Source organism: Vicia villosa, linkage group LG6 (genome assembly GCF_029867415.1).
Source record: "Vicia villosa cultivar HV-30 ecotype Madison, WI linkage group LG6, Vvil1.0, whole genome shotgun sequence".
Taxonomy (NCBI): domain Eukaryota; kingdom Viridiplantae; phylum Streptophyta; class Magnoliopsida; order Fabales; family Fabaceae; genus Vicia; species Vicia villosa.
Window position 1 is genome coordinate 142,069,722 of NC_081185.1, and position 72,089 is coordinate 142,141,810.

At 33.5% G+C, this 72,089-nt stretch overlaps 6 protein-coding genes across 7 annotated transcripts; 4 read left to right on the forward strand and 2 right to left on the reverse strand.

Moving 5' to 3' along the window:
• Positions 1-12,621: 12,621 nt before the first annotated feature.
• Positions 12,622-15,453, reverse strand: LOC131612590 (ethylene-responsive transcription factor RAP2-7-like). 2 transcript variants are annotated; one of them, XM_058884354.1, is made up of 10 exons: positions 14,836-15,452; positions 14,682-14,707; positions 14,564-14,594; positions 14,388-14,475; positions 14,150-14,295; positions 13,985-14,029; positions 13,750-13,853; positions 13,520-13,644; positions 13,288-13,401; positions 12,622-13,177 (listed from the first exon to the last, which is right to left on the reverse strand). In XM_058884354.1, the coding sequence occupies exons 1-10, from the start codon at positions 15,312-15,314 to the stop codon at positions 12,911-12,913; spliced, it is 1,425 nt and encodes a 474-aa protein (XP_058740337.1). In that variant the 5' UTR covers positions 15,315-15,452; the 3' UTR covers positions 12,622-12,910. The 2 variants fall into 2 exon arrangements, with proteins under 2 accessions (XP_058740337.1, XP_058740338.1); XM_058884355.1 differs by lacking the exon at positions 13,985-14,029 and having other exon boundaries at positions 14,836-15,453.
• Positions 15,454-27,966: 12,513 nt separating this feature from the next.
• On the forward strand, positions 27,967-28,650 carry LOC131612591 (uncharacterized). Its single transcript, XM_058884356.1, has 2 exons — positions 27,967-28,220; positions 28,294-28,650. Exons 1-2 carry the CDS (start codon positions 28,103-28,105, stop codon positions 28,563-28,565), a joined length of 390 nt encoding a protein of 129 aa, XP_058740339.1. The 5' UTR covers positions 27,967-28,102; the 3' UTR covers positions 28,566-28,650.
• Positions 28,651-35,641: 6,991 nt separating this feature from the next.
• On the forward strand, positions 35,642-42,171 carry LOC131610280 (pentatricopeptide repeat-containing protein At5g02830, chloroplastic-like). The gene is made up of 12 exons (XM_058882183.1): positions 35,642-36,235; positions 36,479-36,566; positions 36,807-37,011; positions 37,887-37,994; positions 38,403-38,567; positions 38,720-39,295; positions 39,956-40,021; positions 40,148-40,228; positions 40,650-40,747; positions 41,017-41,227; positions 41,462-41,522; positions 41,623-42,171. The coding sequence occupies exons 1-12, from the start codon at positions 35,788-35,790 to the stop codon at positions 41,943-41,945; spliced, it is 2,430 nt and encodes an 809-aa protein (XP_058738166.1). The 5' UTR covers positions 35,642-35,787; the 3' UTR covers positions 41,946-42,171.
• Positions 42,172-42,340: 169 nt separating this feature from the next.
• On the reverse strand, positions 42,341-44,795 carry LOC131610281 (thioredoxin-like protein AAED1, chloroplastic). The gene is made up of 9 exons (XM_058882184.1): positions 44,564-44,795; positions 44,196-44,337; positions 44,026-44,071; positions 43,895-43,954; positions 43,764-43,800; positions 43,593-43,672; positions 43,350-43,441; positions 42,873-42,933; positions 42,341-42,764 (listed from the first exon to the last, which is right to left on the reverse strand). The coding sequence occupies exons 1-9, from the start codon at positions 44,736-44,738 to the stop codon at positions 42,705-42,707; spliced, it is 753 nt and encodes a 250-aa protein (XP_058738167.1). The 5' UTR covers positions 44,739-44,795; the 3' UTR covers positions 42,341-42,704.
• Positions 44,796-51,899: 7,104 nt separating this feature from the next.
• Positions 51,900-54,158, forward strand: LOC131610282 (adenylate kinase 1, chloroplastic-like). Its single transcript, XM_058882185.1, has 4 exons — positions 51,900-52,241; positions 52,872-53,012; positions 53,104-53,376; positions 53,629-54,158. Exons 1-4 carry the CDS (start codon positions 51,993-51,995, stop codon positions 53,770-53,772), a joined length of 807 nt encoding a protein of 268 aa, XP_058738168.1. The 5' UTR covers positions 51,900-51,992; the 3' UTR covers positions 53,773-54,158.
• Positions 54,159-56,426: 2,268 nt separating this feature from the next.
• Positions 56,427-59,624, forward strand: LOC131612592 (WRKY transcription factor 44-like). The gene is made up of 6 exons (XM_058884357.1): positions 56,427-56,780; positions 57,212-57,459; positions 57,613-57,744; positions 58,110-58,765; positions 58,862-59,020; positions 59,140-59,624. Exons 2-6 carry the CDS (start codon positions 57,250-57,252, stop codon positions 59,321-59,323), a joined length of 1,341 nt encoding a protein of 446 aa, XP_058740340.1. The 5' UTR covers positions 56,427-56,780; positions 57,212-57,249; the 3' UTR covers positions 59,324-59,624.
• Positions 59,625-72,089: the final 12,465 nt, after the last annotated feature.

Below are 72,089 nucleotides of genomic sequence, written 5' to 3' on the forward strand. Positions count from 1 at the left end.
AATATTAGTATTTTACTTTTTATTATTTAATTGTAAATTTAATAAAAAATAAAAGAAAAACGAATACACATTGACGCCAGACTTAATGGCGCATGCATATAGCCATTGCTCATAAGCGCCAATAACAATGGTGCAGTCATCAGTGTATGTGGTGCTTAGGCTCATTTTTTATTGCATTCACCAGTATGTGTAGCGCCTCCTCTTTAGTGCAAAATTATTTTGTTTGAAACATGGATAATTTGATATATTGTGGAGAGAAAAAAATAGGATTAAATATATTATTGGTCCTGGTAAATATTGCAGATTTTATTTTTAGTCCCTCTAAATATTTCTTCAAAGAATTGTCCCTCAAAAATTTTCCATCCACACTTTTGGTCCCTCCTGCTAACATCTGTTAATAGAGCTGATGTGGCACTACCAGTGTGACAAAGATGCTGACATGGATGTCGCGTGGCATTTTTTCCCCATTATATATTTTTTATATAAATTTTGTTTATAGCGACAAGTATTCCGTCGTAAAATTCGTTGCTAACATGAACATCATATAAAAACCCACAATCCATAGCTAATTTGTAGTTAATTTGCAGCTAATTTAAACACATCATTCTCATGACCTAGAATTCATTTTTTTTTTCATGATTTTTCGCAAGAAAGTTTATCACATTATAAGGATATCTCTCACAAAAATTTAAATTTTTTATTTGAGATGAATTAAATATGAATTATTTTACAAGTCAATTTTCTATAAAACGGAAACAAGGAAAACATTATCTTATGATTGAGTTTTAAGCTATTATTTTGCATGGAGTTATATCATAACATATATAAATCGAGACTTATGATTGTATTCTGAATAAGTCTCGATTTATTTTTATTTTTTTTATCAAAACACATATATGTGTTTCGATCGAAAAATAAAAATAAATCGAGACTTATTGTAAATGCCATGAATTTTTGCAAATAATTTTTATGTGTTATTATCTAATTCCTTGCAAAATATTAGCTCAAAACTCAATCATATTCCAATGTTGCATTGTTTCCGTTTCGTAAAAAATCGGCGCTTAAAAAATTCTTATTGAATTCACCTCTTGCAAAAAAATATCAATTTTTCTGGGAGGCATCCTTATAATTTGATACACTAATGTGTAAAAAAAAATAAAGCATGTCATCCGTTTTATAATCAATAGGGTTAAATTTTTCATTTCGTCACTTGAAAAAAATACATTTACATGTGTTTCGATCAAAAAATCAAAATAAATTGAGACTTATTCGAAATGCTATGAAAATTCGTAGATATTTTTTATATGTTATGATATAACTCCTTGAAAAATAATAACCTAAAAGCCAATCATATGCTAACGTTTTCCTTGTTTCCATTTTAAAGAAATTCGACTTGTAAAATAATTCATATTTAATTCATTTCAAGTAAAAAAAAAATAATTTTTGTGTGAGATATCATTATAATGTGATAAACTTTATTGAAAAAATCATAGAAAACACGAATTCTAGGTCATAAGAATAATGTGTTTGAATTAGCTACGGATTAGTTGTAGATTAGCTACGGATTCTGGGTTTTTATATGATGTTCATGTTAGCAATGAATTTTGCGACGAAATATTTGTCGCTATAAATCAAATTTATATAAATAATATAAAACATGGGACAAAAAACCACATGACATCCATTTCAGCATCTTTGCCACGTGGTAGTGCAACATCAGTTAACAGACGTTAGTAAGAAGGACCAAAAGTGTGGATGAAAAATTTTAGAGAAATCATTCTTTAAAAGAAATATTTAGAGGAACTAAAAACAAAATCTACAATATTTACGAGGACCAAAAATATGGTTATTATAAAAAAAATTCTCTTATTTTAGAAGTTCTATGCAATAAATCAAGTTATTAGGGATGTCAATGGGGCGGGGCGGGGACGGGGATACATTCCCATCACAATCCCCGCCATTGAATCTATTCCCCATCCCCACTTCGGATCCCCGCTTCGGGGAGATTTTGTCCCCCATCCCCGTCCCCGCGGATCCCCGCGGGTCCCCACGGATCCCCACGGTTCATGCGGAGATCTATAAACATGATTTTTTTATATATAATTTTAAACCAAATTAATAGTAAAAGCTTCAAAAACTAACCAATAAATATATTGTTTTTATAATATTTAATCTATAATATCGAACAAAATTTTCAAACTAAAAAAAATGAAAAAAATCATTTATATCACTCTTTTACTAACAATACATATATATTTTAAATTTGATTAATTATATAAAATGTCAAATAAACTTACATAATAATTTAAAATTATATATAAATTAAGGACATTATGCTATTTTATTCGGGGCGGGGACTCCACGGGGCGGGGGATATTTACGCCACCCCCATCCCCGAAGTGCCTTCGGGGAGACTTTGGTCCCCATCCCCATCGTGGGGGGGAAATTCCCCATCTTTGGGGCCCCAAACGGAGAATCCCCACAGAGATCCCCGCTAACGGAGGCAAGTTGACATCCCTACAAGTTATACATATCTAAAATGAATTTAAATCTGCTGCAGTCTCTATTTTCACGCAGTAATGCAGTTAAGATTTTACAAGCCGTTAGATTTTGATTTGATGAACAGAAAAAAAAAAGAATTTTATAACTCCAAAAATAATCAATTTAAATCAAGACTGTCAAATCCTAATCAAGCGGTTCCTGCGGCATGACAGGGTGATTGTGTGTTTTTTTTTATTGCAGGCAATCTTGATCCATCTAAAAATTTTCTGGACTTCTATCTATCAAATTATTATCATTTATTTAAATATTGTATGGTCAATATGGTAATGATGGAGGAGAGAAAAAAAAGACACATAATTTAATTCATATCATTTATTTTAAAATCTAATAATTCATATTTATTCTCATGTTCTCACATAAAAAATGGTATTTTCATGGAATACGTTATATATATATATATATATATATATATATATATATATATATATATATATATATATATATATATATATATATATATATATATATATATATATATATATATATATATATATATATATATATATATACTTTTTGTTTTATATATAAGCTTTAAGGTTTTTCTTGATTGTTTTCTTCTTAGAATATTAATTTTTTTTTGGCATAAGTGTGGCATGTGGGGACAAAATCCCACTTATTGTTTGTATAATGTTACTTTCCAGACAGGTCGTTTTGATGCTTTCAATGCTTCACACACCGTGAACGCCAGAGCAATAATATATGACATACCAGTTTAATGTTAATTTAGGGAAGAGTAGCAATAACAACAAAAATAGTTTATTGCTCTTTTTAGACAGTTTCCTATAGCTTGGTTAAACGTGAGATATGATCAGACATAAGCAGTGTGATATTAGCAAGGTGATGAGATCAGACACAACAAGTCTTTAAGGTAGGTAGTAATATAGGCTCCTGTGGAATCTATAAAATTCACACACATTATTTTGTTTTTCTTAATAGACCAGATATTAAAATTTTAAACTACATTGTATGGATAAAAAATGCATTAATATATGTGTGTTTATTGTTCTTTTAGAGTGGAGTTGTATAGGGACTAGAATGATTCGAGTTTATACTACTATACTATAGTAACTATTCTTTTAGAAAGTATTAAATCGTATGTTTGAGAAAAACTTACAAAATGGTGAGGATAGTAACCAATAATTTATTCAACAATTTGATTAAAAAAATTGTACATGAAAGTTGATGGAGGAATTAACAAAAGGGAGGGAATGCTTTTCAAAAAGAAAAAAAAAGTTGGTGTATATTTGGATAAATATTTCAAACTTCTAGTGTTAATGATTCTTTAAAATCATCGTCTTTCAACTATGTGTGATCTTTGATTCAAATGAAACATCAAGGCAATAAGAAGTTTATTATTCGTTTATTTGTGATTTGGGAGGTGACAATGTATTTTGGTATAAAATATTTAGGTGGCTAATGTGTTTATTAATATTATTAGAGAGTTAGGTTATTTATTTGATATCTTTAAATTTATTGGGTGAGTCAGCTTGACCTTAATTTGTCGCTATGTGATGTGAAATATTTGAGAAATTATAAAATAAACTCATTTTATAAGAAATGGTGGAAAGACGTTTGATTTCATATGTTTTTCTTATGTATGGATGATAAAACATATCGTATGCTTAATAACTAGAGTCTCAAGGGTTCTCTTTCTAGAATTAGAGAGCAACCTTTTGTTTTTGATAGTCGAAGATGTGATATAGTTTTCTTTTAGTGAGAACATTTTCGAGATAAAGGTGATTGTTGATCTCGTTCTTACTGTTTAACTTTTCTATGACGATTTTTTGAAACCGACTTTCCATTTGTTTGATTTAGTTTGTAGTGTTTATATAGTATTTTTAGTAGGTTAGGGCTGCAGATAGTCCTTCTTAAAGAACATCGTCTTGTTTTTCAAAGATTATTTTCTTTAGGACATATGGTTAAGTCTATGGGGGTTATCTATGACCTGGAATGCAGTTATTTGAATTATTTGGAGAGGTAAAAATGAGATTGTGTTTTTTGGATACTATGACAAACGTGAAAGAAGTGGAGGATATTTGTAATATAAGTTGTGTCGTGTATATTTGTAATCATTCTTTACTTTTTGTACACTTTAATATTTACTTTAATCTTCTTTTGTTTGAAAAAAAGCCAAATGCATTTATAATAATTGAGCACAAGAAGTGATATCAGTACAACGTTGTTCCTAAGACACTAAAGCTAACATAACACAACCTACAAATGAGCACAAAATAAACTAGTGTTTTCCCAGCAGTAAAATATATTACAAATTAAGCAAGCTAACAAGCTAATGGATATTAATCAATTTTTAAACAAATCCACTTCCATCTCCTGCTCCAAACATGATATAACCAAGTCAAAATTCATTGATCCAACACTCTCATCGACACAACAACTAACTACCGAGCACAATAACTATCGAACAGTCCAGGATTAGTGCCCCCAAAATTGACTACAACATAGTCCCCTCACATCCCCAATAACCATTAAAGCAGTCACAGATTTAGAGGAAGAGAAACCACATCAGTAACATTGTCGCAAACACAGACAAAGGGAAAACATAGTCAATGAAGTTTGAACCCCATAACAGATCTAACTCACAGAAAAATTCAAATTAAATCTACAACCTATACCTAAGATTGGGATTGGCTACTCAAAACTCCCTTCCAATCTGACCAATGTTGCAAGGACACAAATAGGATGATTCACCAATCCAAATAGCACACTTTAAAATAACCAAAATTAGTTTTTGCACAATTCAGATTCCACAACATGACTCTCCTTACTATAAGGGTACCATCCCCCCCCCCCAAAAAAAACCTGCCTCAGCCTCAAAGACACTCCATTGACTTGACTGTCCATTGATCAACAAAATAATTGAATTTGACTACCTTACTTTTGAGTCAATTCCAAGATGTTAGTTGGACATCATCAAGCCAAAAGTATCCACTAGTACTGCTTTGTTTTTGAAAATTTTCTTGTTACGCCTTTTCCATGTCGGCAAACCAAATGATGTTGGGCCTTTCCATCTTGCCTCTTCTGCTTCCAAATAGACATGTAAATTGATGAATATGTATTGATGCATATTATGGAATATAAAATGTACTTTCAACCATTTACATATTTTTCCAAAACTCTTATTTCAATTAACAGTCAAAGAATAAATGAGTTTCACTTTCTTCTATACCACACTCGAAAGGGAAATCATAATGGTTAATCTCCAAAAAAACATCTTTTGATCAAATTAACTCTAATTGGAAAACTGTTTTTGAGTAATTTCCAAACCAGCACTGCAACTTTAGAAGGAACATATCGTTTCAAATGATAGATAGATTTTTTCCACGTTACAACATGTTCTATTTATTATTAACCTATAAGCATCTTTAACCGAATATAAGTTTTTATATCATTTATAACTATTCTCCTAGTAGGGTGTCAGCTTCGCTTTCCTAATATACTCTTTGAGAATATCTGATTTTACCATATGAGAATATTGTTCTGGTCCATCTCGTCTTCAAGGACAGCCTCCTGGAATATTATAAATTTATTTTTGTGATATGTAAAAAAGCTCTGATAGGTTTTCTCTACATGCCAAGGGTCTAACTATAAAAAGGTGTTTTCTTTGTTATCAACCTTCCTAACTAATTTTTTTGAGAACCAATCCATCTTAAAACCCCTAATACCTTTCTCAACATTCTGAAGGTCTCTCCACCACTTAGACTTTTTACTCGCATTTGTATTTAACCTATCAATTGGATCGCCATACTTGCTTGTTAGCACCTTTGCCCAAAGACATTCCCTTTCATTTCTAATTCGCCAAAGTCATTTTCCTAGTAAAGCTATGTTAAAAGCTTTTCTTAATTCCTAGTCCACATTCCTCCTTTTCTCTACATATTTTATCTCATTGAACCTGATTAATTTTCCTAGTTTTCACTCCCCACCCCATAATAATTTTTTGAAAAAAGATTCAAGTTTTGAAATGATACTTAACGAAACTTTGAAAAAAAGATAAGAAATAAATAGACAATACATACAAGACTAACTTTTAGAGCACATTTCTGCCACATGTCAATAAGTGTCTATTATTTCATTTGAACAAATATCAGTTTTCACGAGACTTTTCTTCATCAATTTTCTCTTATTTAAGGACTTAAATCTAAACCCTAAATCCTAATTTGTTACTCCCTTCGTTTCAAAATGAATGCCGTTTAAAGTTTTTGTACATAGATTAAGAAATGTAATTATAGTATCATAAAACATTGACTTTTACTATATTAACTTTATAAATATGTTGGAAGTAGTGTACAGACTAATAATTAAAGGATAAAATTGTAAAAATTATAATCATTACTACATTGAAAAGTGAGAATAATATTTATTTTCAAATAAAATTAATTTGCTAAAACGACATTTATTTTAAAACAGAAACCACACGCACTAATCGTTGAGAACATCAATCTCACATGCGTACCAAAGAGCACGTGGTCAAACCCACTAGTGAGGAATTCAGACAGCTCGCTCCGAACCCTACGTTCCACCTGTCCAGAATATGAGTCAATTGCTCACTCTAACATATCTCTTATGTACTTGCTCTGTACCAAAGAGCACGTGGTCAAACCCACTAGCGAGGAATTCAGGCAGCTCGCTCCGAACCCTACGTTCCATCTGTCCAGAATATGAGTCAATTGCTCACTCTAACAATCTCTTATGTACTTGCTCTCTTTACTCTAGAACTTACTTTGGCATCGAAGTACCTTGCAGGTACATGATCTCATTGTTGGTTTTGACTTTCTGGAACATACACTTGTTTTTTTTATTAAGCAATTTATATCTAGCGGATTTCGAACCCGAGACCTTGAGAAAAGTACACTCTCAAAACTCAATCGTTTCACCACTAGACCATACACACGCACACATCATACATTTGTTATTGTAAGTTGATCATAATATATGTATATTATAAGTAGGACCATTTTTAAGGACGTTTAAAGCGTATTTCCGTACAATATTTTAAATTAATTAGAATTAATTTATTAATAAATAGTCTCATAAAATATATATGATATTAAATAATAATTAAATAGGATCTCTCTTTGTTTGTTATTTCAGAATTAAACTATAGCAAACCTACGTATAGACTCTACATATAAGTTGTATTATTTCAACACTGTTGTTTATATCTCTCACTTACTTTTTTTTATAAGCTAGCTTATTTTTTTATCTACAAGTAAATGAAATCTCAAATAATATTAAAAATAATAAGTTATTTTGAGTATGACATAATGCGATTAAGTATATATTTAAAATAAACAGAAAGAGTTAAATAATAGAGGAATTTTTGTATGGACACGACCCTAAATCCGCATTTTTAGAAACAACCAATAAGAAAGAGTATTTTTTAAATTTATTTTAATTTTAATTTTGTTTTTAATTGGATTCATATGGAGTGGTTGAGACTTGAGTGGTTGAGATTATAAATGAGAGATAAAAATCAATATTTATTTTTTAATTAATTAAAATTCTGTGATTAGTTGTGTGTAAAACAATTTCTTAAGTATGTGTCCACCTAAAAATTTTCCTAAACAATATTAATCTAAATATAAACACTAGAATTAACTTTGAGTTCCAAGTTCCAACACAAATACGGCAGTGAAGCACGAATCTTGCAAATTGTGTTGTTGTTTTGTTTCATGAGATGAAAGAATAAATAAGGAAACAAAAAACAAGTAAGGTATCATATGATAGTTCCGGATAGGATAGAATTAGGGGTGGACAACCGGTCGGGCCGGTTCGGTTTCGGGCCCAAAACCTCAAACCGGCCCAACCCTCGGTTTGAAAATAGAGACCCAATTCCGACCGGTTCAGTATTCGGTTTTTTCGGGTTCGGTTTTTTTCGGATTCGGTTTAATATGGTTTAATATTTCGGTTTTTCGGATTTAAAAAATACTGAATTAAAAATCATCCAATTTTTTTATTCATTTGATGGTTCACTTTTTTCCTCCGTTCCAAATATTAAAAATTGGTAATATTTATTTATTCATTTTAATTAATTTTGAATTTCAGAGTTTTATTCATCAAAACTCACAATGAGTCAAAATCAATATCAATAGTCTTGCTGTCTTATATGTCTTATATTTTCAAATAGGACCAGATTTACAAATTTCAATATTGAATAAAAATACTTAAAAACATACGAACAACAAATCAACCAGATCTACTTACACCAGGGCAAGATCTACAAATTATAATATTGCGTAAGATTACTTAAATACACCCAAACAACAAATCAATATTACACGGTCAAATCTACAAATTTTAATATTAACTTAAATTATTTAAATATATACAAACAATAAATCAAGTCCTGCATAAAATAAAACAACACCACCTTAAAAGTGAGCCTGTACATAAGTAATCCAGACAGTCTTCAAAAAAATATAATACAAAGTAAACCAAACAGAACAATGCATAAAATCAAACAAAATCTTACAAAATTCTAACCTCAAAGTCAGTCGTTCTTACAACAAAAATAAGGCCTAAACAACAATTAGACTCAACTCATATTTAAGGAAAAAAAGAAACCTAAAATGCAGAATATGAAAATAGAGAGAAATATGTGAATGATTGAGTTTGAATATCAAATGGTTGAGTTAGATCTTGGGCCACTACTTCAATATTGAGAGATAGCAGAGAAGAAGCAAAGAGGAAGAAGCAAAGAGGAATAAGATAGCAGCGGCTAGGGTTTTTCAAGTCTGTTCCCTTGGGTGTTAGATTTATATAGCATAATGGAATATCTTTTGGGCTTTCTAACAATCCAGTCCAGCCCAGTAAAATATCAACTAAAATAATACAGTATAACTAACACTACGGTCGGAATCGGTTTTCTTTGGATTCAATTTATTCAACCGAACCGAACCGTCACTATCCCCTCTAGACCGGATGTTTCACCCGTTTGACCCGAAAATCTGATTTTGAACCGACCGAAATGCTTAAAATTGAACGGGCCGGTCGGATACAAACGGTTGGTGGATTTTTGTCCACCCCTAGATAGAATGATGTTACTATATATAAATAGATAGACAGTTCAAAATCAAATCGTGATGTGAATGAACAAAATTGATAAGGTGGTTGAATAGTCATATTGCATTGCAGTGAGATGTAGCACACGAGATAGAGATAGAGATAGGAATAGGATAGAATAGATAGTAGATAGATAACAATAACACATAGAGCCCAACAATGAAGAAACCACCAAAGTTATAGTAGTAACAGTATTATTATGAGATTAGGCCATTCACAAACATTGAAGTTTGGAGTTTGGAAATGAAAGAGAAAGAGATAATACTACTAAGTACTAACAATAAAAGAGAGTTTGGCAGAGCAGCAGAGATAGGGTGAGACTGTGAAACAAAGTACGGATTTGATAGACCAGCTATTTTATAGAGAAAGAAAGTGAAAGGGTTAGTGTTGTGTGGTGGGTGTGGGGTGGGGCTAGTAGAGTAGAATAATCAACTTTTTACTATTCACTTATAGAAAGTAGAAATATGAGTAACAGTACAAGAGGTTCAGACTTTTGTTGCTGCTTATGATATTACAGAAGAGAGAGAGAGATGCATTGCATTGTATAGTGCATGATGATCTCTCTCTGTTTCTCTTTATGTTTTTACCTTTCCCTTTTGGCCCCATTGTGTTGCTATATTTATTAGGTTTGGCAATTGCAGATGTACGAAATCCTATGGCACTGAGAAAAGCCGAGGAATGCGGAATTGCTTTACTACAAGGAAAGGGACAGAATGTACACTACCAGGGCTTCTACACGTGGCCTATACTTACTATCTTATAAAACGACAAAAACTTCTTCAATTATGTACTTGTTCATATACATTTTTATATTTTTCTCTATCGACATGCATATACACTACACTCCATTTGGTTTATCTGAAGGTTCTCTTTACATACCTTTGATAAATTATGACACCATAATAAAATTAAATTATATAGATTTTCTTTTCTAGGTCAATAATGTAAGATACGGAGTACTTTTTATTCATTAGTATTTTTTTTTCAATTTTAATTTGTTTATTTTCTCTTTCCTTTTTTTTCTTTTTCAATTTGTTGGGTATTTCCCAATCACTCGTTAACTGTATAAGAAAATTTTAAATATGTTTTTGCCTAAAACCAAAGAATGATTTTTAAAATAACTAATTGATAATCAATAAATATAAATTTGTTAAGTATTTCCCATTCGCTCATGAAAATAAAATTACTGATAAAAATATTAAATAGTAAAATAAACATGAGTTTACTAATTAAAATATTAAATATTAACAAGAACCTAGTGTTATTATCAAACTATTGAATATTAGCGAGAACATGAAGTTATTGGTCAAAATATTGAATATTAAAGACAACATAAAGTTACTAATCAAAATATTTAATATTAATGAGAACATGAAGTTACTAATTAAACTATTGAATATTAACGGGAATACTAAATTACTGATCAAAATATTCAATATTAACGGAAACATAAAGTTACTAATCAAAATATTAAATAATAACGGAAACGTGAATTTACTAATTGAAATATTGAATATTAACGAAAACATAAAGCTACTAATCAAAATATTGAATGTTAACGGAAACATAAAGTTACTTATCAAAATATTGAATATTAACGAAAATATTAAGTTATTGATAAAAATATTAAACATTAACTAGAACATGAAGTTACTAATCAAATTATTGAATATTAACAGGAACTGATCAAAATATTGAATATTAACAAGAACATGAAGTTACTAATCAAATTATTGAATATTAACAGGAACATGAAGTTATTGATTAAAATATTAAATATTAACGAGTACATGAAGTTACTGATCAAAACATTGGATATTAACGAGAACATGAAATTACTGATTAAAATATTAAATATTAACGGGAGCATGAATTTACTGATCAAATTATTGAATATTAATAGAACAACTTATATATTAGAAGAATTATAGCCATCGACTTATTATCTTTTTTTTAATATTTCATTTTATTTTTATTATATATATTATTGATTTAAAATATTTTATATACCGAAAGAATTATAGACACCAATTTTATTTTTTATATAATTTTTTTTAACTATTATATTTAATTTTTTATACAAAATAAATCATTTAAATTAAATGAGCGTACCACACCGGTATCTATGCGAACACACGGGTCTCCCGCTAATTTACTTAAAAGATGAAAGAAAAGAAATGTAATGTGATAGAGGAAAGAAAAGATAAGAAAAGAATGATTGTTGAAAACTTAAGTATGCCCATCTAAAATTCAAATTTTTAAATATAATTAACCTAAAATATAATTAATTAAAAATGTATTAATTATTAGTGTATGAAATACAATTTATATACTTGATATAAAGAATTGAAAGGGATCATACGTTTATTAGTGTCATCATCTTAAATAGTTAGCTAAGAGATAACTTAGACTTCTTCTTAAATAATTAATAACAACACATTTAGTTCATGAACCTTGTTATTTTAAGTTTTCATACGTTTTTACATCTCACTAGATACCTCCTTCGTCAAGCACGGTATTACTAAGTTTTCATTATGTTCTAGGACAGAGTTTCCAAACTCTGACAATGATGCTTGTGCGCATTACTAAATACTGACCTTTAAAAGTGAAAGGTAAAATTAATTAAAACATGTGAAAGAAGTAAGGAATTATACTAGAAACTACGTAGGAATAAGACATAAAGTGATTTGGACATCCTACCATGCGCACATCACACAAATGTTATAAACTTTTGGCCTAGAGTATCATTACGAAAGAACTAAAGACAGCCTTTGGTGTTGCCTTAAATATAACAAAAACCATGTGCCGTGAGTGTCAAAGCCAAATATTGTGAGGTGATATGTCGGTAGCAGTAGATACTAACCAAACAGTAAACACCCACATAAGATGATAATAATAACCCACAAATATGGGAATTTGTGTACAAAATACACCGTTAACCATCATTATCTCAACAAATATTTTCAACATAGAAATAAATGCATGGAGAGTGAAAGATGATACCAAAGGAAATACTTTCCTCATTGGAATAGTCTAATAACAGGAAAAAGTAGGGTTTACCATGCCTTAACAGGGCATTTTTTTACACAGAAGAAAATAGGTGTATTTAAAGGACAAATGGTGATAGCTAGCTAGCTCATGAATCAAGCAAGCAATTAAATTCCAACTTTAAGGCCCTACAAGTTTGTAATCATATTCCTAACGTTCAATACAAAGACTAGACGTCTAGAAAATTAGGAATGTGGCTTTATATTGTAGGGGCTATGATTCAGCTCCTGCAATAGAAGGGGGGTATGGTGCTGGAGTTGGTCATTGGAGGAGGGAAATGAGGGTGAAGGTATGCCATGTTTGGAAAATGAAGTTGACTACTATCCGCAGCTGATGGTATTGTGGCTGATGAAGGGAATCCTGATGATGCTGCAGCAGAGAAATTAGGTGGAATCAAAGTTGACCCGTTATTATAAGGACTTTGGAGTTGCCATGCCCAATTTGGAACGGGACCACCAGCTTCCATCCTATTCTCTAGTGCTCTTTCCTGTAAATAGAAACCAAATTCAATAATCTTAATAATCATTGAATAAAATACTAATATAAGACACTTAAGCAAAATTAAATAGTACGGTAACAACTATATATGAAAATTACCTTACACATAGGAAAGTAATTGGTACCATTCCAAAATGAAGGTTGATGTTCAGATGCTATGGAAAAGCCATAAGGTGGCTGAGTATTGATTGATCTTGACCCAGAGTCCTCAAACTATTAAGCAAATTTAAAATATATGTAGCTTATTATGCATGCAAATTTTGAATTCAATTGAAATGCAAGAGAAGAGAAAAATGAACAATAAGGGATAGAAAACACTTTTAAACCTTACCATAGCACTCTTAATAACAGGCATATCATCCCAGCTACGCTGAACTTCTAAACCAGTCCCATTCTGAAAATCCGAGTTAGCAGGAGGGGCTATACCCAAGTTCAGATCAAGATTCTGCTTGCTATCTGAATAACAGCAAACTCTGAGTTTTTTAATACTTCATACATTTCAATTGATAGTTAAGTCACTAAGCAAATTATAAATACAAAAAAAAAAACAAGATGAAGCACCTTCGTTATCACACTGAGAAACTAACTCCCCTTCATAAGAGCTTGCCTCAAAATTTGTAACTGCTTCTCTTCCATTGCATTTTATAGCAGCCTTATCATAAGCTCTGAAATGAATAGAGCAACCCAATATAACAACATGCATAAAAGAAAATTCGTACTAAAGTGAAACAAATTCAAAAAGTTAAATTATGCATTTCATTTTAGGTATCGTGATATATGATTGGTAAATTAAAACCTTGCAGCGTCTAGCTCACTATCGAATAGACCAAGATATATATACCTACAAACCCAAACCAACGAAATTAAAAAACTGAATAATGATTTAAAGTTATATTAAATCACAAATCAAACATTTTAGACTCAGCTATTATTTCTCAAATTGAACTAAGAGTTTACTCACTTCTTCCCAAGAAACTGTCCCATGCGAGCTTCCCATCGTCCACATTTATGCAGAGTAACTCCCCTGTACTTGGAGCTTCCCCTCGAGAAACCAGTGCTCTGTCTACGCAGAATATGCACAAACTCTTCCTTGGTAAAGTTACTCATCTGCACAACAATAAAAATCAAAGTTCATGCTGCAATTATAACTCACATTCAAGTTCTAACTAAGATCAACACAACAACAAATGCTCACCAACCTGCTTTATATCTTCATCATAATCGCTAACATTGAAATTAATATCAGCATCAACACCACGGAACTTGATTGCAGCTCGATCATATGCTCTGAAATCAATCCATAAAAACCATTTCACATTTCAAGCAAACAATTCAAAATTAATAACTAAAAAAAATTCCTATATATGAAAATCACCTTGCTGCAGCATGCGCGGTGTCAAATCCACCTGAAACGAAAAAGAAGCAAGAAGGATCAAGAAAATAAAATAAAACGAAATCATCTCAATTTCAAATCGACGACGTTGCGTTCTCACCTAAGTAAACTTGTTTTCCACAATCCCTATAGAGAGAGAGAAAAAAAACAAAAACAAAGTGGATTCAAAAACAACACTATCATGTAAAAGTAAAAGCAAAAACTGAATGAATTAAACTTCAAAGAAAGAGAATAATCGATATCAAAATGCTAACCAAATATGCGATTCCCATCTTCCCGTTCTCCGGTAGAAAGTAACGCCACGATACTGCGAACTCCGCGACCTCGGTCCACGACGACTCTTCTTTACCTGCTGAGGCCGTGGAGCAACAACAATCTGCTCCGGCACGCCACCGTGATGATCGGACGAGAAACTCATCCAGTTTCTACCATCCGACGGCGAGATTCCCGATTCATTAGCAGGAAAAAGCTGAATTGTCCGTACACCAGCTTCTCCGGCACCAGAGCGTTGAAGCTCACCGGAGAAGTTAGCGTTGTTGTCGACAGAACAGTTGTTGCTGTTGAGTATAGCGAAGTTGTAAGCGTAGGCTTCGCCGTACGAGCATGAATCCTCAGTGTCGGCGGCGTTGACGACGGAGGAATCAAAGCTGCCGGAGCTTTCCATTTGCGCGGCGGAGAGTGGAAGAGTGTGGTTGTGGAAAACGGAATCAGCGTTGAGATTGAGATCCAACATTGTGAGATAAGAGTTTGTTACGATTCAGTTATTTAAGTTTGGAGGGAAAAAAGAATAAAGCGTGTTTTGAGTTAGTTAGAATGAAAGAGAGAATCCAAAGGAAAATTTCACTTCATTGTTCTTACTCTTAGTCTCTTAGCATGAATAATGCATCACCAATGTAAATATGAATGTAAACTGAACCTAATTCTTTTTCTTTTATTTATTTTAAATAGCTCACGTCTCCGCATCTGATGTATTTGCATGTATTTGTATATGATGTCTCTGCACAACTATCAATTAAACTGAGTTAAGATTTATTTTTACTTCATCTTATAAAAAGTAATATAATGTATTTATTTTATTTTTACTTCATCTTATAAAAAGTAATATAATGTATTTATTTTATTTTATTTTCACACTTTTGAGGTTCTATTTATGGGTAGCTGAAGAAGGGTCAGGGCCTACAAGGAACAAAAATACTTGGCTTAAACGGTTAATTAACTTGAATATATAAGATGTTAAGTGTACGGTGTACTATGTTTTTTTGGGTTACATAAAGGGGAATGTACAATGGTGGATACTAAGGTAGCAAAAGTAACAAAGTGTTAATTAATGTTAATGCAGTGGTGTTAGTTTAATTAATGAGGATTGTGAAGTGGAATGAGATGAGACGAAATTATGTTTTTCTTGAGTGACAGATTGGGCTATACATGTGATAGTTGTTTACACAATCTACTTTGTGGTGACAATGGCACTTTGTCAGTATGCTGGCCTCCTTTGTTCCTCGGCACACTCCTTTTGTCCATGGTTTTTTCTTGCTTGACCGTTCATGAGTGAGAAAAAGATAAATATAGTAATGTTATTAGATAGATATTTTGGTAAAGTGTTTCATGTATATCATTGCTTTATATATTGTGTGGATTTTTTTCATAAAAGAATGTTCAATTACTGTTATGAAAAGGTTATCACATTATTGATGTTGGTATTAAATAACATAAATAAATATAATGTTTTTACTTTCCCTTTTTTTTGTTAGTAGTTGTTTAAATAAATATTTATATTGCATTGATGCACCATGAAAATATTATATAAAGTGTTATATAAGTGTATAGACTATTTTTATAGTGATAGTTGGTCTATGTCACTTTTAACATATAATCATTATAGTTTCTATTTAAGGTTGATCATTTTAGTATCATCAAACATTGTCTGTAACAAGATATTATAAAGTCGGCTTACCGAGTCTTTTGGAGGGATATAGGTGATTTAGATGAGATTTTTTCCTCCTACATATGCAGGGTCAGCCCTGTGCATGTGTAGGGAGAGCCACAACATCGGACCTCAACTAATTTGGGGCCAATTTTATTTTGGGTTTTATAAAAATTTAATAAAACAAATAATATTTAATGTTGTTTATGAAAATAAGTAATATTTAGCATGTAGTTTAGTGGTTATTGTGAGTTTTAGTGCCTAAAATGTAGTCGGTTCGAGTCCATCTATAAAATATTTAAATTATTAAATTTTTTAAAGGACCACATTTAATTATTTTTGTCTTGGGCCTCCGTATGTGTTGGGCCGACTTTGTACATATGCATTGGTAATATTTATCAATCCCTTGATTGAGTATGAATGTAAAAATGCATGGCTAAGCTGAAATGAGTCAATATGGACTATTAAATTTATCTATTGTTTCTAAGTAATCTCGTGTATTAAAGAATATAATATTTGATTATTTAAGGGTGATACAAATTATGATGTGTTCAATATATATAAGGGACAAAGAATAATTATACATTTGATCACATAGAGGTTATGCCATATCACATGATATTCTCGTTACTTAATAATGATGTGTTACTAGACACTACTTTCTATTTATAATATTAAATAAATGAACAGGATTCATTTATGATTTGGTGGTGCATTCTTACAACTCACCAGCGCTAATTAGAGAAATATCGTGTATTGTAAGCTACATTATGTATAAATGGCTCTAAAATATAACCCTTACACCAAAGTGACAGACTTTTCAAGACTTCTGTCATTCACTACTAGCATTGTAGACGAGTGAATCACTCGTTGCATATTCTGTTTGTGTGGACTGAATAGAGGCGGATGTTGGAACAAAATTGATTTGTAACATATCCTTAATGTTTTGATGAGAACAAAAGTATTTAAAGAACAATTGGGTATAGTAACTTATGTTCAAGTGTGCAGGATCATAGACTAAAAATTTGTGATACAAGTTAAGTTTTAACACTAAAGTTTAACATTTGAAGAGAAGCTTGAAGATCTGAATCTGGAGGATCGGACCCTAAACATCAAAATCAGAAGACTCTGACTCTAAAGAAAGTCAACCTCTAATAATCTTGACTTTGAAGAGGGTGTTAACTTCTGAAGACTCAGACTATGAAGAAGGTCAACCTCTAAATATCTAGACTCTAAAGACTCGGACTCGAGAATCAGTCAAAGCGTTGTGATCAAGAAACTCGCATAGGTCACTATCAGACACAAATAGCAATTTGTTTTCTTCTAATGACGTGAAAATTCAAGATCAAAGACAACAAGTATGGCTACCATATACAAACTTATATCCAAGGTCATGGCTACAAAACTGGGCAGAGTAATTGGTAGTATAATAGATGACAGCCAAGCAGCTTTTATCCCAGGTAAACACATACAGGATCACATCATGCTGGCATATGAACTGATTAGAGGATATTCTGCCAAGAATGGTCCCCCTAGATGCATGATACAAATGGATATCAAAAAGGCTTATGATAGTGTGGATTGGATTGCAATGGAAGACATTATGGCTGAGCTAAGCTTTCCCAACAAATTCATTAAGTGGACTATGATTATGATTAAGACTGTGTCATACAGGTACAAGGTTAACAACTGTGTCACTGACAATTTGCAAGCAAGGAGAGGTCTGAGACAAGGTGACCCCTTGTCTCTTCTCTTATTTGTGTTAGTGATGGAGTACCTCCACAGAATCCTTATGAAGAGCAGTAAGCAAAAGGAGTTCAAACACCATGCGAAATGTGAGAAGCATGGGATAGTGAACCTGAGTTTTGATGACGATTTACTAGTTTTTACCAAAGGTGAGAGTGTCTCAGTGAATCTGATGATGGCAGGTCTGAAAACTTTTTCAATCTCAACAGGTTTGGAAGTACATCCTGCAAAATGTAAGGTCTTCTTTGGCAATGTGGAGGAAGGAGTGAAACAAGACATTCTTAGCGCCACCACCTTTGAAGAGGGGTCCTTACCTTTTAGATACTTAGGTATACCTCTAACTAGTAAAAAGATCACTGTGCAGCACTGTTTGGGCCTTATTGAGAAACTAGTTAGTCGAATCCGACACTGGAGCTCGAGGTTATTAAGCTTTGCAGGAAGAACACAGCTGATACAGAGTGTTCTTTTCTCTACTTGCAACTATTGGATTCAATGTCTGCCTATGCCAAAACAAGTTATAAGGAATATAGAAGCGATCTGTAGGTCTTTTCTCCGGGCTGGGACAGAAGTAATTACAAGAAAGTCCCCTGTAGCCTGGAAAAAAGTGTGTACCACAAAGAGGAAAGGAGGCCTGAACATAATTGACTTGCAAGACTGGAATCTAGTGTGCTTGGCTAAAAACCTGTGGAATTTGAGTGGAAAGGCTGATAGCCTTTGGATTCGGTGGATTAACACATACTATGTAAAAGGTGAGAATGTCATGGAGATTCCTATTAGGCAATCAGCATCATGGGTAGTTAAGAACATTCTGAAAACAAGGAGCAGGATGAATCAGTTACAAGCTTGGCAGCAGAACCAAAACCTTGAAAAGTTCAACACAAGATTGATGTATCTGAATCTGCAGGATAATGGCAATGATGTTGACTGGCGAAAAGTGCTATATAGCAACTATGCTAGACCAAAGGCTGCCCATACTCTTTGGAGAGCTTGTCACAACAGCTTACCTATGAAAGAAAGACTCAGAAGATTTGGCATGCTAAGCTCAGATGAGTGTGTGTTCTGCAGGGCAAGTGAGACTTTAGATCACTTATTCTTTGAATGCCATGGTGTGAGGCCTATCTGGGAAGAGATATTGAAGTGGCTGCAGCTGACACACATCCCTTGTAACTGGAAGGGAGAACTAGAATGGCTTGTGAACATATGTAAGAAGAAAGGTGGAAAACAAAGAATAACTCAATATGCCTTTACTGAGACGTTACATGAGTGTTGGCATTTTAGAAACAAAAAATGTTTTGGAGAAACTGTGAGTGTTCAGCAAAGTGTGGCCATGATCATTGATGCGGTAGTTTTTAGATGCTAGTCAAGAAAGAATTTGAGAATCCCACTAAGTAGACTGATGATGCCTTGAGGCAAAGGCATTTTTCTGTTTGTGTTATCATGTAACTTTGTGTATTAGACTGTGTTGGGTCTGCTAGATCACTTGGGCTGTATCTTGTTTTTGAATCTTAATAAAGTTATTCTTTTGATTCAAAAAAGACAACAAGTATGGAACAAATAATTCCTTTTGAAGCTAAGATTTTTCAAAATCATTTCTGTCAGACATTAACCATTTGAAGAAACATCTCAACGTCTATTATCAAAGCTTCTCCAAGACTCACTTGTGCAAGAAAACTTCTCCAACGTCTCTCTTATGTTTCTCTGTATAAGGAACTGAAGACTTGAAGAAAAGAAATTGAATGAACAATATAAAGAGTTATTAATCTTTCAAATCAAAAGCATAAGTTCAACTTAGAATTTTTTAACACTTGTACATTCTTAAAAATTCTTAAGTCTTGAGAGTTTTTTGTATTGTATCTTGTTTATATCTCTGATTATATATCAAGTGTAACTCTTAAACAGTCTTATATGTAAGTTAGATTGTAAGAATTCTATTGCTTGTGTGCTTGAGCATCCGAAGTCTTTTGTGTGTATGCTTGAGCATCCAGAAGTCTCTTACATGTGTGCTTGAGCATTTAAAGTCTCTTACTTGAGAGTTTGAGCATTAGAAGTCTTTTGTGTGTGTGTGCTTGAGCCTTGGAATTCTCTTGCTTGTATGCTTGAGCATTTGTAATCATATTTGGTTATAGTAAAATCCCTTAGAAGTGCAAGGGGACGGGACTACTCTTATTTGTGAGAGAAACCAGGATATATCATTACGTCTCTTTTTCCTGACTCTCTAACTCTGATATTATCTTACCCGCTACATAGTATCACTTATGTATCCTATTCTAGACCTTTGGTTTAGAATTTGATGAGAGTTTTAGAAAAGAAAGAAAACTAAAACACAATTTCACCCCGTTCTTGTGTTTTTCTCACCTTCAGTGATGTCGTTTGTGCGGTGATTGTGACTAAATTGTTTCAACTATAAGAAGTAATAAATTAATCTCTGACTCATGACCATTTGTAAGGATACATCGTAAGGAAATTTTTAGTGATTTATCTGAATCCCTTATCATATTTTCCCTTCAATGGTATCAAAGTAGCTTATGAAAATAAATTTGTGGAAGAATATGGAATTGAGTGGTCTTGAATGGATGGAATAGACCACTCCCTAAAAAGACCAATTTAAAAAAAATGCTTATTTTAAAAATTAGAGTTTTAAGAAATCATTCAGCATAGCAAAATTTTGTATAAAAGATGTGTTTCAAATGATTATTGCGTATACACTTATACTCAAAAATAAAATGAAAGCGAGATTAAGAAGCTAAAGCAATTAATGCCTTAATTAAACTAAATTTGTTTTACACGAGATGTGTAAATTGAAATTACTTAGTCGATAAAGAAAATCTATTAATACAATTTCCAGTTTTAATCTCAAGTAAGATCGTTTACGATAGATGGCCTTGGAAGCTCATCAGCAACTGTCATAGGAGGCTAGATAACTCATTAGGTGTGTTTGTGAGGTTCATCGTGAAATTTGGAACTTGGTTTGGCATCTCTTCCTGCTAAAAAACAAGAAAGAAATCATGTATCCATATCCAATCATAATATTTGAAGATTGTAATTAACACAGAGAGAAATAGTATAATTTATAACTAACCAGAAGGTTATGAGTTGGGGAGAAAAACAGTGTCCCAAATGAACAAGCTTGTGCTAGGAACATGCGCACGTATGATAAATAAACAAAGAAATATAGTTATAAAAATGGAGAGAAATGAAAAAAAGCCGCTAACTAGAGATGTAAATTGTATGAGAAAGTGATATATATATATATAACAAGGATGGTGTCACTAATGTTGCAGTAGACATAATAAAGGTTCTCAGAATAAGGGATGTGGTCTAAGGATAAAGAAGAGGAAGACATGATATGATATGTTATATATGGTTTTGATTATTAGTCTCTTGATTGGACAAGTTGATTGATAAATGGATGCACAAGATAACAAACACATTTAGGATATTCATCGTTTCAAATTAATGATGAATATAAATGTTATGTCAAATCACATGATATTCTCATCACTTAGTAATGATGTGTTGCTAGACAACGCTCTCTATTCATAATATTAAATAAATAAATAAATAAGTAAGATTAATTTACGATTCCATGGTGCATACTTATTATTCACTAGCGCTAATCAGAGATATACAATATATTGTAATCTACATTGTGTAAAAATGGCTCTAAAATATAACCCTTGTACCAAAGTGAAAATCTTTTAAGACTTTTGTCATTCACAACTAGCATTGTAGGCGGATAAACCACTCGTTGGAGATTCTGTTTATATGGATTGGATAGAGGTGGTGTTGTTTGTGTTGTACTCGTGATTAACCTGTTTCACCGATCAAAGATTGTGCCCTTGTAATCAATCGATCTCTGACTCATGACCATTTGTAAGGATCCATCGTAAAATAATTTTTTGTAATTTATTCTATGCGCTTATCACAGTTTCTCTTCAATGACATCGGAGCCGCTTATGAAAGAATTGTTAGGGAAGGATATGGATTTGTATGGTCTAGAAGGGGTGGAATAGATTGTTTCCTAAAAAGACCCATTTAAAAACGTTTATTTTTCAAAATCAGAGTTTTAAGAACCCGTTATGCATAGTAAAAAAAATATTATAGATGTGATTGGAATGATTATTGCGTATACACTTATACTCGAAAGTAGTTTCATAGTTACATGATGGGCAAGCAAGTCTTGTTTATGTGTTCCACCTAGAAAGTGAACTAAATCCTGGAAAGTCACCAATCATCCACATCAAATTTGCATGTAATGTGAACATCTTTTCCTTAAAAGAATCGTACGTATCCACACTAGTTGTCCATAACTCCTTCCGCTTTTTGACTAAAGGTTGTAAATAGACATCAATATCATTTATGTGTACTTCTTTATTGGAAATTATCATTGGCATTATAAAGAATGTCTGCTTCGTGAAAACCCATGAAGCGGTATTATTTAGAATGAGAAAAATTTGTCAAATACTATTATTTATACTCATTACACCAAGTGAATTAAAACCATCACTAGCCAATGCAATACGCGTATTTCAGGGATCTGATTCAAACCAAGTATGTATCAAGTTAAATTTCTTCCAAGCTTCTGAATATCTAGGATTCCTTAACATCTATCATTGCTAGTATTTGTTGCTTGTCATCTCATATCCTCGGTCTTCTTTGATGACAAAAATAATCTCTGTAATCGATGTTTTAATGGAAAATAGCGAAGAATCTTGGTAGGAATTTTCTTATGTTTCTTGTTATCACAAACCTCTTCATTTGATTTCCATTTTGAAGTGTTCCAAGTTTTTTGCAAGTTTCCCTCTCTTCAAATTCTCCTTGAGTAAACCATATAATTGTTTGGACATGCATGTATCTTTACATAATTCAAAGCAAATTTTGTGATTGATTTCTTGGCTTCATAGAACAAGCTTGGAATGTTTGCATCTTCAAATGCATATTTTAATAACTCTAAAATCATTGTCATTGCCGTATCACTCAATCCACATAAACACTTGATATGATACAACTTTACCAAAAAGGACAGTCTTGAATATTGTCTACACCATTCATATAAAGGTTATTCTCCTTTTCTAGCCAATTGATAGTACTCTTTGGCTTCATTTGTTTTCTAAGTTGCACTTGGCATAACATAATATTCTTGGTCAATCTCAAAATTTGATGCAGTTGGTATTTCATTTACATGATCCCTATCAACTCCAAATGCATTGTTGTTCATGTTCTAAATAGGATATTTGACAATGATAGTATCTTCAATAATATTTGGAATAGTATTAGGGGAGATAGTACTAGATAGTTCAAATGACTCTCCATGATGAATCCACATGGTGTATCTTTTCGAAAATGGTGTCCATAATAAGTGGTCAAACATGACATTCCTACTCTTTGATATTTGAAACCACAATATTTACAAGGGCATATTACTACGTTGTTTTCTAATGTATCTTTAAATGCAAAATTAATAAATTCTTTTATTTCTTGCTCATATGCAATCGATGATTGTGGCTTCTTAATCCACGACTTATGCATATATTATCAATAAAAGGCAACATAGCTATTATTGATATAGGCGGCTTTATCCGCAGATACCCAATTGTATCTACCATTGAAAGTGGTATAATATTGATACTTGCACCTAAATAAATAAGTGCATTGTCAATTTCATTATTACCTACAGAGACTTATAATACTGCTACCTATAGGCAACTTCTTTCCTGGTTAGGTCCTTCAACTCTTCTTGATAGGCTTCATCCTGCATTCTTTCTTCTTCTGATTCTTTTGCTCCTTCTTGCTTGGATATATATAGGCTGAGAGAGAGAGTGAGAGTGTGAGAGAGAGAGAGAGAGAGAGATGAAGCAAGGTGAGTGACCACTTCCAAATAAGTCAGAGTGAGAGAATTCCCCTCCTCGTTTCCCTCAAAGGGGCTAAGAGTGTCATCCCCACTCTCATTATAACCTCTTCCAAACTCAGAACTATCACTTAGTACAACTAGATTAGGGATAATACCATTGATTTATAAAGGTTCTTCATATAGAATGTCAGGATTTTCATACATGGCTGATATATGAGAGTCACCCAATCAGCTTCATTCATGTTATCAGGTGCACCCCTTAGATTTTCCATGGAAAAAGCAGAGGGAACAGTTCAAAATAATATTTGATAAACCAGGAAAACTAGTTGAGATAAAGAAAGATTGACGATGTAAGAGCCCTAACAAAGAGATAGGACAACTGAAAGCAAAGATCACCAACGTGGAGGAGGAAAAAGAGAAGAGATCACAAAATTAGCAAGATAAATACAAGAGGAAACAAAAATTTCTCAAAGTATCAAGGCGGCCCGTATATAATGGAAAAAGGTAATAAAATCAACTTTATAGAACAAAGGAAACTAGAAGATTAATAATCAAAGGACCAGATGATGCCTCGAAAATATAATTATACTCAAGTGCACTCAAACTCTCTAAGCCGAAGTGTCATGCCTTAACCTATGTACCTAGGACCACTCATGGAATAACTTGCTAAATGTTTCAATGATTGGATAGGCATTCAATTAAGTTGTCTCCAGACCTTTTCCACTCCCACACACGGAATCATAAACAAGGTGTGTTAGGCTTAGTTCTCATAAGACTTCTCATGCATCATAATATATCGAGTTTTGGAGGAAATTATTTTGGACCGACCTCAAGCCCAAGACTAGGGAGGCACGATTTCACCCATCATATAAATACTACCATTGGCACAGAAGTCGATATGATTTTTCAATCCACAATTTAGTTCATCTTCATTTTTCAAAGACTATCATAGGTTATGCGTGTTAATCTTACAGATCCACCCTACATAACTGAGCTAGATCGACTCGAGTTACCTCGTAACTGCACTAAAACAAAGTGTGTAATCGCTCTAAGAATCTACATATACGGACTTTAGTTTGACGACTCCTAGCGATGAAGAATGTGAAAGCTTTTGTGATGTTGCAAACAATCAAGTTTACAATTGATTATTCCTTTACTATGGTAGATTTTGAATATGATTGTTTGGAACTGATTAGAAATTTGATTTTTTTCCCTATATGCCACAGTTATGAAATAAATATCTCAAAGTGCCACACTTTAAAAATAATGTCCCAAATTTCCATACTTCTACTAACCGTTCGTCTAATGAATAGTCGAACTAATGAAATAAATTTTTGGACCCTATGGGTTCGTCCATGGAATAGCTGAACGGCTAAAGAAACTTTTTGGGCCTCGTGGGTTCGGCCATTCAAGGCCGAATGGCTTTTTTTAATTTTCTTTTTCTTTTTCAATTTATTAAGATTTTTTTACCCTATGCTACAATTTTTAAACATTAATACCAAAATACCACACTCTGAAAAAAAATTCAACCATTGGCTGAGCGTAAAAAGAGATGTTTTTGCGCTAATTTGAAACTCACATACGTTACCATCTATTCATTTCACTCTTAAAGACTGCTTCCAATTAAAAAAAATTTAGTTTTAAAATTTTTTTTTCTATTTTTAGTCTTGACAAATCATTTAAGCTTTATAACAAAATTAAAAATATTATAAGAGTGACAGAGTGAAGTTTCATTTTGATCCTTCACAAAAATTATACAACTCAAATTAGTCCTTCATAGAACTAGCCAATTATTGTACCTTCGTCCTTAGTAAGAGCTCGTTTACCACTCGAGCCCAAGTCCTTGGTTGCTTGTGCTAATTAATGTTATTTATTTATGCAATTTTGAATACTTATGCGACAAAAGAAACTTTATATTTATTACTAGTTTATTTCAAATTTATGTTTTTTTTTCATTTTTTAACTCATATTTTAAACTTAAATTTATTTCAAATTTTTTTGTAACTTTATCAAAATTCTATTTTTTTTTCTTTTTTTAGTCTTGACAAATAATTTAAGCTTTATAACAAAATTAAAAAATTATAATTGTGTTAATGATTTAAAAATTATTATCTATTTAAACACAACCAATTATATAATGAATGTAAGTAATTTATGCTAATTAATATTATTTATGTTTATTTAATAAGAATATAATATTTTACGGAAATGCTTAATATCACGAGAGAAAATTCGTGAAACAGTCGCGAATCACGTGGCATCCAATTTAAAAAGTTTTAAGTGTTCGGTCTTATCTTTCCTCTTCTTTCTTACACTATTCAGCTCTTAGTTTATATTGAACATGTTCATTTCAATTTTTATCATAACTTTCTCATCCAACTGCACGCACCTGCATCAATCTCTGTTAGTGCTATACACCACTGTCCATATCATTTAAAATAACATCAACGACTCAATCTCAACCGTGCTGATGGGGAATTAACCCACCAACCCACCATGCAATGGGATTGTAGTAGAAATTAAAAGTTTCTTACTATAGTTTAATCTAGTTTGATGTTAAAAGACAAATAAAATAGATAAGCCATTGAATTTTACTAGTGTATGATTTAAGGCAAGCATGCTACTATTTGTTTAGAGTGACACAACAACAGTACAAGAAGAAGTTTTTCTTTTTGGGTAGACATGCTGTGATAAACTAGGATTAATGGGGACAAAAGTTGTGGCGGTGGCAATCGTTTGTTTCTTATTATCCTATGCCTTTTTTATTTAAGTAAATAAATGCAATCAAAATTGTTTTAAAATTAAAAATAATATAAAATAAATAACATTCGTGATGTTCGTGAGTAATGTGGTTCGCGACATATAGCACTACTGAATATTTTATAATAACATTATTGTATTTAATATGTATACAAAAATCTTAACCGATTCATTTTGATTTTAATTTGGAAACATTAAAAACAGTCTTTTGATTTTAATTTTAAATTAGAAACGTTGGAAGCAGTCTTTAGTGAATGATATGAGTTTCAAATTAACACAACATAATTCTCTTCACACGCTCGGCCAATGGTTGGACGAGGGTGTAAAAAAATATTAATAAATCTAAAAACGAAAGAAAATTAAAAAAAAATTGTCCAACCATCCAAAGGCCGAATCCATGAGCCCTAAAAAATTTCTTTCAGCCGTTCGGCCATTCCATGGACGAATCCATTGGACTCGAAAATTTCTTTCATTCGTTCGGCCATTCATTGGACAGATTGGTTATTCATTGGACAGATTGTTAATAGAAATATGATACTTTGAGACATTATTTTTAGGGTTAAATATACATTATCCTTGTCATATAAGCGAGTTTCGAGTTACTCCTTAAATTTCTTTTTTTGGTTTATCCCATGTAAATTTTGAGTACCCTAAGCGTAAAAATCATGGGTAAATCAAAAAAGTATTTTACATGAGATAATTTGTGCCCATATAGAGTAAAAGACATAGAATTTTTAGATTTTAACGGAGTAATCCAAAACAAAAATTTTAAAAAGATAAACCGAATCTCGCCTATATAACAGACAGGAAGTAACGTATATTTAACTCTTAGTTTTAAAGTGCATTATTTTGGGATATTTTTTTCAATACTGTGACATAGGAAAATAAATCTAAAAATTTAAATAAAGAAGAGAGACACATAACATTATACAATAGAGAGATTTTCAATCCACCTCTTGACCATCCTTTTTCAAGAGTTGATTGAGAAACTCTCTTGTAATTGTGTTTGGTTAAAAAATGTAATGCTATTCAAGTTTTTTAAAAGTAAAACATAAATCCACGTAATCACAATGTTGAGTTTGCTTGAGGCATAGAACAAAGAAACACGTGTAATAATATGTGGTAAACAAAAATGTGAGATTCGGAGAGGATAAGGAAGAGTTGAAACCCTTTCCACCACGGTTTCAGTTCACCAAAGGAACAACCAAATTCCAATCTTCATCAACCATCACCATTTCAAATGAATATTCACACACACATTTCAATACCAAGTTTTACATCTCATCATTTCACTTCAAGAAATTACAAATTTGTCTGTTCCAAAAGAGACGAATCTCCAAGAAACGGTGATAACAAGGGTATGTTATTCTTCATTTTTGCATACTAAAACACTATATGATTGACTCTAACTTTTTGTGAAATGTGTTTTAGGTGATAAATCTTCAACGGATTGGGACAAGGCATGGTCAAAGTTCAAGAAGCAAGGGAAGAAAACTCTATTCTCAAATTTTTCTGCTGATAAGTATGTGAGTTGGAATCCTAGGCGTTCGGATTTTCCACTTTCTGAGGAGGTTGATCCTATAAAGAAAACTGAGAGATCAAACCTCAAGTTCTGGAATAGTCCTACTTTTTCTCTAGGTGGTGCACTTATTATTCTCATTTTTCTTTTGTTGTACACCCTTCAAGCACCAATCAACAAGTGATTCAAAGTATTTAACATGGTCTATAGTAACATTTTACCTTGAACATGGAAATCAATTATATTTAATAAATTCTTCACTTCTTCAACATTATCACAAAACTAAGTGGAATAGCCATGATAGTTACTGTTAACTTCCTTGTCAAAATATTGTGGGATCAACTACCAAGGTTGTTCACCCACCATAGCGAATCTCTAATTCCATGAAAACAACTATTATCATCTACCTTAACATAAAATATATCTTCGATGTAGTCATGAAAAACTTAAAAAATTAGGTCAAATATGTTCGATGTAGTCAAGAAAAATTTTAAAAATTAGGTCAAATATGTTTGATGTAGTCATGAAAAACTTAAAAAATTAGGTCAAATATGTTTGTTTTGTAGGTTGAAGGGTTTTTTTTGACATTGATGACATGTAAATTATTTGTTATCTAAGTTTATATTTTGAGACAGTTTTTTTTTTTTTTATCTAGTTTTAGAAGTTTTTACTACATTTTCTGCAAATGTTATTTTTCAAAGAAAAAATGGAAACATAAATATATCGAGAAGGGATGGTAACGAGTCGGGTCGGGTGCGGGTTTCGCACTATCTAAACCCGTATTTGAAATCGACACCCGAACCCAAACCCAATGGGCGTTCGGATGGAAAAATAACACTCATGCCCATATTCGTTGAGTTCGAGTTTTTTCATCCAAACCCGCAATAAAATACATTTTTCTACAACTTTCCACAAAAAATATATATATATATATATATATATATATATATATATATATATATATATATATATATATATATATATATATATATATATAAACGGGTGTGATTTTGAATTTCGAGTGCGCGTTTCACACTATCCAAACCCACACCCGAAATATTAGGTGACACTCGAACCCGAACCCAAATCCAGTCAACTCAGTTTTTACCCGTTGACTCGGGTTCGGGTGCGGGTGGGCCCTGCGAATTTGGGTCTTCTTGTCATCCCTAATATTGAGGCGAGAAGTCAAATAACAAGAAGTCTAAGGACAAAGAACTTGAAGTTCAAAGCGAAATGAAGTCCAAAAATCAATAAAATTGAGAAGGCCCAGTAAGAAATATGAATAACCCCAAAAACCGAAGCAAAAACAAACAGTCAACCTGTTTTAGGAAATACAATTGTGTTTCCCCTTCAACTTCCAAAACTTCCGCTTTAAAATGAAATTTTGTACTCGCCTCTGTTAGGGGAGTAAGAATGTCAACAAGACAAAGAATGTTCAGAGAAGGTTTTCCTGCTCTGCCCCCCCCCCCTCCAAAATTTTCTCCATCTCTACCACGAGGGTATCCTTATCCCCACAGAAATCGAATCATAAAAAAATTTCTTTACATTTCATTCAAAACTATGGCAGTGGTATTTTGATATTTTTTACAATAGTATTTCACTAAAAAAATTGTATGTATTGGGTGCACTTTTCTAGAATTTGATAATTTGGTAGTGAAACAATACATTATACAATAAAACAAAAAAAATAAAATGATCCACTAACGACTCTTCATTTCTAATATATTAATTTTTTTAAAATAAAAAACATAAAAAATTATATAATTATATATTATATAATATATATAATATAAAAGATAAATAATACGGTCGGGGTCGGGGAACATGCCCAAAAGTGTCATTGGGAGAACTTTTCTCTCCATCCCTGTCTCCCCGTGAGAAAAAATATCCAACTTCAAAACTCTGAATAGATAATCTTCACATGGATGCCCGTTAACATATGCATATTGGCATCTCTACATGGGAGAAATGAGTATCAAATAGTTTATAAGGGGGTTGAATAGACCATTCCCCTATTACCATTTTCATAAAACATTTTCTTCAAAAATTAGAGTTTTATAAACAGGCGCGCAAATAACATACAAAGTAAAATATATCAAAGGTTTTATAAAACATACGATTAAATGGATAGTATAGTTAGCTCGAATTATTATAAATCACAACCGAGAAAGATAGAGTTGCTTAAACAACTATATCAACAATCATCATAATTCAATTTTCACACAAAGCTTAAGTTGAATTTGATTAATCGAATGATCAATTTAACAACAAGAGATCATTCAGTCATAATTGCCAGAACGAATATCCAAATTACTAGATATATCGCAAACCTACACTTATATACCAAATCACTACATGTACATAAAATCTATTGACATGTGTTTCTAGAAAAGTAGTAAATGTTAAGTCATGCAAATTTATGTTGGGAGGGGGGAGAGAGAGAGAGAGAGAGAGAGAGAGAGAGAGAGAGAGAGAGAGAGAGAGAGAGAGAGAGAGAGATAGATAGATAGATAGATAAATAGATAGATAGATAGATAGATAGATAGATAGACAGATAGATAGATAGGGAGAGAGATTATACGCCAAATTTATATTGGTTCAACATGTTCGCCCCTACTTTGCGCTTAGTTTAAACTTCAATGGAAAACCATTAAAAATTCATAGGATCTTCCATTATTTTTCAAATAAATGTACAATTTTTTTGTTACAATGGATGATTGAGATGACAATGAACACTTCAAAGCCAATTAATTCTTAAGTCAACACAGGTCTAAATATGGATTTCCCTTCTATTGTGATAAAACACTCAAAACTATTGAATTTGTAAGATCTTACTTGATTTTGACCCAAATGTCTTGATAGACCTAAAGTTCCGCTTTAAGCTTCAAATTTTCATCAATCTTTACCCGACTCTATCGGGTCTTATATGAGCTCTTGTTCTTCTCAAGGATCTTGAGAACTCCCAACTTTGTTCTGCAGTTATTTTTACTTGGTATTATCAAAGTCTTCAATGGAGCACAAAATAATATTTTCTTTGCTTGAAGTCAGTTTCCAGGTACTATAATCACAACATCAAATCTTCAATCTGATACACTCAAAAAGCTTCACAATAAACATTAGATCCCCTAATGTACCTTGTATTTACCACTCACACTAAATCTTTAGAGTTGAGTACCACAACAATGAGAAAATGAACAATTGATTCAAGTAAAATCATACAACTTAATTCGAGTTAGAGGAAAGAATGACTTAAATCAAGGTAATACAATTTGGAAATTACTTGTTTGATTAAGATCATGATTTAATCCACATGATTCGAATCAAGCAATCACATGATTCAAATCCTAGTTGTTTTTTTAAAAAAATTCTAACAATAATTCTAGTCAAACACTTTTATGGTTCGCATCAAGGTGGTCTGTGATTTGAATGAGACATTTCCTTGGTTCAAATCATTAATATAGTACTAGAATCCATATTTCAATTTGAATTATTGATTCAATTTATCCATATGCTTGATTCAAATAAAGCTTGAAAAACTCATTGCTTTAAGTTTTCTGACTTGTGATTCAAGGTACACATATATTTGACTTTCACCAACTTGCTCACACTAAAAAAGTTACAATTCTACAATAAATAATCAAATTACAAATATATCAACAAAATCAAGAATAAAATTACAAAAATAAAAAAATTACATAACATCAAAATACAGATGAAATTTACTTTTACCAAGTGAGCTATTTTAGCCTAAACATTATGGATCAGTATATCTCCTCTATTATAAAAGGGACTCAAATTTTCCAATCTTATCATCAGATTTTCACCAAATTCTTGCAATCTTTCTTTCTTAGTTTAGTTCTTATCATAGTTTAAGTTATTTCATTTTTCATTGTTTTAAACTATGCTTCATGTTCAATAAAGTCAAGTTTATCCAATTCTCTATTTATTTGTTTTCTTTACTTGCTTTTTATTCTCTTTATTTGTATTGCCTCATTATGTCCAAATATTTCACATCTCGAGATGATGGGAACTCTGATGATGAGTCTTGTATGAACTATTAATATTTTTTGTTATTATTGGATAAAATAAGATCAATCTAGCTTTATTGTTATCCATTCTTATAATTAGGCATTTTAAATCACATTATATAATTGGATGAAGCAGAGAAATTGAAAGCCTAATATTTTAATCATAAAACATAATCGACTGAAGTGACAAAGTAGAAGTCTCAATATGTCTTATCGATTTTCGCTATTACCCACATGAAGTTAAAGTTTCAAGGAAATATGCAGTAACAATGATATTCAAAAAATTGAAAAGTGCGGCAAAAAAATCTTATAGGTTTTTTGTTTATCTTAAATGCGCAAAAAGTTTATTTCATTTCTTGTTGGTGCAAAAGAATTCTTAAAGGCCCAAAGAAGACAAGGGGAAAAAGTAGGGGTGGCAAAACGGGCCGGGGCTCGCCGGGCCGCCCGCGCACCCGCTAAAAATTGGTGGGTTGGGTTGGGATTTTAGGCTCGCCGCTTGCCAAAGCCCGCCCCGCCAAAATCCGCCGTCCTCCATACCCACCCCACCAAAGCCTGCCGCTCGCCAAAACCCGCTCCTCCTCCAAAACTCACTATTTTTTAGTTAATTCTAGTAATTGCAATTCTTGATGGTTTATTTTATATATTTATTTATAAATATATGTAATATTTTTTAGAGTAAATTTGTTAAAAAATTACTTTTATAAAAAATAGTTTTAAAAAATAATTGAAAAGTTTAATTAAAAGGTAAAAAAAGCATATTAATCTATTAAAAAAATATAAATAAAAATAGGCGGGTAAGCCCGCCGCCCGCCAACCCGCCATCTTGGCGGGGCGAGCATGATTTTGATGCCCATTTTACTTGGCGGGCATGCCCGCCCCGCTCGTTTTTAGGAGGGCATAAGGCGGGGCGGGCGGCGGGTCGGGCGGGCGGCCCGTTTTGCCACCCCTAGGAAAAAGGACTAAGGAGAAACTCTAACAAGTCTAAAGAACGAGGCCCCAAAGATATCATTAACTAACATATTATTTGATTCATTCGTCAAGAGATTTGGAAGAATGAAGAGCTCATTATTGTTAAAAGTAAGTCTATAAATGGCTAGCCAATCTACACACTGATTTCCTTCACGCCAAAAATGGATGAACTTGATTTGTAAATCCTTTTGTGCCATCTTTCTAATTCTACGGACTAATGTTTGAAAGTTGGGGTCCTCCCCCAACCTCTTAGCTGACCATATTTATTAGAGTTTTTTAGTCACTTTCAACCACCGGATTTGGAATTCTCTTTTTCCAAGGTAGCTTCATCCCATGCAACACAGTCCATATTTCTACTGTCAGAGCATCACAAAAATAAATTTTCCGTGCATAACCCATTGCCCATTTCCGGATGAATCTCTTAATAAGCCTTTACACCCTGTTGTGGATATAGATTTCTTGTAAGTATCATCATAATTAAGCTTAATCTAATTTCTATTTGGGTGATACCAACTAATATCTTTAATATCTAGGTTCATGGTCCCTACTTTGTTCTACACATAGTTTCCATTTTCGATCTCATTCACCATATGTATAATTGTATTTTTTGGGTTGTCTGGTCACTAAAACACCTATTCAAACATTGATTTGTTCCTTCACTTCCACAGGTACGAAGATAATATCATAAAAATTAAACTGAACGTCCTTTGTGTAAAACCATAGTATTTTCTCTAAGGTTATATGTGATCCACTCCCTGCAAGAAAAAGAATAAAACTGAGTCATTTTGTTAGAAGAAACAATTATAATCGATACTTGTGTTGCATAAGGGAAATCTTGAAGCACGTGAATCAAGGTATCTTTAGTGTCCATACTCCATTTCGTAATTAGTGGGAATTGTTGGGTTTCACTTGTGTCGTCTACAGTTTGTCAATAAGTCTCTCATGTAACATAAGTCATAAGTCAAGTGAATATTTGGATTCGATAGGGCCTTTACAGTTCCAGACGATTTTCCAATCTATATCCTCGTCAATAACAACCAAATATGATGCAAGATATTTATAAGCATTATCCATAAAAAAATCATGATCTCTATTATCACCCACTCTAACTTGTCAGCACTATCTTCAAGAAGAGGGGAAAGAATAGCCATAATGTGATTAATCAACTCATAAGTGCAAATTTGAGTCTTCTTAGAATTAATCTTTTAACTATAGGCTTGAAAATATTGATTAAGATGATATTTGATGCAATAATATTGTTCTATAGTGGCCAATGCAAAAAGGAACCTGCATATGCAAAAATGATATGTGAAATCAGATGTCCTCCCTACCCCGCACGCAAAGGCTTCCAATAACTTATATCAACATTATCAACAATGATTTATGACAACTGATTCAAACATGTGACAAAAAGATAAGGAGAAAATGGATCACCTGAACGAATGCCTCTGGATGGAACAAAGTTATCCAACTTGTCCTTATTCCACAAAATTTTGAAATATGAAAAACAAATACACTAATAAATTAAATTTATTAATTCTTCAGAAAAGTGAGAGTCCTAAAGACATTGTGTGATGAACTTCTAATTCGATATGTCGTAAGCATTTTCTAAATCAATCTCCTGAGCTATATTAATATTATGATGAATATTCCTACATGAGATAAAGATTGATTGATGCAGAGAAATAAAATTATTTAGCAGACACTTCACATGATTCACCACAATTTTAATAACAAGTGTGTATATATATATATATATATATATATATATATATATATATATATATATATATCACATTGTAGAGTGCAATATGATAGAACTATGTGAGTAATTTTGACTAGTCAATCTTAAGAATAAGCATAGAAAAAATATTATTTGCATGTCTTATTAATGAGAAGTTACTCTAAACTCTAGTAACAAAATGGTGTAAAGATAAAGCCACAGTCTCATGATAATGTTGATAAAACAACACTGAATAACCCAATAACACTTGAATGAGATGACAAGGGTCTATTCTAATTTAATCAGAGGTCTTGAGTTCGAACTCAATCCCAGGTACCCCATAATAATATTAATCACTTTTAAATTATTTCACATATTTAATTTCCATTCCACATTTTTTTTGTTAAAAGATTTAATTAGTAATTAGCAATAAAATAATTATAGGAGAGAGTTAAAAAACTGGAGGCATTTTTCTTATCCCCTCAAAAGTAAAATATTTTCAATTGTTTTCTTGACCAGAAAATATCTTTACAAACAATGCTACACTTTGTTGGCATACGATAATATTCTTGAGGACACCATCATTTCAAGCCATGCGAAATCAAAGAAAATCCAAAACCCATACAAACCCCATCATATCCTTCATTCATTCAACTCAACTCAACTAAACAAACGGTTGGTGAAGAATGAGAGATTTTGTAATCCTCGGTTCTTCCATCATCACTCCTCCTCCCAACTCCCACCTACCACCCTCCTCCTCTTCCTCTTCCTCCACTCCACAGCACCGCCACCCAATCCTCAAACCCCACAAACCTTCCTCTCTCCCAAAGCTCAAACCTTTATCTTCTAGTAACACTTCTTCCACCCCTCTTCAAACCCCTCTCAAACTCAAAGATTCTGATACCCTTGAAACTGATTCCGAGCTCAATCCTGAGACATTGGCCAATGCTGTTCTTGTAGGTATCAAAGACAATAATGTCCGGAGTGTGATTGAGAGATTGAACAGAGCGGAGGGTCTTGGAGGGGTTTCTTTATCTGCTCATCTTGATGCTTCTGTCATTGCAAATGAGTGTTGTCACTTGGTTACACGTGGCCACATTGAAGAAGCTGTTGAATTGATGGAGATTCTCCAACGTAATTTTCTTGTTTTGTTCTTTTTCTTGTTTAAGCTAGTAGATTGCATTTTAAGTGTTTGATAAAATTAGCGTTTCACCGAATTGATAAAGCCTCGTATTAGCTTATTTGCTTATGAAGCTACCTGTTATAAATAAGCTAGTGGTTTGGACTGAGGTGTAGTGTTTATGAATGGAGTAGTTTCTTTATGTCTGGCTTTTTTTTCGATGTGATAAATGAAAGTAAATGGGTTTCTTGCTTCAGGTTTCCAGTTATCAATTGCAGAACTTGTTGAGCCGTCTCACATTCTAAAAAGATGTGTTCTTAATCGGAAACCAGTTTTAGCTGTGAGGTATCTATGATTTTTATATTATTTCAAGTTTTCATGCACATTGATGCTACTGAAATGTGGGTTCTTGAATTTCTAATAAGTAGTTCTACTCTTCTGTTGTTTATGTTTTTCTTTCGAGTCATTAGTTAATTTATATTTTCTAAACTCCTGCTTTTTGTGGTATTCTACATGGTTAAAAGATGTTAGTATTCTTTATATGATCTGTTGTTTTGTTTTATATGATAGTGTCTTGTTTTTCAGGTATGCGTCCCTTCTTCCACAAGCACATATATTATTTAACCGCATCATATTAGAATTTGGCAAAAGTATGGATTTGGTTTCTGCTCTGAAAGCTTACGACGCAACGAGGAAGAACTTTCAAAAGCCCAATCTGTATATATGCCGCGCAATAATTGATGCATGTGGTCTCTGTGGGGATTTCATGAAATCTAGGTACTTATATGAGGTACTTTTCAATCAGTTTACATGGTCTTGCTTAAACTTGTATTCGGAGACTTGAAGTAAAGGGAATTTTGAATCAAATGACATGGAGTTATTTTACCGAAGAGAAACATTGATATGGATCAATTGACATTTTCTATTAAAAACTTTCTGTATGCAGCTAATTGATTGTCAACTTAAAATAGAGATTAAATAATTAAGTTTTAGCACCACGGCGTTGCAGTATAAATAATATTTTATTGCTGCTTACTCATAATAAATATGTAATCTCTTCAATCACCGTGGTTTAGTTGAATTTGAAGCAGTAAAAGGTAGCAATCAAGTAGTGGAGTTCTATTGTGTGGGAGGAAATGGGATGTGAAGAGAGTTGACATGATCGATCTAACAACTATGAATACAATTAGAGCTACAAAGAATGACCTAAGCTTATATCAAGAATAATGTGCGGAGGACTTATTCTTTCAGCAGACAGAAACCAAGTCAACTTATAGCCATTTGGATTCAGTGACTAAGTACAGCTTTACACCATCAGTGAATTAGACACACCATTTTTCACTACATTATAAGTATTTTATGTAGTGGATCTTAGCTTTAGCGTTACCTTAAACTTGCCTGTGATTGGTTCTTCAGTCACAGCCCTGGGATAAGTAAAAAAGATAAAAGAGGTAATAACTATGAGATAGAGATTATTCCTCAGGGTAGGGGGCATAGAAACAGTAATATAATTTTAATAACTTTTGAACTTATTATGTGATTTGGCTTTTAGATTTTCAAAGTATGAATTTTAAACTTGATTATTCTATTAAAGTCTTTTACTATTTAGTCACGCATGCCTCAGTTCTGTATTATAGAATTCATTTTGCATATTTTCTGGCGCAGGATTGGCTTAATCAGAAAATCACTCCAAATATATATGTCTTCAACAGTCTCATGAATGTGAATGCCCATGATTTCAGCTACTCGTTAGATCTATATCAGAATATGCAGGTGACTCCTGCTGTTCACAAATATTATTATGGCTTACATACGTACATATATACAAATGCGGAGCGTGAATCCCCTCCCCTGCAAAAATAGAAAGAAAATAAAACAGAATTCTTGAGCAGAGATGTGCATAGGTTACTTGAGGCACCACCCGCTCTTACTGCTCATGTCTTCTCATAAAATTTTGTTTTATGTACTAACTAAACAGCAAAATGCAAGTCATGTCTATAACACTGTCCATTCTGTTTCCCTTGCAAAATGAGAAAAGAAGGCTAATTAAATTATCTTCTCCATAACTTGGCATAGTAATTGATAGTACATGTTTCATTTTGATACTTATTGACAAGAACATTAAAGTTTTGTGCATCCGAGCAAATGCTGTATATTTGCTAATTCCTTCTACGAATCCAGAAGCTAGGCGTGAAACCCGATGTGACCTCATATAACATCCTACTAAAAGCATGCTGTGTTGCTGGAAGAGTTGACCTTGCCCAAGACATGTATAAAGAACTTAAGCATTTGGAATCTGTGGGACAACTGAAATTAGATGTTTTTACCTACAGCACAATTATAAAGGTATATTACTGTAGACCAACATAATTTCATTGATTTTGCATGGTATCTACAACCTTCTTCTTCAATCCTATGCACCAACATTGTAGGCATATGTAATACATTCTTGTACAAACTGTTTGGCATGTCCTGACTAGTACCACTGCCAATTTCAGGTCTTTGCAGATGCAAAGTTGTGGCAAATGGCTCTAAAAATTAAGCGTGACATGCTTTCTGCTGGTGTTTCTCTTAATGTTGTTGCGTGGTCATCATTAATCAATGCATGTGCACATGCAGGACTTGTGGAGCAGGCAATTCAGTTATTTGAAGAAATGATGTCGTCTGGCTGTGAACCCAATACACGGTGTTTCAACATCATTTTAAATGCATGTGTTGAAGATTGTCAGTATGACAGGGCTTTTCGCTTTTTCCATTCTTGGAAGGGAAATAAGATGTTAGTGCCCTTTGATGAAAGCAACAATAACAATTCAGAGCAGGGAGGCATGCATAATGTTACCAAAGTACCAATAGGCATTTCTAGTTCACATATCTTGAGTTGTACTGAGAGGTTCCCTTTCGCACCAACTACATCTACATACAATATTTTACTGAAGGCTTGTGGTACTAATTACTATCATGCGAAAGCACTGTTCAACGAGATGAGAACAGTAGGTCTTTCCCCTAATCAAATAAGCTGGTCAACTTTGATAGATATATGTGGAGCATCAGAAAACGTGGATGGTGTTGTTGAGGTAAATTTTGATTAATTAGAATATGATGGTTTCGCTTCGACTCTTTACAATGTTATGGAAACCTTTTCCGTAAAGTTGTGTTTGAATTGGTATTTTGGTAATATTGCCATTGGGAAATTATTGGTTTCTTATCATATTTGACATTTTTTATGTACCAGCTGAACTATTTAGTCGTACCAAGAAAAGTGAGAACAGTTGGGTATCAAATTTGTTACTCTCACAAATTGCTTAATATGTTCAAATTTTGGTTTTGTATCAATTGAATTTATAATTTGATGCCTCAATCAATAATTAGAAAAATGAAAATTGTTTTAGACCATGGAGGGAAATAATAGGTGAATAGGAAATCCTTCCCAAAAGTTCAAACACTAAAGACTTAGTATATGCAAAGCTGTAGCTGCAAGAAAAATAGTAAGAAACTATCATGCTAAATTGCATCTTTCAAAACTATTTATAGGCATCTTATGATTATTCAATTAGAAAACCTTACCATGTGGTCATGTTTGAGATAAAACCATACTCTCTAATAATCACTGAGAAATATTAGTCTCTGTGAATATTGATATGCGTAGAGTACAAACTATTCTACTTTGTTTAACAATTTCATGTAATGATAATATGATATCGGTTCTCTGATGAGACGACCATGTCCCCTTGCAGATTTTGAGGACCATGATTGATTCTGGAATTAAACCCGATGTTGTTGCATATACAACCGCCATTAAGGTCCAAGCTGCTGATGAATGAGTTGTTCCATTTTATAAAATCAATTGTACACTTGGAGAGTACATTCTTCACAATCTCTAAATTGCTAGCTTTTAACATATGGGAATTTTTCCTTTTGGTTTGCAGGTTTGTGTTGAAAGTAGGAATTTTACGAAAGCACTAACACTATATAAAGAAATGAAAAGCTACGGGACACTTCCAAATATGGTGAGTCAGTTGTTATTATGTTAGTTCATTTTTTTCATAAAATCACGAACTTAGATCTGTTGACTAACTCAATGCAATTTGGATGACACTGCTCTAAGATTCATCATCCCTTAAAACCATCTAAAATATGCATAGTATGGTTGATTTATTTACTCATTGTTTCCCCCTAGGATGTATGATTAGGACTATTAAGTTACCTGTTTTGTAAGTCAATTAGGTCATTAGCTAGGTCAGCCAGTTAGTTAGAAGGGATTGGAAAGGAATTGGTTAGATAAGCCCTAGGAGGATTCATTCAGAACATTCGATAGTTTTTTAAGTGATAAGAGAGATCCTTTGTGAAGTGGAAACCCTTGGGGAGAATTTTGTTCCCTGTTTTCCGTTCAAGTTTTCAATATTACATTTCTATTTTTTTCTTCTCTAGGTGACATATAATACACTTCTAAGGGCACGGAGCAAATATGGATCTTTGCGTGAAGTGCAACAGTGCCTGGCTATATATCAGGATATGCGGAAGGCGGGGTATGTTAGCTTTTTTGTTCTCTATAATTAACTTGGAGACTATTTATATTTTCGATGTATAGGTTACAAATGTCATGTGTACCGTGTTTGGTCCATGTTTAATGGTTTCATGAAAAGGTATAGGCTATAGCCGTTATTGATTTCAAGTTATATGCATACACAGAACAGCAGTCTACAATGATGCTACATATAAAAGAAATGGCCTGAATATTCTTTGACTCAGACATTGCTTCAGTTTTGAACTAAATAGTGTATGGGTTATATTATAGGTACAAACCCAATGACTACTATCTGAAGGAGCTGATTGGGGAGTGGTGTGAAGGAGTAATACAAGAAAGCGGAGAGTACGAATGTGAATTTTCTTACAGCAAGAAACCTGAAAAAGAGAGACCTCGGAGTTTACTTCTTGAAACCATTGCGACACATCTACTAAAGAGAGTAGCTGACATCTTAGCAATTGATGTTCAAGGGCTCACAAAGGTGCGAATAAATTCCTTTGCTATTATTTGGGATAAATCGGTCTCAAGCATGGCTCAAAGCTGCAACTTTTGTTGACAGCATTTCTTAAACATTACTTCATTTGTTTCCATATCTTCTCTTGGTTTCTGTCACAACTCTTAAATTTAGAAAATAAAACAATAGCTTGCAAGAAATATTTGATCTTTATGAAGTCTTAATTCTTACTTTTTGTCATCAAACCTCCCGTGTCAATAGGTTGAAGCTCGCCTGGTCATTCTCGCAGTTCTTAGAATGATCAAAGAGAACTATGCTTTTGGTATGTAATGCTACTCTACAATGCCTTTGTCAACCCTTCATTTTTGTACGGCCTTGGCCTTACGCGTAACTAAATATGTCGTTGGCTTTTATGGATACAGGGCATTCAGTGAATGATGACATCTTGATCATCATAGGTGCTATCAAAGCAGATGAGAGTCCATCCAAAGAGATATTAGAAGTGCAAGAGGCTATTATCAAACTTCTTTGGAATGAATTGGGGCTTGAGGCTCTTCCACCAAATTGCAGGACAGAGTTCCAGAACCCCAAACTTTCAAATCTCACCCTAAAAGCACTGCCAGCAGATGAATCATTACCCACAACAACGGGGCTTCACACAAGGAGACCAGCAGCTCTACAAAGACTGAAGGTCACCAAAAAATCATTACACCATTGGTTACAGAGGAAAGTAAGTGTAAAATAGTATTTGGCGACCTCTAAGTTCTTAACTACAAAATCAATCTCTTCATTGTTTATAATAAAAACTCATGGGAGTGATGTACACATGTTAGATATGTCAATTTTTCCCTCTCCCAGTAGCTGCTTTGACATGTATATATAAATATAATCATGGTATAGCTGCAAATGTATTTTGTATTCAAAGTATTAACTATCATGGAGTGAAATAAAATCACGTGATTTTTTTTTTCTGTATTTTCAATTTTATTTTCAGTTGTACTTCTGTTCCCAGTTCTCTGTTTACTGAAACAAGAATAACAATTTGAAGAAGAAAAGTATTATAAAAGGAGGCAGCTGAATAGATTGCACGCTTCACATAGTTTTTTAATGTTAAGTTATTGAACAAATTTATGTTTAGAAGTCCAGTAAATTATACTGCAAATTGAAAAATATTATTATAAACAAGAATGCTGTTGAAGGAGAGAAAATAAGATAAACATATGATAAATCTGTGCTTGAACTATACAGCAGAGTCAATTTTATAGACTCAAAGAAATAATTACAAACCCTCTGATAAATCCAGGACCAAAATATATTTCAACATATTCCACATTACGAGGTTGTCATTTGGCAAATGACAGGTTGTAACCTCTTAATAACTGAGCTTCAAGGCAAAGTTACTGTAAAGGTTAAGAAACAGCTAAATATGATGTACAATGGCTCTATGATGAGATGTTATCACACTTCATGAAGCACAAAAAGAGAGGCTCAATCTCTTCTTTCTTCAAGAGCAACATGATTTTAAGATATCTTCAATTTCTGGGTCATCCCCTGCTTCTTTGTCCTACTCACATCATATGAACACATTTCACATAATCATAAAAGTTTTAAGCATGTATGCCATGAATATTCCAAGGAAGATAAAATTGGAGTATAGGATTCAGATGCATACCTTGTGAATGTATGAGATGTTCCCTTTACCAGGACCTGCAACAATAATTCCTCCTTGTTGCCTGCCAATGTGCGAAGTTCATAATATTAAGGAAAAGCTACGAGAAGTTCAGCCACACACAGAATGAAGAGCATCACTCAATCAAGTGTCATTAACTAGGTTACCAGAGAAATGATTTAGAATCCCTTAGAATATCTATCATATTATAACTATTGTATATTTTAAATAATTTAGTTCCTTAGATGATTTATTGGGAGAAGTTTCCATATATTTTATCACAATTCACATGCATAACAAATTAAAAAAAAAAAAGTTTAAACAGAGTTTTGTTTTGTAGGTTCAATATTAACACACGTCTTTAAGATTTTTTGCAAAACAAAAAATGATAAAGAAGACACAACAGACAATCCTTTTAGAGTGACACAGATGATCAGATAATGTGACAGTGTAAGACTTCTTGCAAGATAATTCACATACCAGCCTCCTCTGCTAACAGTGTCCTTTTCAAATGAAAGCTTCCAATCTTGTCGATAACCTTCCATGTACAATTCTATTATCTTAAGACCTGCCTGTAGTTAACAACTAAAATTAACTCAGGTGTTCTTTGTATTGTTGACAAACAAACTTCAATTTATAAACGTATACGGTGTACATCACTCAGCCACAACTGTTTCATTTCATACATTACTTTCAAATGAAAGATTTGTTTGTTTCTCTTACTTTTGGGGTAAATGTAGTCAAAACTCCAGAAACAAATCTTAAGGCCTCATACGACGATTGAGCAGGGTCTGCATAGATTTCTGGAACAGGTAACAAGATTCTGTTAAAGCACTGATATAAGATGATTTTGTTACAGAAACTAGCACAAGTAATAGGTCAGATCTAAAGTACCTCCTTTAAATTTGGTTTGCTCGGCAAAGGATTTTGCCTGTATTAAATATAGGCATCAGCTGCAAAATTAGAGTTACCAATTCCAGCATTCTACGACGTCATGAGAATGCAGAAAACGCAGCATAGCATACCTGATCAATGTTGCCAGGTCCAATCAATACAAGTGCTACACCAGATGCATCCATTATATCCTGTTGATATAGCATAATCAAAAGTAGAGGGTAAAATACAGCTTACAACATGATTAGCCCAAAAAATTTACCTTCTTTGATGCAAGATAATCGGCCCTTTTGCGGCAAAGTACACACCTGCAAAATGTAGATGCATATTCAATAGTTAATTTGCAACACAACTCAATTACAAGAGATAATTGCATCTAAACTAAAGAATAGTTTGCTTGCTTGACTTATAAATCAAACAACAGAAAATCACCCGAAGTGACGAGCAAATGCGACAACAGCTTTCCTATCTTTCCACAAATCAGAAATTGGAATCCCATTTCCTTCCAAATCAAACACTTTCACCAAATCCAATGAACTTGAAGTGTCCTCACTTATCAAAGGAGACTCAACTCCTATTCATAATCCAATCATTGAAACAATTATCAGCAATCAAAAATGAAAATGTTCAATAGAAGTTTCATTTTCATTATTACAAACAGAATATATGCAAAGAAAGAGAAAATTATAATAGAATAATTTTTGTGTAACCATAGTTACATAATTGTTTTCAGCTTATTTCATTAGGTTCTAAGGAATAGCTTATGAAAACAGGTTAAAGGTTATATGAAAATAACTTGCCTGCAGAACCAGAGGCAAAGGGTATAGTGGTGGTGGAAAGTTTGAGTGGGTTTTTGGAATATATTGGAAGTTTCTGGGTTAGTGAAACTGCGGGAGATACATATAGCCTATTCTGGATTGTGATTTGGTTAATGTGAAGTGAATTTGATATAAGTGTTGAAGAAGAACACGCCATGGAAGTGAAAGTTTTGTTTTGTTTTCATCTTTCCGAGTGTCTCTCGGTTTAACTAGTTCAGAAAACAACAAATTAGAAGTGGGAGAGATTTTAACCATATACGTGGCATATTCTGTGGCATAATAATTCTGAAAAAATATAGAATTTTCTCTCACAATTCCTGGCTCCTAAACAATTATTTACTGACCCCAATTTATGGCCCCATTATTTGTTACGGAAATTTTTTTATTTTAAACAAATTAAAAAAATTGTGGGTTATGGTCAGATTTAGCTTTAGTTTTAGGCAGGGTGGCAAACAAGAATGTCTTTTCCGTTTAAATTTGTAGTTGTTGGTGCACAAAAAATAAAGATGATGACAAAGAGAATAATGGCGCAAAGATTAATGAGAGAGAATAATATTGTATATTCTACTTGCGTTGTTAATAAATGATAGCTACTATAAGGCTATTTATACAAAAGAAAAAATTGTCACCTAAAGCCCTAACAAACTAAACTTAGTGAACAAGTTTAAAGTACAAACAGTACAATACTACAAAGTACTAAAGTACCCTTTAACTAAATAGCTAAGCTAACAGGACCCAGAAGGGAGAACTTCTGGTCAACACTATCTTCTAAGTAACCATCAGAAGATTAACCCACATCAGAACTTCTGATGCTCATCTTCTGAATATTGAATTACTCTTCAATACCATCCCTTAATTCATATTCTTCAAAGCTGACAACGCCAATTTCATCCCTTAAGAGTAAAAATTGATCCGTCTTGATCGCCTTCGTCAGAACATCTGTCATCTGCTTCTGGGTGCTACAGTGCACAACTTCTAATGTTCCATTCTGTACTTGGCTTCTTAAGAAATGATACTTAGTCTCAATATGCTTGCTTCTCCCGTGTAACACAGGATTCTTGACAAGATTGATTGCAGACTTGTTATCAATCATCAGCTTCAGAGGCTTCTTCACTTTAATCTTCAGATCTTCTAATAAGTTCAGAAGCCACACAGCTTGACATGCAGCTACAGCGGCTGCAATGTACTCAGCTTCATAGGTTGATAGAGCAACAACAACTTGCTTCTTGGAACTCCAAGAAATAGGACCTCCCAGAAACATAAACAAATATCCAGAAGTACTCCTTCTATCAACTCTGTCTTCACACCAATCAGAGTCAGAGTAACTCAATAACTCTGATTCTTCCTTTCTCCCAGAAGGAAACAATATGCCATATTTAAGAGTTCTCTTGACATATCTCAAGATTCTGACAGCAGCTTGGTAATGGGACCACTTAGGTTTACTCATGAACCTACTAACCAATCCAACTGCATAGCATATATCAGGTCTAGTATTACACAAATACCTCAGAGAACCCACCAGCTGTTTGAAGATCATAGCATCAACATCTTCACCTTCAGAGTCAGAGTCCAACTTCTGATTCGTTTCTGACGGTGTAACAACAGCTTTGCAATTCTCCAACTTGAATTTCTTTAGAAGTTCTAACTCATACTTCAGCTGATGCAGAATGATACCATCTTCTGAGTACAGAATCTCCTTCCCTAGAAAATATGACATTTTCCAAGGTCTGTAATCTCAAACTCATTCATCAGCACCTTCTTGAACTTCATCAGATCTTCTGGACAACTCCTTGTAAGCAATATGTCATCAACATACAGACACAACAAAATCATATTGCTTCCAGAATGTTGCACATAAACTCCATATTTTATCTCACACTTCTGAAATCCTAGCTTCTTGAAGAATGAATCGATCTTCAAATTCCAAGCTCTAGGTGTTTGCTTTAATCCATACAGAGCTTTGTGTAATTTGTACACCATCCCTTCCTGATTCTTTTTCACAAAGCCAGGGGGTTGTGACACGTATACCTCCTCATGTAATGGACCGTTCAAAAATGCAGACTTTACATCCAAATGCATCAAGGACCAACCTCTGTTTGCAGCTAACGCAATCACCAGTTTGATTGTTTCATGTCTAGCTACAGGAGCAAAAACCTCAAAGTAATCTAGCCCAGGTTTCTGAAGAAAACCTCTTGCCACTAGCCTCGCTTTGTGTTTACCAACTGATCCATCTGGCTTCAGCTTTACCTTGAAAACCCATCTGACGCTGATGGCTTTCTTCTTCTTTAGAAGTTCTGTCAGCTTCCAAGTCTTGTTTCTTTCTATAACCTTAAGTTCTTTTTTCATGGCATTCAGTCAAAATTTCTTCTTGAGCGCTTCTTCAATACCCACTGGTTCAGAATCTACTAACATGGCACACTGAATGACATCTCCCTCTAAGTCAACTTCTGTGTCTTGCAACATGTCATAATCTGCAAACCTTCTAGGTATAGTTCTGACTCTTTGTGGCCTTTGAGCTACTTCAGAGTCACCTACTCCAGAGTCACCACCTCCATAGTCACCACCTTCATGATCGTTTCCAGAAGCTTGCCCACCAGACTCTTCATCTTTAGAGTTTTCCCTTCAAGAATCATGACTACCACCAGACTCTGGATCATCATCAGAATCTGGATCAGAATCAGATTCACCATCTGACTCATCTTCAGAAGATTCTTCATCTTCTGACTCTAACTCTTCTTCAAAAGTTATTTCTACATCAGAAGTTGGTTGAGACTCTCTCCAATCCCAAACTTCTGATTCTTTCACAATGACGTCTCTGCTGACTTCAACTTTGTTAGTCTCTGGGCAATAGAGCTTGTATGCACCTGTACTGTGGTACCCCACCAATAACATGACTTTACTCCTATCATCCAGCTTCTTCCTTCTAGCTTCTGGAACGTGTTTGTAACACACAGAACCAAAAACCTTCAGATGACTAACACTCTGCTTCTCTTTAGTCCACTTCTCTAAAGGAACAATTTCCTCCAGCCTCTTCGTTGGACACCTGTTGAGCACATATGCTGCAGTAGCAACAACTTCTCCCTAGAGATTGTGAGGAAGCTTCTTCTCTTTTAGCATACTTCTCGTCATATCAAGCAAAGTACGATTTCTACTTTCAGCAAGACCATTGTGTTAAGGAGTATAAGGAGCAGCAACCTCATGCTCAATTCCATTATCATCACAAAACTTCTGAAATTCTATAGAGTTATACTCACCTCCACCATCCGTTTTGAGAATCTTTATCTTCTGACCACTCTGCTTCTCAGCCTTCACCTTGAACTTCTGGAATTCTGTGAACACCTCAATCTTAAACTTGATAAGTGTTACCCACGTCATTCTTGTGAACTCATCCACAAAAGACACAAAATACCTATTTCCTCCAAGTGAAAGTTCTGGAAATGGTCCACACACATCAGAGTGCACTACTCCCAGAGCATGTTTTGCTCTTGGAGCAACTTTTGATACAAATGGCAATATGGGTTGTTTGCCTTTCATGCATACCTCACATGACTTCTCAGGCTTCACAGTCTTAGGAATGCCATGTACAAGATTCTTAGAACTTAGATGTCCCAGACTTCTATAGTTCAGATGCCCCAACCTCTTATGCCACAACTTACTATCACCTTCTGAGCCTTCTGCACTCAGACACTCTGATTCAGCTATTTCAACATTCACCTTGAATGTTCTGTTGCTTCCCTGTTCAGATTGCATAATCAACTTATGATTGGAATCATACAACTTCAAGAGGTCGTTCTTCATAACAACTGAGAAACCTTTCTCAATGAGCTAACCCACACTCATCATATTACTTTTGATTCTAGGAACATACCAAACGTCTTTGATCAGAACATTCTTCCCATTCTTCACTCTGACTTTGACATTTTCCATTCCTTCTGCATAAAGGTACTTATCATCAGCACATCTGATCTTTGTCCTCCTTCTAGAGTCAAAGTCTATCAGCCATTGTTTGTTTCCAGTCAAGTGATTTGAACACCCAGTGTCCATATACCACCACTCTGACGAACATCTTCCGTTAGACTCTGAAGCCATTAATAGCACAGGTTCATCATCTGAAGCTCCTCTGGCTATATTTGCTTCTTCTGATCTCCTTCCTTTATTTGCCAAACAGTCTCTAGAAAAATGGCCAAACTGTTTGCAACAGTAAGATTGAACTTTCTTCTTATCCTTTCCTTTTGATATCTATTCTCATCAGAAGTTGAGGCTTCCTTCTAGAATCTATCACCACGTCTATGCTTCTGGTCCTTCTTGACAAAAGAAGCCTTCAGAGCTTGCTCAACTTCTCTCTCAAAAGTTCTCTCAGTTAGACGCAACTCTTGTGCTTCTAAACTGCTTTGCAACTCTTCTATTCTCATGGTTTCTAGATCTTTAGAATGTTCGATAGATACAACAATATAATCAAATTGAGGAGTAAGTGATCTCAATATCTTCTCTATGATTACTTGTTCAAAAAGAGTTTCTCCACAAGCCTTCATCTCATTAGTGATCAAAATCACTCTAGAGATATACTCAGAGACTTTCTCATTGTTCTTCATGTTGAGATTCTCATATTGCTTTCTCAGGGATTGAAGCTTCACCTTCTTCGCTGGTACGTCACCACCGTAACACCTGACCAGTATATCCCACGCCTCCTTTGACGTCATAGAATCAACAATCTTCTCAAACACATTCACATCCACACACTGATGGATGAAGAACAACGCCTTTTGATCTCTCTTCTTCGTCTCTCTCTGCGCTTCTCTTTGTTCTTCCGTTGCATCCGCTGCAACCGGAACATATCCTCCAGTGACAAGATCTAGAACATCTTGAGCACCAAATAATACACGCATTTGAATCATCCATCTATTCCAGTTTTTGCCATCAAGAACTGGAAGTTTGGTATTCAAGTTGCTTTCACTCATCTTTAAACCTGTGCAGATAAATATTTCACTCACACTAACACAGTGTTTCCCAAACCACAAACAACCAAGAAAATGTGATTCAACACAACTTTGTTTCCCGGAAACAAAATCATTCACACAGTCACACAAACTCACGTTCACTCGTGTTTCCCTGTGTGTGGAACCGGAGCTATAGATACCAATTGTTGGTGCACAAAGAATAAAGATGATGACAAAGAGAATAACGGTGCAAAGATTAATGAGAGAGAATAATATTGTATATTCTACTTGCGTTGTTAATAAATGATAGCTACTACAAGGCTATTTATACAAAAGAAAAAATTGCCACCTAAGCCCTAATAGACTAAACTTAGTGAACAAGTTTAAAGTACAAACAGTACAATACTACAAAGTACTAAAGTACCCTTTAACTAAATAGCTAAGCTAACAAGACCCAGAAGGGAGAACTTCTGGTCAACACTATCTTCTGAGTAACCATCAGAAGATTAACCCACATCAGAACTTCTGATGCTCATCTTCTGAATATTGAATTACTCTTCAATAGTAGTTTCAAAAATATAAAAAGAAGTGGGATATATATATATATATATATATATATATATATATATATATATATATATTTGAGGGTGTGCATCTAAAATTTTAGTGTGTTCTGCATTAAAATTGTAGGCGGAGCAGACAATTTCATATAAATTGCATATTTAAAACTTAAAAGTACAAAACATCATGTAAATGATCGTACCCGCAAAAAGTTTGATGATTAGTAGCGAAACAATATTGAATATAAGAAAAGAATAGAGACAACACACAAAAAATTTATCCTAGTTCGTCCTATAAATTAGAAGTAGTCAAGTGTCCTTGCACTTCCAAGAGACTTCCACTATAATTGAATTTGATTACAACTTGCTAAAGTACATAAGCAAGAGACTTTCAATGCCCAACACATAACTAAGGGACTTCAATGCTCAAACACACCAACAATAGACTTCTGATTGCTTAAACATATAAGTAAGAGACATTACAAATGCTCAAACACACAAGCAAGAGATTTCAAAAATGCTTAAGCACACAAAAAAGAGACTTCACAAATACTCAAACACATCAACAAGAGACTTCACTGCTCAAATACGCAGGCATGAGACTTCTAACATTCTATCTAACAAATAAATGATAGTGATAAAATGATAGTTAAACTTAATCTATAATTAGAGGTGTAAACATATTACAACACAGAAAACTCTAAGACTTAAGAACTTCTAAAAATATATAATGGTAATGTAAAAACCACTATGAAAAAGCACCGATGTAGATGATCTTAGAGCATGCACATCCATATCACTCAATTTGATGGTATAAATGAACCACACTTAATATATTATATTATTTTATAGTTTTTAATTATTTAAATAATTTAAATACAACTTTCAAATATCCATACCACTCTTTTAAAATTTTAAATTGGTCCTACTCATACGACAATATACTCTAATTCAATCTATGATCAATTAAAAGAGAAATTTTTTGTCGAAACCTGCCAAAGCCACAGTGCTGTAGAAAGCATCAGTGATTTATTGATATTAGGACAATTGCATTTAAATATTTCACTTCGCTTCAAAATGAGTCGTTTAAAGTTTTTGTACATAGATTACAGAATGTAATAATAGTGTTTTAAAATATCGTACTTTTACTAAATTAACCTTACTAATGTGTTGAAAATAGTGTACAAAGTAATAAATAAAAGCTTAAAATGATTTTTTTTTAAAACCGCACTCATTTTAAAAGGAAGGAGATATTATTTTTAAAATTGGATAGTTTTATTAGGGGTGGCAAACGGGCATGCCCGACCCGTTTAGGTCCGCCTCGCAAAAGGCCGCAAAAAAATGAGGCGGAGCGGGGCGGTCATATTGGGGAGTGCAGGCCTAAAATGTTACCCTGTTCCGCAAAAAAGTGAGGGCGGAGCGGAAAAAGTCCGCAGACATTAAACTTTTTAGACCTAAAAATAATAAAATTGTACGAAAAAGCGCATGCCCGCAAAAAAAGAGGCGGGACGGAACAGACACATTAAAAAGAACGGGCCTAAAACATTTTGCCAACCCTAAATTTTATGTTCTTAAAAAGAAAACTTTTTTTTAATAGACAATTTGTATCTAATAAAATTCGAACCATACTCTCTAAAGACCCAAACACTTCACCAGCTAACCCCACACATACAACTAATAATCAAGCTCTTAAATGTTGTTTTAGAATATCGAAAAGATTATGAAAATAAATCATAACTTTACTAAAATTGAAAAGTAAACTTTTAAAAATAAAAAAATAAATCCGTGATTTTTTTCTTCTATATACTAACTAGAAAAACATCAGACAATTAGGTATAGACATAGCAATACTGCCTGTCTGCCTCCATCATCATCTCCTCCTCTTTCCTTCCCAACCTTACAGCTGCGATTCCGATGGCAGCCATAACCCGCTTCGTAAAACGCACAACACCCTTTTATTCCTTAGCGTGTGGATTCTCTTCCACTAATTCCCACGCGCCACCGCGTGAAAACAGGAATATTCAATGGGTTTTCTTGGGCTGTCCCGGCGTCGGTAAAGGCACCTACGCCAGCCGTCTTTGTAACCTCCTCGGCGTCCCTCACATCGCCACCGGTGATCTTGTTCGTAATGAGCTTTCCTCCAAGGGCCCCCTTGCTTCCAAGGTTCCATTTTTTACTTTTTGTTTTTTGATTCAAATTGAAAAAGATGTTACCTTTATGTTCTATGTTTTGGTATTGATTTTGATTTTGAGTGTTTTTTTTTTTTTTTTTTTTTTTTTTTATCTTTGTGATGTGTAGAACTCAAATCAAGTGGTAGATTGATTTGTGATTTGTCAAAATTTCAATGTTGCAAACCTATTTGCATGATTTGCTGTATTCTTGTGAAAGGGTGTTAAAAGTTTATGCTTTTTAGACTATCCATACTTGGATTCATGTGGTTTCAATGGTTTGGATTCATTTTTGTTAAATCTGGTTATGGAGAAAATCATGGTAATCTTTAATTTTTGAACTTTGTTGTACCTTAATAAGCTGAAATTAGAGATCATAAGGTACCACTTTTCACTTATCAGTAGTGTTGGTTTAAATCTCTGATTTGAGATTTGTGGTTCAACTGGTTTGTTATTCATTCCTCTCTTATTGCTTTGAATGGATCTGAGTTCTTTTTGCATTTCTCGTTGTTATTAATAAATGTACCTGGTGAATGTGAATTGAAGATAACATGGTTTTGGGAATTGAAGATAAATGCATGTCTTTGCTCTCTGATTTTCTATTTTTTTATCATCTAATTTGCAGCTATCAGAAATAGTAAATCAGGGTCAATTAGTGTCAGATGAAATCATTATAAACTTGTTGTCGAAGAGACTGGCCGATGGACAAGCTAAAGGCGAATCGGGTTTCATTCTTGATGGTTTTCCTCGAACAATAAACCAAGCAGTGAGTATCTTCTTATTGTGGTTATGTTAAAAATGATTTTTCCAATGATTAACAAATGATTAAAATTCGTATTACCTTTTCATTTGTTTAGGAAATATTGGAAGGGGTGACTGACATTGACTTGGTTGTCAATCTCAAGATCCGAGAAGAAGTACTGCTTGCGAAATGCCTCGGCAGGAGAACTTGCAGTCAGTGTGGAGGAAATTTTAATGTTGCTTCCATTAATATCAACGGTGAGAATGGTCGCCCTGGAATGAGTATGGCTCCACTTCTTCCTCCCGAGCATTGTATGTCTAAGCTCATTACTCGTTCCGATGATACTGAACCAATAGTCAAAGAAAGGCTTCGTGTATACAATGAATCGGTATTTTCCCCTCTTCTTCGTCATCTTCTTATTACTACTACTATTCAAGGGATGTTAATAAGCAATTTTATTTACTAAATTTGAAGTTGTTTATATGTCATCTTAATTATGGGGCATTGAGAGTTCTACTTCTGAGCAAAGTTAATAAAATGCTTGTTTAATTTTCTGTTCTTTACAACCTCTTTTCATAGTTTTCTCTCTCTGTCTTTCGTTTCTTATTGGTTTATGCTATGATCTCCATCTTGATTGCAGAGTCAACCTGTGGAAGGGTTTTACCGTAGCAAAGGAAAACTATTAGAGTTTGAGCTTCCCGGAGGGATCCCGGAATCTTGGCCAAAGTTGCTGCAAGCGCTTAATCTAGATGATTATGAAGAGAAGCAGTCTATTGCAGCTTAAGCTATAAAAGTGTTACCATATAACTAAGTATTTCATTCTTTGCATGCGTATTCTGCATGCTATGCAATTTTGCAGGAAATAGAACCAATGAAGGTCGGCTTCTTCTCGAATTGGTATTATTTGAATAAATAATGATATCAGGAAGTGTCCTAAACTGTTTACACTTATACCCTATTTTGTATTTCCATAATTTGATTTAGTTATTATCACAATGTTTTTTAATGCTGTCTGGAGAAAAATTTCCGACACAGTTGTTGCATAAATGTTTACTGTTTTGCAATAAGATTCAACAGGACCGGCACATGATTTCTGTGTTTAGTGTTGTAAATCATAACTGAAATTTATTGAACTAATGTTATGTATTATTCTCCAGAGATTTGTGGAAATCTAATTACACATTACTCACAAATGACTGCTTTTCTTTGATTATACATTGTTTTGTAGGTTTGATGAGAGTACAAATTCCAGCAGTTTTTTTTTTTTTTTTTTTTTTTTGCAGTTAGTTGATGCCATGTTAATTGATAAATATGTTTAAAAAATATTCAATGACCCTCCTCCTTGCATATCATGTGTGTGACGGGGGAGTTTTACTTGAATTGCAGCTGGCCGAGCTGGCTGGCTTTAGTATTTGCCAGCCGGGAAGTTAAAACTGCTGCTAAAATAAGACATGGCTCAATACCAGCTCTTGACTGCATGAGTTTTCTTGGTGCAAGATAGATTGTGCCGTACATTTATATTGTTACTTTTTAGTCATCCTTGTGTTCCTTCAATTTTTTTGGAATTTTATTATGTTGCAGCTGGCCGAGCGGGCTGGCTTTAGTATTTGCCAGCCGGGAAGTTTAATCTGCTGCTAAAATAAAACATGGCTCAATACCAGCTCTTGACTGCATAAGTTTTCTTGGTGCAAGATAGATTGTGCCATACATTTATATTGTGCCGTTTTAGTTTTAGTCACCTTTTTATTCTTCATGAGTTCCTTTCTTTCCCTTGTGATTGACTTTCATATCTTTGGTCACCCTGTGGTTGAAGTTTAGGCACATGTTGTCCAGATTTTCTGATTTATGTTAAATTTTGCAGTTTGGTGCACAATGATTCAGGATTAAGGAATGGTTAATTTCATTTTATTTGGATAAAATATCATTAATTTTATTTGCCTGTTGCATGTGCTTGTATTTGTGTTTTGGAACATAAGTCTGGAGCAGCAGCCAACAGTAATTGGTTGCAGTTAAAGAGTAGTGTTTGATTCATTAGAGTTTTATTATTAGCTATACCAAGAGTTTGAATACTAGGTACTACCGTACTAGTATCGGTTTGGGATTATATCATTACTGAATAAAAGTTTAATGGTTCATAGCTAATGGGATTATGCTATTGAAGAAGTGATAATGATGCTAAAATGAAACGGTGGTTTAAAATTTAAATGAAATGTAGATGAAATATGTTCGTAGATTTGTTTGATCTTTTAATGGTTAAAGAGAATAAAAATGGGTAAGTTATAAATATTTCATATTATAGTGTTAAAATAATGGTTATATACCTTGGATGGATACTAAAGACTAATCCTTAAGATAGTGTGTTAAAATGAGAAAAATGTAATGTTGAGGAAAATTGAAATGATTTGGATAAACATTAATAGGCCGAAAATTTTAAGTTATTATGATAAGGTTGAAAAATTTATTCCTATTAGGTGATTGTGTAAGTTCATAACCATTAAATTTAAAATTTATTGTTTTGATAAAATATAAGAAGAATTGTTAAATTATAGAAACTTATAAGACATTCTTTCTAAATTAAATTTAAAGATTATGAAATAATTTTTAAAATTAAAAAATTTGAAGGTCTTTTTGAGTTATTATTTTAAATTTTTCAGTTGGTTCTCTTATTTTTGTCACCATAAAATAAATAAAAAATTGGTTTTTAATAATTATGAATTTTTTTTCTAAAATTTAGAAAATTTATATTGATTTAAAATTTATAAAGATGGTGTTAAAAAATTAACCATGAATAATTTTTATACTTTATTAATATAAAATTTTATAAAATAAATTGATTTAGGTCAACTAATTTGAATTGTTTAAAAATTAAATTTTTTTAAAAGTTAACTTTTAATCAGCTCATTCAATTACTCTTATTTGCTTTGTAATTTCTCTCTTAAGTTTCATTTCAACACTCTTATTTCTTAAATAAATAAAAATATTTTAATGTTGAAACAGAAAAATGTATTGTCTTATATTGATTATTATTTCATGCCTATTTTCATTCGATGCAAATAAGATATGTCGAATTAATGTTGAAACAGAAAAATGTATTTTTTAAAAATAAAAAAGTTGTCAAATCTTCATTTTTATTAAAAACAAAAATCAGTTAATTTTAAGTTATGCATGTAAACTGTTGTTGACGGTATTCTTTATTTATATTTATGTATCAATTTAAATAATTTTTTAAAAAAATCATTTAAAAATTATTTAATTATTTAATATTTATATTTTCAATACACATTTCATTTAATTCAAAAATATGTAATGTACATAGTTGAGTAAATGTATTTTAATAAATTTAAGTCATCTACTTATTATTAAATTTAAAAAATTAATTGCAATAAAAGTATTATTATTATTTGTTTATCACAGTGATTAGAGGTAATGATTTTGTAATCCAAAGGTAGCATTGAAAATAACAATCTTCATCATGAGAGTGAACTTCAACAGATGGTCAATGCTATACAAATATTGACTGTTAGTTGTCCGTACAGTTTTGGAGGTTGGAACAACCAATCCTTAATATTCACAAATCCCAATAACAAACAACTCTTCATCCATTTTTTCACTTTCTCTCTAACCACCACCATGTGTTCCAACTTGTTTACTCACTTTTAGAATCAATCAAACCACTTCCACTCTCACTCTCCTTTGTACATAGTACTAGTAGTACTTATTTATTAAAGTATTCATGAACCTTATGACAAGTCACATAAGCCAAGGTTACATCTTCTTCTTGGTTTTCTGCAGGTTAGTTTCTTCATCTTTTTCTTCTCACTTGTTATTTCAATTATTGATAATCACTTTTGCTGTTTTTGTTATTAGCCTTTCAGAAAAATGGTTTTGTTCCAGACCAAACATTATTTTGGAACAGACACCATTTGTTGTTTTGTGAGAGAACAATAAAAAGTATTAAACTAAATTTGTTTATAGCCATAACTAGGACTACACTAGGATTTTCAGTCTAATGAAACTTTGAGCTGTTGAAACTTTTAAAGTAATTTTAAACAGTGCTATTTGTTGTTGGTTACTAATACTAATTATAGCAACATCTAAATTGAGAACATTAGTCTAGGAGCTATTATTATTAAACCTTTGTCTGTAATTTACAACTTTTATTTATGTTATTAATTAATTATACCTACCTACTTATCTACTAAGTGATCTTTATCTTGATTTAGTTGAAGGTGAAAATCTTGCAAGAGATAGATAGCATTTGATGATGGATATTGAAGAAGTAGAAAGAGTAGTTGTTGCCAAACCAGTTGCTTCAAGGCCAAATTGTTCTACTTTCAAATCTTTCTCGGAGCTTCTAGCAGGTGCTATCAATGCCAATCCTCCAATTGCATCTTCTTCTCAAACTACAACTTCTGCAATTAGACCAAAGACAGTCAGGTTCAAGCCACCATTGTATCTCCCCCCTTCTCAGGTGAGCAAGCATTCAGTGCGATACAATATACAAATGACCATTCGTTCGTGTTTCAAAAACCAAATGGTCTAGTTCGGCTTTTAAAACATTTGTCGCAGTGTTTTGAAGTGTTTTTTGGTTTCTAACCTCTCTTGGGTTTTTTTACGATTACAGGCTGACATTTTTAGAGGTGAACTTAGCAATTCTTCTGACATGGATCCTAAACCTGATACCAATCAGTCTCTCATATACAAGCCAATGGCAAAATTCGTGTCACAGACAACTGTCTCTCTTTTGGCAAACATGGTCAGTATGTATAGATTCTACACAGACATGATACACTTTTTTCTCTTAAGCATACGAGTCTTAGATGTTTACGATTTAAGGTTTAGGTTGAAGTTCATGATAAGCATGAACCGAACTCTAATATGTTATCAGAATCTATCTTAAATTTGTTGGAGCCATCTTTCTAGTACTGCATGTTAAGAGTCCCACATCGAACAATATATGGTCTGAACATGCGATTATAAGTGAGGGCAATCCTCAACCTTCAAGCTGGTTTTGTCTGGTTGAGTTAGGCTCAATCACATTTCTTAACATTGTACTTTACCCTCCATGAGCACAATAGATTTTTTCCAACACTTATCTCTTTTTCTCTTCTTTTGGAGTAGGGAATTTGTAGTACTAGTCAGCCACAACCACAGCAATCAATGGAGGCCAATCTTCAGAGTCTAAACCATGACAAATTTAGATCTAACAAAACCTCAAATTTTCATCAGAACATTACTACTACCCTACCTACAGAAACATACCAGGCCACTGAACCTTGTAAGACAGCGGCACAACAGAACTTGGAGGAAGACCAAAAAGCTTTAACGTCATCATCCACAGTGAATGCGGATAGACCTTCATATGATGGATATAACTGGAGAAAATACGGACAGAAGCAAGTAAAAGGAAGCGAGTATCCTCGAAGTTATTACAAATGCACACATCCTAATTGTCCAGTTAAGAAGAAAGTTGAAAGATCATTTGATGGCGAGATTGCTGAAATTGTTTACAAAGGCGAACACAATCATGGAAAACCGCAACTTCTAAAGCGCAACGCGGGAGCGACACAAGGATCAGGAATGGTTTCTGACGGAATGGTTCAAGATACATTATGGAGTAATAATAGTAATCAGAATGAAGGAAGAATAGAGAATCATGTCAAATCTTCACAGGCTAATGATTCTACTCTTGAAAATTCTTGTGGTTTAAGCGGGGATTGTGAGGAAGGAAGCAAAGGATTCGAGGCAGACGAAGATGATCCTAGAAGTAAAAGAAGGTAAAAAATAGTTTCAACACATACGCAACTGCATGTAATATAGATATGTTATTGGTAACATTTATTTTCAGTACTAACTCAACTAAGTTTGTGCAGGAAAAACGAGAACCAATCAAACGAAGCGGCAGCATCAGAAGAAGGTATAGTAGAGCCACGGACCGTGATGCAAAACTCAGTGGATTCTGATATCCTTGGAGACGGCTTTCGCTGGAGAAAATATGGACAGAAGGTGGTGAAGGGAAATCCATATCCCAGGTTCATACTTTTCTTCTTCAAAGTAACTGTAATATATGAGTTGTTTCAAGATTACTTGTAAAGCAAGGTTCCTTGGAGATTACTCTTTCTGACCGCATTAATTTTTTTTCATCTTGCAGAAGTTACTATAGATGTACTCATATAAAGTGCAACGTTCGCAAGCACGTGGAGAGAGCAATAGATGATCCAAAATCATTTGTGACTACGTATGAAGGAAAGCACAACCATGACATACCACTCAAGAACACATCAACTGTAGCATCATCTGAAAAGGATTCTCTTAGTAAAGATAAACCATATTGACACTAATATATTATTAGTTAACAATAACATTATAGTTATTATGACTAAATGGTTTGAATCCTCATCTGATATATTTTCACACATTTTGGTTGGCTAAACCCAACTCATTTGAAGTGATTTATTCTAGTTATCCTAAAGTATGCTCAGAATAATTGAAGTTCATCAGAAGATAGTGACAATTTGAAATGCAACTACTGAGACTAGGTTATTTACTTTATGTTTTAACTTTTGATGAGAACAATATATGTATTTGGAGCATAATTCATATGGTAATCAAGATCTTTATTCTTGTGGATGCATCTATAGAGACACTTTCGCTACTTTAGATAGTTTTGCTCAAAATATTTGTATCACTGCTGTTTTGCATGACGAGTTTTTGGAATAATGTTGACAATTGAATTAATTGCTTACATAAAGGGGTGACATTCACTCTGTATAGAAACCGACTACTAGCTAGTCACTAGTCAATATGATTTCAAGTGAACCATAACATTGAGCTTTGGAGCTTAATAAACAGATGAAAAAGTTGTATGACTTTGGTTTCCCAAATGACATGCATTATGTCTCATATTTATCTATAAGAAATGAAACAATTGTGATGACATGTTAGCAAAACTAGGACTTTCTTTGACATATATCAAATCATTAGTGGAACACCATTCTAAATAATATCTATATTTTTTAAAATTCTGTTCAGTTAGCTACATGTTGTCCCACACAATGTTGAGACAATTTATGAGACAATATAATATGAACAGTGCGATGAACAAATAAATAAAAAAATTAACGGATAATATAAACAATAAAAATAACAAATAATTGATAATTCAGTTTGGCGCACGTCGGCACAGGGGAGGGAGGGAGAGAGAGAGATGTGTATAGTGGTTCGAAAATTCATTGTTACTATGCTTACTATACTCTTCAATGGTTGCCCATTAAAGTTTTGTTGTTCTTCCACAATGATTTTGACGTTACAAAATTGTTTTGTACAATTATAGTTTGAATAATGTTGATAATATAAATCTTCGAATCGAATCCTTGTTAACTTGTACAGAGTATCTCACATTGAATTCTAGCGTAGTATTTAATCGAATTTGACTTAAAATCTTTCAGCTCCATAAGAGTGGTATTATAAGTCTCTATTCTACATCGATCTTTACTCTATTATACCGGTATCTTAAGCCTTGATCTGTTTGAAGATGTGAAAAACTTCAACTTTGATTGTAGGTTTTCAAACAACTTTTTCAAAGTATTTGTGGAGAGAATAACCTCTTTATTTTGTGCTAGATTGACAACCCTATCTAGAACAACACACACAATTTGAAAACCCCTGAAGCCCTCAAGAAATCTCCAAAGGAAACATTAATCACAATAACCATCATCCTCACGGATCTCACACTCTACGATGAGAACTAGATCAAAACGATAATGGAAATGCCGTTGGACTTGAGACTTCACATACAGGAGGGGGAGGAGACGAATTGTGTGGTTTGAAAAAAATATAGTTTTGAAAACTTTTCGAGATTAAAATTAGAGTTTGAAAATATTTTTCTATTTCTAAGGAGTGAAATATAAAAATAAAGTGCGAAAAATAAAAAAGTTAAGGAAAGAAGAAAGACACCAAGAATTTTAGAGGTTCGATAAAAAATAAAAGACCTACTCATCACCCCAAAAACCGATCTTGAGAGTTTCCATTAAATACTTGAGAGCTTTTAGTAGGTAAATCTCACGAACCCCTTTATAAAAGGAAATGATGGTTGTCATACAACCATGATAATACAAGACAAAGGATATGATTGTTTGCGTCTTCTCCATTGAAATGTCGAGACTGGAGTGAACAAGCTTTCTTCTCAACGGTAGATTGAAGCGGTAAGTCTTCTCTCTAAAAAAATGATTGAGCTCAATTTAGTTTAACAGGATAACCAATAACCTTTTGAGATTTTAACAGGTTGATCTTCCAACCTATGGTTTTAAACGGGCTAACCATGAACCTAATGATAATTTCATCAATATTGATAATATTCAACCTTCGAATAAACAAGGCTTAATAAGAGCCTTATGGGAAGTTCATTAATATTAATGATCTTCAACCTAAATAAATAGCAGGAACTTATCACATAATCCCCAACCAAAGCTTTTAACGGGTTTATCTTCTAACCACAAAATTTTAATCCTAAATTGACTGTGTTCATCCAAGATTCATAAACAACATTCTTGGAGAACTTATACAATACTACATATTAAGAATTACAAGAACACGTCACTTGTTGTGAAAAACGATACCAATAACAAAGTATAATAGGGAATTAGGGAAGAGAATAAGAACACAAGAATTGGTTATAACTGCTATTCTTTCACTTTCTCTTAAAACAAGATTACAAGTTTACAAGAATAACAAATAACCTCTCTCACCCTAAATTAGGATTTGCAGCTTTTCAATGATGAGAGACTAGTATGCTATTTATAATAAAACCTAACATACTAACTAATGGGCTTTTTCAGCAAGGCCCATTACACAAGCCAACTTAATAAACAAGCTAACTTAACAAATTAGGGTTTAAGCACTAAAACCTAATTTAACATGCTAACAACCCTAGCATCTTCGACATCTACATGCTAGACCCATCTTCGACTACAGCATGCACACTTCGACACCAGCATGTGAACAATCCTTCGACTTCATGCTTAACTCTGTCGAACTGTCGAACCAAGAAGCTACCCTTCGACAATACTAGAGTTCGATCCAATATCTCACAAATCTCCACCTTGGACCTAACTCTACAACGTCAAGGAACAAACTAGCTTTCTTCATGCAGCTTTATCAACTGCATACAGTGGAAAAACTTGCAACTCGGCAATGTCTTGGTGATCATATCAGCAGCATTGTCTTCAGTCGAAACCTTCAGCACTTGGACTTCTCCACGCTCGATTACTCCTCTGACGAAATGCAGCCTCACATCAATGTGCTTAGTTCGCTCATGATAGGCTGAATTCTTCGACAGGTGTATTGCACTTTGACTATCACATTTAACAGTGATACCTCGACCTTGAAGTTTTAGCTCCTTCGCAAAACCTTCAAGCCACAATGCTTCTTTCACAGCTTCAGTAAGGGCAATATACTCCGCTTCAGTGGTTGATAGAGCAACAACCTTCTGAAGTGTTGCTTTCAAACTAATTGCAGTGCCAAACATAGTGAAAACATATCCAGAAATAGATTTTCTGGAATCCATACAACCTGCATAATCAGAGTCGACATATCCTTCTATTACTGCTTTACTATCTTCACCCAAGGCTCCACCATAAATTAGGACTCTATTCAGAGACCCATTTATGTACCTTAAAATCCACTTCAATGCTTGCCAGTGAGCCTTTCCAGGATTCGCCATGTACCTGCTTACAAGACTGACTGCGTAAGCTATGTCGGGTCTAGTACAGACCATAGCATACATCAAAGAGCCGACTATATTAGCATATGGGATGCTATTCATATAGACTCTTTCGACATCAGTACTGGGACACTGATCAATACTCAGCTTGAATTGAGGGTTTGTTGGAGTCACAACTGGCTTCGAATTCGACATACCAAACTTTTCAAGAATCTTCCGTAGATATGCCTCTTGAGATAAGCATATCTCCGACTTCTTTCTATTTCTCCGAATGTCAATTCCAAGAATCCTGGAAGCAGCTCCCAGATCCTTCATATCGAACTCCTTATTGAGTTCAGCCTTCACCCTCATCACATCTTCAACACTGTTGCTTGCTATGAGAATATCATCCACATAAAGCAACAAAATAACAAATGAATTACCAGGTCGAAATCTGAAGTAAACGCAGTGGTCGAACTGACTTCTAATGAAACTTATGCGTGCCATGAACTTGTCGAATCTCTTATTCCACTGTCGAGGAGATTGTTTCAGCCCATACAAAGATCTCTTTAACTTGCACACATAATTTTCCTTCCCCTTTTCGACATACCCTTCAGGTTGCCTCATCAGGATCGTTTCATCTAGATCACCATACAAGAACGCAGTCTTCACATCCATCTGTTCCAGTTCAAGATCGAACTGTGCCACCATGGCAAGCAACATTCGAATGGACCTATGCTTCACAACAGGAGAAAACACATCATTGAAGTCGACACCTTCTTTCTGAGTGAAACCCCTTGCAACTAACCTTGCCTTGTATCTTTTCGACGTCACTCCTTCAATTCCTTCCTTAACTTTAAAAATCCATTTACAGCTGACTAACCTTGCCCCATCAGGTTTCTTGATCAGTTCCCAAGTATGATTATCATGAAGAGATTTCATCTCATCATCCATGGCCTTCAGCCATTCAGTCTTATTTCGACTCCTCATAACTTCCTTATAGTCTCTAGGTTCTTCGTCTAGAACCTCACTTGCAGAGATTAAGGCATAAGCTATAAGATCTGCATATCCAAGTCTTTGAGGTGGCTTGATGACTCTTCTCGACCTATCTCTCGACAATAGGTAGTCATCGTCAGTTTCCTCAACTTCAGCATCTTCTGCTTCTTCTTCGACTTCATCTGGGATATGCAATTCAGCATCAACATGCTCCACCTCAACAGGAATCTCTACCTGTTCCAGCTCTTCGTCAGATGTTTCTGTACTTCGACCAACATCATCAGTTTTCTTAAAAGCCATTTCAGCTTCATTGAAAACTACATCTCGACTGGTGATACACCTCCTGTGACCTGGCTCTAGGCACCATAGCCTATAAGCTTTGACTCCTTCAGGGTATCCCATGAACATGCATTTCAGAGCTCTAGGTTCGACCTTGTCTTGCCTAATGTGAGCATAGGCTATGCAGCCAAATACTCTCAGTTTGTCGAGATCTGGTGGATGTCCCGACCAAACTTCTTCAGGTGTCTTCATATCTAACGCTGTCGAAGGACATCTGTTTATCAGATATGTTGCTGTCGAAACAGCCTCAGCCCAGAACACCTTCTTTAACCCCGCACTAGTCAACATGCATCTGACTCTCTCCAAAATAGTTCGATTAAATCTTTCAGCCAAACCATTTTGCTGTGGAGTACCTGCAGTAGTTCTATGCCTTGCAATACCAGAGGCAGCACAAAAACTGTCGAATGCCTCATTGCAAAATTCAAGGCCATTGTCGGTTCTCAACCTCTTGACCTTTCTGCCAGTCTGATTTTCAACCAGAGTCTTCCAACTTTTGAAATTCTCAAAAGTTTCATCCTTAGTCTTCTGGATGAATACCCATAATTTTCTGGAATAATCATCTACTATGGATAGAAAATACCTTGCTCCTGAATGTGATGGACACCTTGCAGGCCCCCAAAGATCAGCATGGATGTAATCAAGGGATCCATGTGTTCTTTGTTTGCCTTTGTTGAACTTCACTCTGCAAGATTTTCCAAGTACACAGGGTTCACAAAACTTCAGCTTTTCGATTTTGTCTCCACCAAGAAGATTTTGTTTCCCTAATTCGACCAGACCCCTTTCACTGACATGGCCCAATCTCATGTGCCAGATTTCTGTTTTCGACAAAGGTTTCGTGGATGCAACATTTGTCGAACCACTTACAACTTCAGCCTCAAGGGTATACAAGCCTTGTTTCTTCACGCCTCTCAAGACTTCCTTCGAACCCTTCATGACTCTTAGGATACTTTTCTCTCCTTGGAAAACATATCCTTTCTTGTCGAATTCACCAAGAGAAAGCAAATTTCTCTTCAAATCAGGAACATACCTGACTTCAGTCAACAACTTTATTGACTCATCATGGAGCTTGAATCTCACAGATCCAACACCTGCAATCTTGCAAGCCTTGTTGTTTCCCAGTAATACTGATCCACCATCTTGATCACATAATTCCTCGAACAAGTCTTTGTTTGGAGTCATGTGCCAAGTGCAACCTGAATCCATAATCCACTCCTTCTTAGAGTCACTGCTTGAAACCACAAGAACATCAGATGATTCGAAATCATCTTGAACAATGGCAGCGTTGCCATTATCCTTACCTCCATGATATTTCAAGCGTTCAGGGCACACCTTTCTTGTGTGACCCTCCTTCTTACAATGGTAGCATCGAATGCCAGATGCTTCGCCACTGTAAGTCTTCGACTGGCTTTTGCCTTTCTTCTTGTCGAACTTACCATCCTTTCGTAAGAGTTTTCCTTTAACGGCCAAACCTTCGCCAACAGTCGAAGGTTTATGCTCCTTTCGTTCATTCAAGTCCTTAGAGTACAAGGCTGATTGAACTTCTTCAAACGTCAGGGACTCCCTTCCATACAAGAGAGTTTCTTTGAAGTGAGCATGTGATCGAGGCAAAGAACACAATAGTAACAGCGCTTGATCTTCATCATCGATCTTCACATCAATATTTTCAAGATCAAGAATCAGCTTGTTGAACATATCCAACTGCTCAGCCAATACTTTGTCTTCAATCATCTTGAATGAATACAACGCTTGCTTCAGGTAGAGTCGATTTACCAGCGATTTGGTCATATACAAACTTTCAAGTTTCACCCATAACCCTGATGCCGTCGTCTCCTTTGATACCTGTCGGAGAACCTTATCACCAAGGCTCAACAAAATTGCGCTGTGTGCCTTCTCAATCATAGTCGTCTTCTCCGCTGCCGTTAATGCAGCATTCATGGCTGCCTCTCCCTTCAACGCTTCCAAACAACCCTGCTGAACCAGTAGGGCTTTCATCTTCAAGCGCCACAGACCGAAATCATTCACTCCGGTGAACTTTTCAATCTCATACTTTGTTGACGGCATCTTCTCCACGCTCACCGCACCAATTTGTTGTGAAAAACGATACCAATAACAAAGTATAATAGGGAATTAGGGAAGAGAATAAGAACACAAGAATTGGTTATAACTGCTATTCTTTCACTTTCTCTTAAAACAAGATTACAAGTTTACAAGAATAACAAATAACCTCTCTCACCCTAAATTAGGATTTGCAGCTTTTCAATGATGAGAGACTAGTATGCTATTTATAATAAAACCTAACATACTAACTAATGGGCTTTTTCAGCAAGGCCCATTACACAAGCCAACTTAATAAACAAGCTAACTTAACAAATTAGGGTTTAAGCACTAAAACCTAATTTAACATGCTAACAACCCTAGCATCTTCTACATCTGCATGCTAGACCCATCTTCGACTACAACATGCACACTTCGACACCAGCATGTGAACAATCCTTCGACTTCATGCTTAACTCTGTCGAACTGTCGAACCAAGAAGCTACCCTTCGACAATACTAGAGTTCGATCCAATATCTCGCATCACTCACAAAAGATCTTTCCTCAAAAAAACATTTGGCTATAAGAACTAGTGTGAGAAAGTGAAAATGAAAACTTAGAGAGAGAGTGTGTGTGTCAATACACAAACAGAGTTCTGGATTAAATGAAACGAGGAATGATACCTCTATTTATAGGCTTGAAAATTTCCAAAAGAGAAAACTTCATTAAAGCAAAAATTACTTATACTAATTGATTAAGCCAATCGATTAATTCATTTAAAAATAACGGCTATGAGTTCCAAAATAGGTAAGAAGTGATATATAATTTTTGCTAATCGATTGAGTGCATTCAAATTGTCTTATTCCTCAAAAGCACGCTAATCTAATCGATGGACATAATCGATTAGATTCAGTCAAACAATAATTTTTGGCTTTTTGAATGCTCCTATCATTTTCTATACAAATTCTATATATACTTCTCAAGGCTTTTTCTTTTCAAAATATTTTATAAAAAGGTTTTAGGTGTGTGTTCTTATAGCCATCTACTTCTACAAAGAAAAACTTTTACTTTTACAAAAGTTTCACTCACTTACTAAATTGGGAGATTAACTCCACTAAGCCTTTTCTGATATATTATTTTGTGTTGACATTTGGTTTGAGATTTCTTTGAGGCTTTTGATGTAATCTATTTGTTTGTCTTTGTCAGAAACTTTCTTGATATCTGAACTTTGTCAATCTTTATCAAAACCATGAATTATATCTTTAATATCTTAAGTGCTTTAGTTGACTTTCTTAATTGTTGCATCTTTACTATGCTGAATGTTATCTTTCTTTTCTGATTTTTTTTACAATTTTCATCATGTTCCATCTTTATCATGTTGAGTAACTTCACAATTGTCACCATCAAAGTGTGTCGTGAATTCTTAATCAAAAGTAGTTGTGTATGTTTTTCCAAATTTTGAATGGATTTTTGATAAAAATGGTCTATATCTGTGCTGGAGATCTAGCAGTCAAATGAGATAAAATGCTATTTGATTCGAGTCATAAGCATAAAGTATTATTTGAGTCAAGAGATCAAGTGATTTTTATCAAGATCCAAGAAAAACCAAGTCTATGATTTGAGTCATGAAAATCACTAATTTGAATCACATTCACATAACCAAAATCGAAAGGTTGCACTATGTGTTTGATTCGAGTAAGGAAATATGCGATTCAAACTAAACCTCTATGATTTGAGTTATGAATTTTGTTATTCGAATCATGACAACTTGAAGATAGGTCATAAAAATTTGGTGGCTTTGATTCGAGTCAAGCAAGTGTGTAATTCTAATCACATTTCCAGAACCTTAATTTTTGCAAAATGCAAAGTGTTTTTTAGAATCCAAACTTGTCATGAATTGAACCATTATCAAATGTTGTTCTTGATTAAAAAACTTTGACAACTTGATTAGAAGCATATTACTTGGACTATAATCAAACAGTTAGATTTATGCATTCATAAAAATATATTAAGAACTCCATCCTAAGGTGCGCAATCATGTGAGGAGAATCAATAATGATAAGAATAAAACTAAAAGCTTAATGACAAGCAAAAAACATAAACCCTTAGGTAAACCAATTACAAGGTCATGCTTGACAAACTTGTTTAAATGATCCATATGAATGTGAGCATCTCTTTTGTGCCAAAGTCATGCATCATTGTTATTGTTTACCACAAGAAATTTTAATTTCAATTATAAATCATCAATAGATATCATAAAGATATTACTTATTCAATTACCGGCAAGTTTGAATTCTTGATATACCTTATCTTAAATAATGCATGCATCCTTGTTGAAATTTATCTTTAGGCCTTTATCACATAAATGACTTATGTTCAAAAGGTTATGCTTTAGGCCATCACATATAAGACATATTTAATGGTGGTAAACGATGGTGTACCTACTCTTTCAATGCTTATAATTCTCCCTTTAATTATCTCCGTAGGTGACAAATTTTTTTGATTTTAGAGCCAAGTTTGAAAATTTTGACTTGTCTCTCGTCATATGTTTGGAGCATCCACTATCAAGATATCACATGTTGGTAGTGGACTTTAAAAATTCCTACAAAAAAAAAAGTAAATTTTTTTAGGTACCCAATTTGTTTTGGGTCCTTGTGAGTTTGTTCCTTTCTTTACTCAAATATACTTTCCACTTGGAACACCAGTATTTTAAAAAAAGGAGTATTTAGGATATGACCCTTTGAATTACAATAAAAACATGTAGGACTATAGATAGACTTATTTTGTTTTAAATGATAACCATTATTCTTTACAAAAGTCTTTATAGGTTGAAAATTCTTTTGAACCACCTTTTTGGGTTGAATCTTATTAAACAATGGTAGATTTTACAAAGATTGTCGGGCTTGAGTGAGATTTGTCAAATTTAGAATAACCAAGACCACTTTTATAATTTGTATAACTTTTTCTACTCAAAAGACATTTTCCAAACTAATTTGTCCTTTTTCATATTTTGTAATCACCTGATTCAAATCAACATTTTTTTATTTAAAGAAATTTACAATTTGTGCATGTTAATTCTTCGACTTTATCTGATTTTATTTACATGGTATTAGTTTTACTTTCTAGGCATTGAATAATTTACTTTTGTTTTGTACATTGTCTAGTTAGTGTCAAGCATACAACATGAAATTCAAGGAAAGCATTTTGCAATTCATCATATGATGGTTTACTATTTGTTTCAAAATCACTAACCTCATTTTCTTCATCATCAGAATGGTGTGAAACCTTCAATGCGAAGTTTTCTCTTTCTTCATTATCTAAATTGGAATATGAACTTACTTCGTTGTCATCTTGGATAGGCTTTTCTTTTCAAAAATAGTCGTTACCTTTGGTTGCCCACGATCTTGTTAAGGATCTAAGAACTTTTTGATTCATTTCATCATTGTTGAATGTTTTTCCAAGTACGGTTAAATGTTTTATCACATGAGTGAACCTCTTTTGTAAATTCAGAATCTTTTCTCTCGAAAGTATGCTAAACATCTCTTATTCTTAAGAAAGAGAGTTTAGTCTTGATCTTTTACTTTCTCTGTTCCTTCGAATGTAACTTCCAAGGAATCCCAAATTTCTTTAGGGGTTTGACAGTTTTATATCCTAAAGAATTCATCATTCCTAACGAAGATGCTAGTATATTTTTGCCTTTCTTATCATGAAGATTTTTCTTATTATCATCTTCATTCCATGCATCTTCAGGTTTAGGTTGACTAACACCATCTACAAGAACGATTGGGATGCAGGGACCATTTTAAAAAGATTTCCATACATCAACCCATTGTGATTTTAGAAATTGTTGCATCCTAATTTTCCAAAAGTCATAATATTCACCAAGTAACTTTTTAAAATTTATTTAAGGATTCTGAAATTTTTATCTTAAACAAATTAACTTTTGGTTTCTATCGTTCTTAGAGAAAATAATGCAGAAAATAAATGACACAATGATTTATACTAGTTTCCCTTTTTCAACTTAAGGATACATCGAGTCCCTCCACACTTTGGAAGATTTTTCCACTATGAAATGGTACTTGTACAAGTATTCACCAAGACCAAGTTACAACCTTCAATCATAACCAAATAAAGAACACCACTTTCTTTTTACACCTCTAGAAAGCACACCACTTTCTTTAATATAAACTTATCACCATACACTTTGATGATTACGTCATCCCAATATATATTGTGAATAATTTGACTAAAATTGATTCTTGAAATAATTCCAGGATGATAGTTTGATATTCTCTTTCCCAATGATACAATTCAAACTATAGTAATTCAAGTGCTCATAATGAATGTACAAAACTTGTGGATAATTTGAAAAATAATGTACAAAGTTTTCTAGTATGAAAATAAATGAGCACTTTGATGATTTGTTTGAATTGATATGAAGATTATCTTTTTGGAAAGAGGCAACCATTGTTTCTGTTGTATGCATTCTTATATACATCATGGAACATTTCTATGAAAAGATGCACAACTTTAGAAACAAACCATAAAGCATTATGATGTTTTAGAAACATTTTGAATTTGAAAAAATGCACTGCTTTGGTATGGTAATCGAATATCATAATGTGGTAATTGAATACCACTTCTCAAATGGTCAAAAATTGGAATTTTAAATACTGGTGTTCGAATACCGATAAATGGTAATCGAATACCACTTCATCTAGAAGTGATATTGAAGCATTTTTTCAACGAGTATTATGATACCACAATATGGTATTCAATTACAATTATGCCATTTTGCTTGAACTTTACTTTTAAAGTATGACACAATGTATGAATAAAAATGATAATGCAAGAAAGATTTAGATGAAGTGAAACATGTTTTGTTCTGAGAAATTGAATGTGTTTATTATGAATTGTAATCATGTACCTTAGTTATGCTTCCAGTGATTCAAACTTCAACTAATTCTTCATCATTTTTATTTGTGACATAAAAGATATAACTTGGTTCATCTTCTTCTCTGTACCTTTTGTCTTTATCAAAATCTGTTCTTGATACAAGATACATTTATAGTAGTGTGTTTGCTTCTTGTTGAGTTTTTTTATTCCTCTTAGTGGTGACCACATTGAATCCATCATTTGGCATGATTTTTGAACTTTAAACATCATCATCTTCAATCTCATCCATATTATCCTATATATGAGTTTTCAAAAGCTCATACCCTATGATAGGCCCAAAAACATTGAGTTTCATGAAAATTTTATTCATTAGTAGCATTTTTAGCATCTACAAACTCAAAGTCTTATTTGTAGCATCCTTGTTTTTGTCATGATCTTCGAGAATTGTATTCATATCAGGTGCGAGATTAGCCAAGTTGTGTATACAATCGTCCTTCACCACACCACTTGTGTCACTTAAGTTATGAGTCATGTTTTCCCGGTTCCTCATGTTTTTTCTTTTCCAAATTGACTACCTCTATACATATATCTTTCAATTTATCTTCAACTGGAACATCCGTTTTCTTCAAATCACCCTTTGATTTACTTTCGGAGTTGTCACAGAGGTTTGTCCTTTAAATTTTTAATTTTCCAGATATGAATGACCAATGTAATTGCAATAGTTGCAAAAGTTAGGTCATTTTTCATATTCAAGCTCCACAAAAGGGAAAATCTCACCCCCTTAGTTAGGATTTTGTATCTTAATTCATTAGTTAAATCAAAATAAACCAGAACCGTAGTGATCAAAAGCTTGTTCAGATGAAGGTTTATTTGAAGCAGAGTTTATATAAATTGTGGTACCGATACTTCGAGCAATGACAAATACTCTTTTCAGAACCCATAAATTACGACCCATGCTTGAGCAGGAGTTTACTTAAGAGTAGAAGAAACACATTCTTTGTTCCATAGAAAAGTTTTAACAAACAAGAGCTGACATTCCAAGAGTTAACTAGCCTTATAACCTATCGAACATTTTCCAAAGTGGAAAAAGAGAACTCAAAATAGTAGTATTCATCCTTTGATATCAAAATAGTTCG

Coding starts and splice junctions, on each gene's coding strand:
- LOC131612590 (XM_058884354.1), bottom strand. CDS start 15,314: ATGTTGGATCTCAATCTCAACGCTGATTCCGTTTTCCACAACCACACT. Junction 14,030..14,149: donor GGACAGTTTCTTGGGAAGAA/GTGAGTAAACTC, acceptor TTGGGTTTGTAG/GTATATATATCTTGGTCTAT. Junction 13,178..13,287: donor ATTACTTTCCTATGTGTAAG/GTAATTTTCATA, acceptor TTCTATTTACAG/GAAAGAGCACTAGAGAATAG.
- LOC131612591 (XM_058884356.1), top strand. CDS start 28,103: ATGAATATTCACACACACATTTCAATACCAAGTTTTACATCTCATCAT. Junction 28,221..28,293: donor AAGAAACGGTGATAACAAGG/GTATGTTATTCT, acceptor AATGTGTTTTAG/GTGATAAATCTTCAACGGAT.
- LOC131610280 (XM_058882183.1), top strand. CDS start 35,788: ATGAGAGATTTTGTAATCCTCGGTTCTTCCATCATCACTCCTCCTCCC. Junction 39,296..39,955: donor ACGTGGATGGTGTTGTTGAG/GTAAATTTTGAT, acceptor GTCCCCTTGCAG/ATTTTGAGGACCATGATTGA. Junction 40,229..40,649: donor ACGGGACACTTCCAAATATG/GTGAGTCAGTTG, acceptor TTTCTTCTCTAG/GTGACATATAATACACTTCT.
- LOC131610281 (XM_058882184.1), bottom strand. CDS start 44,738: ATGGCGTGTTCTTCTTCAACACTTATATCAAATTCACTTCACATTAAC. Junction 44,338..44,563: donor CTTTGCCTCTGGTTCTGCAG/GCAAGTTATTTT, acceptor GATTATGAATAG/GAGTTGAGTCTCCTTTGATA. Junction 42,765..42,872: donor ACATCTCATACATTCACAAG/GTATGCATCTGA, acceptor TGATGTGAGTAG/GACAAAGAAGCAGGGGATGA.
- LOC131610282 (XM_058882185.1), top strand. CDS start 51,993: ATGGCAGCCATAACCCGCTTCGTAAAACGCACAACACCCTTTTATTCC. Junction 52,242..52,871: donor AGGGCCCCCTTGCTTCCAAG/GTTCCATTTTTT, acceptor TCTAATTTGCAG/CTATCAGAAATAGTAAATCA. Junction 53,013..53,103: donor CTCGAACAATAAACCAAGCA/GTGAGTATCTTC, acceptor TCATTTGTTTAG/GAAATATTGGAAGGGGTGAC.
- LOC131612592 (XM_058884357.1), top strand. CDS start 57,250: ATGATGGATATTGAAGAAGTAGAAAGAGTAGTTGTTGCCAAACCAGTT. Junction 57,460..57,612: donor TGTATCTCCCCCCTTCTCAG/GTGAGCAAGCAT, acceptor TTACGATTACAG/GCTGACATTTTTAGAGGTGA. Junction 59,021..59,139: donor AAGGGAAATCCATATCCCAG/GTTCATACTTTT, acceptor TTCATCTTGCAG/AAGTTACTATAGATGTACTC.